Genomic DNA, 53150 nt, shown 5'->3' on the forward strand with positions numbered 1-53150 from the left:
ATTCAACTTATTTTGCTCAGAGCTTTCAACTTTGGGTTTTTTGCCAGCTCTCAGGGCCAAGAATAATTTCAGTGCGAGAACTTTTCTGGAGGGCTGTGAATTTGGGAATTTTGTTATAAATACTTCGATAATTTCTGATAAAATTTTGACAGTCGAAATGTGTTTACTCTGACCGCTGTCTGATTTCGCTATCTGCATATCGTCTGGCGAGTGTTCAATCAGAGTACATCAAACTACCACCTAGCCTAAAAAAAGCATGTGCACTCCACAAATGTTCTACAAGCTTAATTCCCTGTGTAAATTGGGTACAAGCAGAACTTGGAATTTGCAGCATTGTTCCCTGCGTTGATCAGAGCCCTTTGGTTTGGAAGGTGTCAGTCAAAGGCTTCATCGACTCTGTGACGATCTTGGCTGCTGACTTCTGGACCTGCGTTATCAGGTGGGGAATTATAGACATCGCTTTGATAGGCCTGGGCTGTATTATAGACAGGAAGCAGCTGCTCGGATAGCAGAGTATTTGTGGAGTGCACATGGCTCTTTTTTTAGGTTAACTGATAGTTTGAGGTACTCTGGTGAACACTCACCAGACGATACGCAGGTAGCAAAACCAGACAGCGATCAGAGTAAAGACTTTCGACTGTCAACATTTTATCAGAAATTGTCGAAGTATTCGTAAAAAAATTCCCAAATTTTCAGCATTCCAGGAAAATTTAAGCACTGAAATTATTCTTGGGACTGAGAGCTGGCGGAAACCCAAAGTCGAAAGCTGTGAGATATTTAGTGAGTCATATAACGTATATCGGAAAGAAAGATTAGATGCCTTACGAGGGCGAGTGTTCATTGCAGTTGTCAAAAATATTGTCTCTGTTGTGGTCCAAATCGAATGTGACACTGAAGTTATCTAGTCCTGTATAACAGTCTAGGTGAAATTAACATCATTGTGGAATGCTTTCAAAAAATGATTCAAATGGCTCTGAGCACTATGGGACTCAACTTCTGAGGTCATCAGTCCCCTAGAACGTATAACTACTTAAACCTAGCTAACCTAAGGACATCACACACATCCATGCCCAAGGCAGGATTCGAACCTACGACCATAGCGGTCGCGCGGTTCCAGACTGTAGCGCCTAGAACCGCTCGGACACCATGGCCGGCGGAATGCTTTCACCAACCACTCAATTGTGCTGTGACAGTTTAGAGTCATTCAAAGAAGGTCTGTGGGCAGTAACGCGTAAATACCCAGATCATGCAATACTAGTTGGAGGCGACTTTAAGCTATAGAGTATAGACTGGGATATCTATGGATTCACTGTGGGGGATACAGACAGACAGTCTTGTGTAATACTTTTAAACTCATTTTCTGAAAACTGTCTTGAACGGCTACTTCGGCAGCCCATACACAATGGAAATATCTTAGACCTTGTAACTGCAAAAATAGAAATATTATCTAAGAAGTCAGTACAGAGACAGGGATTAGTGACCATGATGGCATCATAGCGACTACTGTTACTAAAATTAATACATCAGTCCAGAAGGCTAGGAGAGCGTCTCCACCAGAAAGAGCAGATAGCAGTTGTTAGCATCTCAATAAGACAATGAATTGACATCATTTAGTTCCAGTACGATGGACATAGAGGAATTATTGATGAAGTTTAAACAGACTGTAAATCATGCTCTGGAGAAGTATGTGCCTAGTAAGCAGATTAAGGACGGAAAAAACCATCGTCGTTTAACAACGAAATTCGTAAAATGTTGAGGAAGCAAAGGCTGTAGCACTGACTGTGCAAAAGAGAACGCACAAATGAAGACAGGCAAAAGTTAGTAGATATTCACACGTCTGTAAAAAGGTCATTGGACGAATGGTACAACAACTACCACCGTCGTACCTTGGCAAAAGGTCTGGAAGAGAACTGGAGAATATTATGGTCCTATGCAAAATCGCAAAGTGGGTCTAAGGCTTCCATCCAGTCACTCGTTGACCAGTCTGGTATGGCAGCACAAGATAATGAAGGCAAAGCCGAAGTTTTAAATTTCGCCTTTAAGAAGTCGTTCAAACATACTGTCGTTTTACCATCACACAGACTCCATTATAGATAACATAGTAAGAGGCATCCCCAGCGTAGAGAAACAACTGAAAGGGTTGAGAGTGAATAAGCCGCCCGTTTCGGACGGAATCCCAATTCCCTTTTACACAGCGTACTCTTGAACTTATTCTGAATTTAATTTCAACAAATTTCTTTGAGACGGTAAAGCTTCTGTACACGAATTAGCATGGTTTTAGAAAGCATTATTCGTGTGCAACTCAGCTTGCCCTTCTCTCACATGATATGTTGAAAACTATGGATGAAGGGCAAAAGGCAGATTCAATATTTCTAGATTTCCAAAAAAACATTTGACACAGTGATTCACTGCAGACTGTTAACGAACGTATGTACATATGGAATAGGTTCCCACATATGTGCGTGGTTTGAAGTCTTCTTGACTAATAGAACCCAACACATTGTCCTCAATAGTGAGTGTTCATCAGAGATGAGGGTATCATCAGGAACGCTTCAGGGAAGTGTGATAGGACCCCTATTATTTTATATATATACTGTAGGAGGATATAAGATGACTTAGACAAAATTTCTAGTTGGTGTGATTAATGGTAGAAAAGTGTTAAGTTAATGTAGGTTAGTAGGAAAAACAAACATGTAATATTTGAATAGAGCATTAGCAGTGTCCTGCTTGAGAACCTGAATGGTCGACTTCATTTTATTGGGAGTATTTGGGGAAAGTGTGATTCATCTGTAAAGGATACCACATAACAGAAAGCTAGTGTGACATATTCTTAAGTACTGCTCGAGTGTTTGGCATCCACATCAGGTTGGATTAAATGAAGACATCAAAGCAATTCAGAGGCAGGCTGCTAGGTTTGTTATCGGTAGATTTGAGCAACACGCAAGTATTATGGAGATACTTCAGAAACACAAATGGGATTACCTGGAGGGAAGGCGACGTTCTTTTCGAGGAACGCTGTTCAGAAAATTTAGAGAACTGGCATTTGAAGCTAACTGCAGAACGATTCTACTACCACTAACATAAATTTCGCGTAAGGACCATGAAGATAAGATAAGAGAAATTAGGATCCATATGGGGGCATATAGATAGTCATTTTTCCTTGCTCTATTTACGAGTGGAACAGGAAAGGAAATGACTGTTAGTGGTTCAGAGTACACTCCGCCATGCACCATATGATAACTTGTAGAGTATGTATGTAGACATAAATACAGATGAAACTTTCCAACTAGGATAGCAAATTTCTCAAACACAGCCATTGACAATTATTTATAAAAAAGTACAATGAACAAAACAGTACAATAAAACCAACAGTCAATGACCTCTCAGCCATGACATGCGGCTCCTTTTCTTAAATGTTAATACTATTCAGGATATAAAATCCACTAATCCAGTAAAACAGCTCATAGTAATGTTGTAATGAGTAATGAGTAATTTTATTGTACTTACTTAATTTTTTTAAGTGTTCCACCAGGAGAGCTCAGAACAGAGAAGTTTAGGTACGGCCCAGTCTGGCAAATATTATTTCAACAAGACACACTGCCAATTTAACAGATGTCTGGTAAGAACTGAGTATTGCCACATAACCTCAGAGTGAGAAATGCACTGCCTCGTTACATAACAAGGGCTATGAGGCAGTACAATGCAACTTCAACACCCAAGCACCACTGCAAAGTCAAATGTAGGAACAAAGAACCGAGTTCAGTGACAGAGAATTATTATTGAATTACCATGGCAAGGGAAGGGACGCTGATAGATGTGATAAACTAGGGCAAATGTGTTCAGATACACAATGCCATCACATCATATGTCCAGGGTCAGGCCTTTAAATAACGAGCTTTTGGAGCTCAAAGACACTTTCAATTATACTGCCATTCTGTCTGTGACACCAGAACCAGAAAAAATGGTAGTTTGTCGAATTTCAATGAAACGACAACATGCTGATCGATGATGGTCTGTCTGCTATCTGCTTGTTAATTTCAACACTGAGATGCAGCCAATCTGATGCATAACACAGTGGTTTCGATTACATCGGGAGGTGAGTGGGGTGGTCGATGGAAGGATTCAATCATAATTTTAAGCCCACCCCTGATACTGAGTATTGCCCAAACAATTGCGCACATTGGTTATGTTCCTATGTCAGTGGATTTGAGTTTCTTGTCTACAAATACATCACCTCAATTTGCCATTAGCTTATCCTTTTGATACACGCTTATATTTTCCCAAAAATATTTTTGGTATCATTTCCAGGTATCAACCAGCTTTCTGTAACTGATATCATGTGATCTCCACTGATTTCAGGAGCACTTCAAACTCTGGTACTTTGTTGTGGATGCTTCAGCACTTAACTACTAGGATTTCAGTACTCTCACATGGAGGCATTCTTTTGGATCTTCTGTGTCTAGGTAGAGAGTCACCAAATCTAATTTGCTACTCTGTACGGAGTGTCAGCTTATGATAGGAACAGCCTAACTATACATTCAGGTGATAGTGGCTGTTTATGTTACCGCACAACTGATGTTATACGTTGTATGATATCCACTCACCCCACCGCCACCCCACCCCGGACCCAGGGTTATTGTGGAGGAACAGCCTAACTATACATTCAGGTGATAGTGGCTGTTTATGTTGCCGCACAACTGATGTTATTGTTGTATGATATCCACTCACCCCACCGCCGCTCCACACCGGACCCAGGGTTATTGTGCAGTTCGGTCCCGAGTGGACTCCACCACCCCAGGAATGTCTCACACGAGACGAGTGTAACCCCAATTATGGTGGCAGAGTAATTATGGTGTACGCATACATGGAGAAAGTGTTTGTGCAGCAATCACTGACATAGTGTAACTGAGGCGGAAAAAGGGGAACCAGCCCACATTCGCCGAGGCAGATGGAAAACCGCCTTAAAAACCATCCACAGACTGCTCAGCACACCAGACCTCGACACTAATCCACCGGGTGGATTCGTGAAGTGGACCGGCACGCCTTCCCACCTGGAAAGCAGTGCATTAGACCGCACAGATAACTGGGTGGGCGATATTATATGTTACATGTTAATAACTTTTTTTATTAATAAAACCGCTCACAGAAATAGACAGACTATTTCTGCAACCAAAGAGACATTTTACTGTATGAGTATATGCTAAATGATTTGCTGGTGGGTCACCAAAGTGTCAATAACAATAGTGTAAGATCTACACTCAAGCATGATGTGTGCAGCTCTATATCTACATTTGCACGGATATTCTACAAGCCACCATACGGTACATGCCCGATGGTCCCCTGTACCATTAGCTGTCATTTCCTTTCCTTTTCCACTAGCAAACAAAGAGAGGGATAAACGATTACCTATATGCCTCCTTATGGGCCCTAATTTCTCATATATAATCTTTGTGGACCTTACTCAAATGTATATTGGGGCAGCAGAATCGTTCAGCAGCCAGCTTGAAATGCCAATTCTCTAAATCTACTGGATAGCGTTTGTTGAAAAGAATGTCGCCTTCCTCCAGGGATTCCCATTTGAGTTCCCGAAGCATCTCTGTAACGCTTACGTGTTGTCTAAACCTACTGGTAACAAATCTGGCAGCCTGCTTCTGAATTGCTTCGATACCTTTCTTCAGTCTGGCCTGGTGTCAACATACAACTGAACATTACAGAAATTAAGTGAATGATGCTTTGAAAAGGAAAATCACTGTAAAATTTTCCAGACGTAACTTTACATGACATACATACTAAAATAAAGACGAAAAATTCCTTTTTATTCATATTGTAAACAGCATCTAGTGCTTCCTTGGTAATAGTTTCGTCGAAAGTCCTTTAAAGAACTTTTTCGCCTATAAATATCAAAATTTCTTTCCCACTTTGCATGTCTAACAGTTATGGCGTAAAAATACAATTTCATGAAGTAGGCTCGCCCTGAAAACTTTGGTACATTATGTCACCTACTTTTGAATTTGTTCATGGAAAACTTTCTTCAATTAAGCACACTAAACCTCAACAGAATGGGACGTTGCATCACTTTCGGTGTGTATTTATACTGGACGTCACACAGTGTCACGTCATTTTGTTTAGCCCAGTACCGATCGGTGAAAGTCAAGTTGTGAGATATCATCCGCGATACAAAAAGTCGGAGTATAATATCGGAATTGAAGAACAACCTTTAGTTTATTAAGGGCCAAAGCAAACTTCAAACGATGTACTTGATGAATTTTGCATGGTAAATTGTTGAGAAATGAAACATATCTAAACAACGACATTTATTTACTAGCGAAAATATATAGCCTTCAGACAAATACATCAGACTATATTTATAAGGAAATACATGGAGCATGTTTATCTTATCAGTTATGTTTTTCGTATATAGCAAATAAAGTCATAAACAACTGCATATTTCTTCTTCAATAGAGCTGACCTTTTTTACCTAATAAAATGTAATTTAATGAAAATTTCTTCATCAATTTATAGTCTTATTTATACACATCGTAGGCGTCTGCACTGCTCTGCTATTGTAAGACGTAAATCATTTTTCGCGTTTAGAGATGCTTTCCAAAGTCTTTGAGAAATACCTTTCCGATAAAATGTGGCATTTGGTGTTAACTGTTCTCGAGGACTGTCTAAATCTCACATACTGTAACTTTTGATTATTATGTAACAACTGAGGAAGAATAGATGCCAATTAACAATATAAGCTCTTATAAGTTTTATTCAGTTGGGTGGCCGAATATCAGTGTCAGGTGCTGAAAATTAATAGCCTTCACAGGAAAGAATATGTCACTGTTCACCAGACGTATACCACTTACCACATATATATATGCCAGAGCCTCTCGATTGTTACGTATTACTAATCACAGTATGACATCTACGGTGATAAACAGCAGCGAGACAATTCAGCGTTGGTGGAGTGTGGAGGGATCCAGGTTGCGGATTTGTAAAATGTTATTTTATACTGAGAGGCATCATAGCCATTAATAGCATTTACTGAAAAGATTAACATCGTTATCTGTGATCAGAAGGTAACAGTTTAGCTCATTCCTACCTCCATAGTTCCATTATTTGATGAGGTCTTCCTCCGTTCATGTCCTTTCCGAAGACGTTCATTACGAATCGAATCGACCTTACCTTTAATTTTCGATTTGTGTTGTTTACAAAGTGGTTTACTGTCAAAATCTTTGGCAGGTGGGAAGCAATTTTTCTTTAAGCGAGAATATCTTTGTTAGTTCGGTTTGTGTTTGTTGTGAGAGTTGTAGTTTACGTATGATGGTGCTTCAGTGTATGCAGAGGTTGATTACGTAACCTGTATGTTCTTGTGAATTTGTTCAAAAGATTTGGTTTCAATCGCATTATTCGGCTTTAGAAGAAATGACGAACACGATGGATTCGAAATACCGTTTATCAAAAGCAGTGCTTGAAATGAAGGTAAATAATCTAATCATATGCGACATTTATTGAAAAAAGAGCATTAATTTACTAGCAAATATGGGGTACCATTGTTAGTTATGGATTCCGTGTGGTAAAATACTGTCACTAAACGTAAGATGCAAACTGGAGGCAGATAACAACAATTCCAGTCAACCCATGGACAAACGTTTTGGTGGAAGGGGGGTGGGGGAATGTTACATTGCTACTAAACCATCGTTAAATTTATTCAGAGGAAGTCATAATTCATATGTTATGCAGTAGTTATTACTTCTCCGCCCGTAAGTTACATACCAAATTGATTCCAAAAGTCGTGTTTTATAGCCTACTAGGCCTACAATCGTAAATTTCACGATGGTTTAGTAATCTAGAGTTAGTACTTGTTTTGTGGGTATTCACCATAGTGATATTGTATTGTATGAAATTGATTTGTGGTCCCTATTTGCAAAGAGATATGAACTGTGCGATCCAAGCTTAAGATTAAATAATTTCTGTGGAAGTTCCATAGCTACACTTTCAATATTCTTATATTTATTCTCAGTAACTGAGTGAAGAGTCTATGTTTTGGCATGGCCAGTTTAGCGTAACATTTGAGAATGAGACTGTGACCTTGAAATTAGTCACAAACAATGAAATATAAATAATTAAAATAAAAGCAATAAACTGTAACTGTGGAACTACTCTGTCTGAAACAATTACTTTATAATCTAAGGACCATCAAATTAAATTCTCCTCGGTAACAGTGTAAAAGATCATGAAATATGACAATATCTCCACTGCACTCGAGTGTCTCTCATTGGCTTCCCATAGTGATTATTTGTCATCTCTTTGTGTGTGAAACTAAATAATTATATGTATTAATGTGTATAAGTAGCCAAAAAATTAAAGAGATTTTTATTTATTTTTCCTTAAGTTCATGAAGAAAAGCAAGGAAAGATTTGAGAGAGAAAAGGAAGTTGAAGATAGCAGAGCATTATTCTCTGATGTAATTACTGAAGACATGAAGCATGGCAAGTACGTATCTGTGGTATTAAGTCTTACAAAATTCATACTCTTGTTAGCTAACGTGATATTATTGTAGTTTATAATGTGCCGTTCGTATGACAAAGAAGTGCATCATCATGTAAAATTGGCTTCTAGTGTTCTGCAACCCCACTAGATTAACCCGTTAGTACCCGAATTATTATTTTTTTGTTAATTTTTTATGTTTCTTAGTTTTTGCTTGTTCTTTACAATAAAAAAGAAGCATTTACTGTGAATGCAGTTTTTGTCTTTCTAATTTAGGGTAATTCCATGTCAATTCAACACAGTAAAGTAACATTATCAACCTGACCATCTCAGATTTCTTTCAAATTTGGTGCATTCAATGACCTAGAAAAGAGATGGAAAAATATCAATTTGCAGGTGTGTGTTACAACTGTGAAGAAAGTTACAGATCTGTAAAGTTTGGAATTAGTGCGAAATTTACGTGCATGTATCTCAACATAGATGACTGTAATTCTGGTTCTAATTCAGCTACAGCAATGAAAATGGTACTATTCGAAAGCTGATGAATAGACCTTTACATTGATATGCTACATGGAAAGTTTCTGAGAATTGTCATACTAAAAGTCATTGACCTTGGCCTTTGACATCCACATGTAAATTCAGCACAAATTCAAGACTTTTCAGACCTTTAACTTTCTTCGCAGTTGTAATACACATCTGAAAATTGGTCTTTTTCCATCTCTTATATGGGTCATTGAATGCACCAAATTTGAAAGAAATCCGAGAGGGTCAGGTTAATAGGTGCGTTGAATTGACATAGAATGTTCCTTTAATATGTTACACCGTGCCATATGTGTAGCGCTATTCACTGTTGAGAGCAACACATACGTTTATCTGAAATGGTCACACATTTTTGTACTGAAAGAAACAAAATATAAGTACAAATAACAAAACAAAAGCAAGTAATTACTTAGTAGGCTATGACAAGCACCAAAACATTCAACACACTATCCCAGATTAAATTTCTTGCACTGGGTATGTGCTGATGTCTTACATTTTTCCAATACAGCATCTTCGTTTGACTTCTAGTTAATAAATATAATCAAACATGCAAATCCAAGATTTTTCTTGTCTATTATTGATGAAGGCCTTACTGGCTGAAAACTTTATTTGTGATGATCTGTGTATGTGTGTCTATTGTTGACAAAGGCCATTGGCCGAAAGCTTTTAGTGTGAAAAGCTTTTTGTTATGCCTATCAGCAACTCAGCCTCTCTTCTGTATGGTGAGTGGCAACTTTCCTTCTCATAATATTGTTACATTCCATCCTGGATTTTCCATTGTTTAATTACTTATGATTAGATATTAAGGATTAATTTAATTTTATATATTTTTTAATTTTTATATGTAGAAACGGGATTGCCCATGCTGTTTCTCAGCCTCAGTTATGTCTTGATACTGTGGCAAATTTCATTACAGTTGATTAACCCAGTGGTAGTGGTGGTGCGCTTTAGTGCAAACTTGTTCCTGCCCATCACAGTAGACACAAAGCGTAAATCTCCAGCATGTCCATATGGAACAGTCATTACACTGGGTCATTGCCCAGCTGACTGCAGAATTCTACTAGGCTGCCTGCTTGCACATCCCGCAATGCTGATGCGGAGTCTCCTCCAAGTGCCATCAGCTTCGCCACATAAGCTGTTTTCATGTTCAGTTTATACAATCCTGCACTCTGCCTTTGTAATAATGGGACATCCACCTTACATATAACATTGGAGAAGAGGACCTAAACAGCATAATTCCTACTGAGCCATGACAGGAATTGTGATTCAGTAGTATGCATACAGTTAATGTCAACTTGTGATACCTGGTAAATGTGTCCTGTGTATCCAATTTTATCGCATTTTCATGAGCTTCCATAGCAACTGTGCTACCATTTGTATCTGTTGGATGACTCTTCATTAGAGAAGTGTTAGTAGCTGTGACTAGAAAAGCATGGTGAGATCGTGTTCCTGGAACTGTCTTCACAGTACTGTACTTGTGTTCTAAGAAATGTTCATATAATTTGATTTGTGATGAAGCAAAGAACATATTAATTCCCTGTATTATGTGGAGTGCCCATGTGAACAGTGGAACCATTTTTCCAATGCGACACAGCTCACTCAGAAATATAGGATTCAACTCACAGTACACAGATCCAAGTTTTATCACTTGCTGCACCTTCGTGGAGTGTTGCTAGAGTAGCATCTACTTTTGGTGTCACAGAGCACTTGGTAAGGTATCTGATATTGTGAAACAAGATGTATTGAAGATATTTTATGAAATGATAGATTTTCAAGACTTCAGCAAGGAAGAAAAGATTGTGTGTCTGCCAGGAAAAAAGAAAAAAAAAGGCAGAAAAGACTTATTGCAATTAATCTGAAAGAGTTGTGCACAAAATACACCATGAAATACAGGGCATTAGTATGTTCTTTGTTTCTTCGCAGCAGGTCAAATCGTTTGAAGGTTTCTTGAAGCAGAGGTACAGTACAGTGAGAACAATTCAGAAACATGATCGAACCACGCATTGCTAGTCTTTGCTACTAAAACTATTCTAATGAAGAGACTTCCGACAGGTGCAAATGGGAGCATTGTTGCTGTAGAAGCTCATGAAAATGCTTTGTGGGAACAGCTGCTTTGAAATACAATGAAATCTAGTACAGTGGCACATTTCATAAGCATCACATGAATTTAAAGACATTGAGATTAACTGCATGCTTACTGCCTAGTCACAATTCCTTTCATGGCCCAGTAGGAATAATATTGTGTCGGTTATTTTTCCCAATGTGGTATGTAAGGTGGATGTCCCAGAATTACAGTGATGCAGTGTACACTTGTATAAACTTGGCAACAAGTGCTATGAAAAGCTCATACCTCTCACCTTTAAATGACGTCATTTCGTTTTTCTATCAAGATGTCAAGGAAAACGAAGTTATATGCGAGGTGGAAGAGTTTTAAAAATACAGTGTCCTCCTTTATATTTGAATTTGTTTAGGAAAGTGTTCTCTGCAGAATTTTTATGTCAGCATATATTTAAAAAGTTATTTATGTCTCTCAGTATAACTTTTCCCTTTTCTTGTGTTTCAATGAAATATCTTTTTAATTTAGAGTAACAGGTTAAGGATATATCCCCTCATTTGTGCCCCAGGCCGCCTCTTGTAATCATTTACACTGAAAAGACATTGAGAAAAATAATTGCTAACTGTTTTTAGCTTTCTCCAGTTTATAGTTCTAATCTACAGGCTAGCAATTGGTATTTTAGGAAACAATTTTTCAAGGAATACTCATTCTGTTTATTTGCCAATGCCCAGAAGTGTTTAACGTGGATGGCATATGTACATGGAAAATTTATTTTATTCTTTTCCAATGAATAAAGTTAGTTAGGATATTCTTCTTTGCACCTACAATTGCTACTAGATGTGTAAACATTTTAGCAAAAAATCAAGTTGAGATTAAGCTGTGTACTTGCCCCCCTCCTTCCTCCCAGGACTTTGAAATTCATCAGATTTGATGTTTTTTGCGCTAGAGTTGTGTAACTGAAATGCTAAATGCTTTTCATTGTTATTTGTACCTAACCCTAGGACTAAAGAGTTACAGCGCACAAGATGAGGCCTCTACCATTTCGCTATGCAAAGTTATGATGATCTAAAAAATCACAGATTTAAAGCATAACATGGAAAAAGTGTTTTTTTTTTTACATTTTTCATAAAAAATTGGGATGATTTATCATACTTTTTATACATTATATGAACTTACTGGCCTAAATACTAGGCGTATAAAAAAATTTAGCTCCTTAGGTCAACACATTACTGCGTAGGTCTCTGAAAATTGGGGAATTGGTCACTGACTAATGATTGGGTACACACCCTTGAGTCTTCAAACCTGAATTTATCAAAAATGGTTAGATTTAGGACAGTCTTATGTGGCAATTTTAATATTAAGACATGTAGGTGTCCATCCACCAGATATGACTAAATTCTGAAATAGTCATCATAGGACCCACCAAAATAGCTGTGATTTAACACAGAATGACCTGCAAGTTAACCTGCCTCACAACATAGTGTTGACCTTATTGAATTATTAACTTGACAACATCCCACACTTGTGTGCCATCAGTGGTGCAACAATACACCATCAGACATACACTATTATACCCATGTATGGTCAGTACGCTACACTTTTCAAGAGTAATAGCTTATCACAAAGCTAATGTTACAATTTTTTTGTTGACAGTTATAAACTAGTTATTTATTCAGATGATTTTGCAAGATACTGAATGTAAAACCTGAATCCTTTAGTTGGGGTCTTCTGGTGCTGAAATGAACTGCACAATTTAAAGTGAGCCTAACACAATCAATCAAAATGCATCTGTTTTGAGCTTGAGGGGAGGGGTGGGGACAAGTGAATGAAGTCTTTGGACACCTGACGCTGTCCGACATTTTCCAAAGGCAGCAGCAAAATGTAAAATTTTGTGGAAGAGAAAGCAGAGATGGACAGGAAACCTATAAAAATTTGCAAAAAGCCACGTGTAGATTTAAAAAATTAAATCTGGGCAAATAGACAAAAAGTGAAATGCAGAGGTACAAGACATACAAGGCACTTGTGATTGTGAAGTTCTTTTTCAAGGTGGGTCTGATGGTAAAGAGCTAGGTCAATTACTTACTTTTTGTCCTACAACAGCAGAGTTTGAAGGAAATTTTACGTTAGAACATTATTTTAGGAATAGAAATAAATTATTTTGTAGTTGTTGAGTTTGGAGGAAAGAAAAACTGAGTCTTGATTGCAAGACAACTAAAAGAAACAGAAGACAGTGATTTGGAAGGAAGATTCCTGGAAATTCTTCCCTCTGAATGCACCAGCAGTGCTGTGAAATGGTTCGAGTCTTACCTAACTGAAAGGAAGCAAAGGGTGTTGTTGTGAAATACTTGTGCTGTAAGCAGTCAGCCTTCATTTGACTGGGAATTCATAACATGTGGTATTCCTCAATGTTCCATCTTGGGTCATTGCTTTTTCTGTGTATATTAATGATCTTTTGTGTGTTACATTGCCAGATGCTAAGTTTGTTTTGTTTGCAGACAATACAAACATTGCAATAAGAAGCAAGTCAAGTACAGATGTAGAAATGGCTGCTAATCAAATTTTCACTGACATTAAAGCTAATTCAGTGTCATTATACTTTGAAAAGACCCACTTTATGCAGTTCAGAACCTGTCAGGGATTTCCTTCCAGCATGTATATAACATATGAAGACATGCTGATTGAAGAGGTTGACAGTGTTAAACTTCTGGGATTACAACTCGATAATAAATTCAGTTGGGAAGGGCACACCACAGAATTGCTGAAGCACCTAAACAAGTCTGCATTTGCGAGGTGAATGTTATCATATGTAGAAGCTAAAAATAAAAGAAACTTGCATACTTTGCTTACTTTCATTCTATTACGTCATAAAGGATCATGGGGTAACTTGTCAAACCAAGCAAAAGTTTTTAGGAGTGCAAAAGCATGTAATAAGACTCATTTGTGGTGTAAATTCAGGAACATCAGAACATCACGTATAAACATGTTCAAGGAACTGAGTATTCTAAACATTGCTTCTCATTATATTTATTCCATAGTGAAATTTGTTGCAAGTAATATGTCTCTATTTCCAACCAATAGCTCAATACATAGTGTCAATACTAGGAGTAAGAGCAGTGTACTGTGTGTTAACTGTAAGACGGCAGAGTTGTGAGGGGAGTGCGGGGAGAGGAGGAAGCAAGCGAGGGGCGAGGAGCCGTTGGGTGGGGGGGGGGGGGGGGGCGACAAGGCACACCTACCAGTTGCAGTGCTGGCACTACAAATTGCACATCATGCTTACATGAAAGTAGACGAAAGGCTTGGAAGTAAAACTCGCTTTAAATGTTGTTCGTAAACGAAACTGAAATCGTCATGTAGATTAAAATCTATATATATATATATATATAAAAATGAATGTATGTATGTTTGTCTACTATGCGTTCACAAACCATTTGGTAATGTACTGTAATATGAATGTGTTTCGACATAATACAGTAACCAGTGGTGTTTCCATACAAAGCAATATGGTTGCAAGGAAAAATGAAATATAAGGTAATTCGGACGAAATAGGGGGCTCCTTCAAAGTGATCGCGAACAAAATATCTGAAATGAAAACTCACCATTTCTTGCCCAGGCATTTGTGGTGATACGCTAGGATGATTCTTGGAAAACTGTTTAAATCTTCCAATGCTACGCATGCTTTGTCCTGTGTATGTAGCAGCTCTCACTGAAGATTTGTAAATGGGATGAAGCCATTTTTTCTGCTCCCTTTCCCTTTCGCAGCATTCAATCACATGCAATATAATTTTGCGAGCATCGCTACGTAATACTGGTTTCCTTCTAACCGTAGGCCTACTGGTATGAGTTGTTGGCGACCCCCGAGATGGGCCAGCAACTGCCTCTTCACTCATTTTGATAATGTTTAGCACAACTGCACAATAAAAACACGCAGAACAGTACAGCGCAAAACAATAACGAAGCAGATGACAATGGCTACCTTGTACATCACAGTCAGCTACGTAATGTTGGCAGCAGTCGAAACTGCGTGCCTTCCAAAGCCTCCCGACGTTTACCGACTTCTACCGAATCAGGACTAGGGAGAGGTCTGCCATCTAAAAGTTTACACACTGTACATACATACCTAAAATTATCTACCTTGGTCCAAAAAGGAAAAGGAGTCCAATATTCAAGAACGCACATTTTAAATAAATTGCCAGCAACCATTAAAAACTTGGTTTTAGATAAAACACACTTTAAATGGAGTTTGAAAGACTTTTTGATAGGCAACTCCTTCTATTCTATAGATGAATATTTTAATATGGACTGTTAGCTCAACTTCAGTAAATATGTCTGTTAGATTTCAGTCCTGACAGCACTTGGGGACAACAGTCAGGATTAAGTAGTTTGTAAAATGATAATTCTATTAAAAGTACATAACTGTGTTTCAGTCTGACAGTGTATTAATTCTGAAAATATTAGCAGTTCCAGTTTACTGTGAAGCATTCATCTATTTTGACAATCTCCTGACAAATGATCAGGTACTGACTAGTATATTCTAATATTTTATGTTATACTCTCTGACTTGTTCCATGCCCACAAGGATCATCTCATGTTTGTGTCTATGGAACGAAAACTGAATCTACACCCCCCCCCCCCCCCCCCGCCCCCGCCCCCCGCCCCCCCCTTCCTGTGGGTCCGGGGGTAAGAATAGGCTCGAGGTATTCGTGCCTGTCGTAAGAGGCAGCTAAAAGGAGTCTCTCAGGTTTCGGCCTTCATGTAATGGTCCTCTGTAGGGTTTGACCTCGATTCTTCAAAATTTTTCTGAAGAGCGAGCCAATTGGGGAAGGGCGCCTTACATGGTGCATCGTGCCTTCAGCTCATTCTCCATCTCTTGGGTGAGGACACCTCCCTGCACTATACAGTGTTGCTTTCTGTCCTAACGAAGACCATGGACTTGTTTGCACCTGATATCCAGCACGGTAGCCAGTCCGTTGTGGTGGGGCTGCCATGTACCCTGTTGGTTGTAGCCCCCTGACAAGACAGGGATCACTCTGCTGATGCCTACGCCATTTAACTCCCCATGTATGCCAGGAGTAGATGCCTGTTACCTTGGGGCATCGGGACTCCTGGTAATGGCCATCCTGCCAGGTGGCCTTTGCTGCAGCTGTGTGGCGCCCGTGGGCAGGGCCCCTGGTCGGAGTGGGTGGCATCAGGGAGGAGGACGCGTGGTGAAGCATACCACGTCATCACTTGCTGGTGATCAAACATCAGCAGTCTCTAAGCATTCTAAGTCTCAGTAAAAAGCAAGGAAGTACGACCCTAGATCATTCCCCTTCCTGGACACACCATGTGAGGAATGCCAGGCTAAGGATGGCAGCGAACCTAATTCACCCCGGTACCTCGTACGTACGAGAACTGATGGGGACTCCTTTGTTTCAATGAAGCCACAGGTTTTTGTAGGCCATTTAGAGGACAAGTTTGGGGAGGTGGAGGGCTTGTCCAAAATGCGGTCAGGGTCAGTCTTGATAAAAACAGCATCCTCTTCCCAGTCACGGGCAGTACTCGCTTGTGACGAGCTGGGGGTGTTTCCGTTACCATCACACCCCATAAGAGCTTAAATATGGTCCAAGGTATTATATTTCACAGGGACCTTCTTTTGCAGCCTGACAACGAGCTGCGAGCCAACTTAGAGCGACGAGGTGTTCATTTTGTCCTGTGCGTCCATCAGGGTCTGAGGGATAATCAGGTTGCCACCGGTGCCTTTATCTTGGCCTTCAAGGGTGACACATTGCCTGAGAAGAACAAGGTGATGGTCTAACAATGTGATGTAAAGCGATATATCCCTCCCCCTTTGCAGTGCTTTAAGTGCTGGAAGTTTGGCCATATGTCTTCCCGCTGTACTTCCAGCGTCACATGTGTAGATTGTGGATGTCCATCACATCCCAATACTTCATGTGCCCCGACTCCCATCCATGTCAAATGTGGAGAGCATCATTCCCCTTGCTTACCTGACTGCAGGATTTTACAGCACGAAAGGAAAATCAAGGAATGCAATACCCTGTACTGACTGACCTACACTGAGGCCAAGAGGAAATTTGAGCATCTGCATCCTGTGGCTATGATCTCCTCTTACGCTGCTGCTACGAGAAGAGTTGTAGCTCCATCCGTTCCGCGAATTCCAGTCGGCTCTCCGAGCTAGAAGACTACACCTGCCCCCTTGATGGTAGGGGGCACTTCCCTCCCTGTTCCTCCCACACCACCTACCTTGGGAGCACTGCCCCCCCCCCCCCCCCACAAATCATTGGGGACACCAGTCCCCACTTCTCAGCTGGAGAAGTGTAAGTCTTCTTTGGCACCTCTCGCTAGGAAGGGGACCCTTGGGTCACTCCTTTCCCAGATTTCTGCTAGTGGGAAAGATGACTTCCGCCACTGGGTGGAGTTCCCAAACGTAGCTGGTCGTAGGGCTTCACGATCATCCTCAGTCCCAGAGACTGAATCAGTCAAGCCCTCCCAGCCAGAGACACCCAAGGAGCAGCAAGAGGAATCCAAAATGAAGATCCCCAAGACCAAGGGACTTGTGGTGACACCCACACCACCGCTACCTACAAGCTTTGCTTCTGAGGATGAGGTGGAGATTCTGGCATCTGCTGAGGACCTAGATCTCACCGGACCCTCAAATACAATGGATACATACTGTTCAGGAAGTAAATCAGTGGCAGCAGGTGACCCTGAAGTATAAACTGCCTCATTGAATGTTCCATGCCTTCCCAGCGTCACGATCACGTCGTCCTCCAGTGGAATTTGCGGCGGTTTTTTCCACCGCCTGGCTGAACTACGGAAACTGTTAAGCTTTACACCTGCTTTCTGCATTGCCCCTCCAGGAAACCTGATTCCCAGCAATGCGGAACCCTGTCCTCCGAGGCTATAAGGGATATTACAGGAACTGTAGCAACTATAATCGAATGTCAGATGGAGTTTGCGTCTATATGCTGAGCTCAGTATGCAGTGAACCTGTGCCACTTCAAACCCCTCTTGAAACTGCAGCTGTCATGATAAGGACGAAGCAGGAAATAACTGTCTGCAACATATATCTTCCTCCAGATGGTGCAGTACCCCTGAACGCATTGGCTGCACTGATTGATCAACTCCCTAAACCTTTCCTAATTTTAGGAGATTTTAACACTCATGACTCCTTGTGGTGTGGCCCGTGCTTACTGGCCGAGGCAGAGATGTCGAAAATTTACTGCCACATATGGCACATATTAAGCCATTGATCTCTCAGTTTGCAGTCCTGGCCTTCTCCCTTCTATCCACAGTGTGGTGACCAGTTCCCCATCTTCTTGTCACTGCCCTGGCGTCAGGCCCATGGACGCCTGCCCAGATGGGCTTTGAACAAGGCTGACTAGGAAACTTTCACCTCTGGTGTCAGCGTGGAATCTTCCCCGCACGGTAACATCGATATGATGGAATGTGACTACAGCTATCGTTTCTGCTGCAGAAAACGTGATCCCTTGCTTGTTAGGATTCCCGCAGTGGAATGCAGTCCCTTGGTGGTTGCCAGAAGTCACTGAAGCAATTAAAGTGTGTCAGCGAGCTGTACAGCGGCGTAAGGGGCACCCTTACCTGGGGCACCTCACAGCCTTTAAATGGCTCCTTGCCTGCATTTGCCATCTTATTGAACAACGGAAGTAGGAGTGTCGGGAGAGACACGTCTCGACCATTGGGTGCCACCTTCTCAATTCTGGGAAAAGATCAAACATTTTTTCAGGTGCCAGATCCCAACTGGTGTTCCCGATGTTAGCATAAATGCGTGTTATCTACCGAAGAAAACGTGATTGCCGAGCACTTTGCTGAGCACTATGCTCGAGCTTCTGCATCGGAGAATTACCCCCCCCCCCCCAACCTTTCGCACTCTCAAACGGCGGCTGGAAGGGAAAGTGATTTCGTACACTACACACCACAGTGAAACCTATAACACCCCATTTACAGAGTGGGAGCTCCTCAGTGCCCTTGCACATTGCCCCGACACAGCTCCTGGGCCAGATCAGATACACAGTCAGATGATTAAACATCTCTCACCTGACCACAAGCGACATCTCCTCGTCATCTTCAACCGGATCTGGTGCAATGGCATGTTTCCATCGCAGTGGCGGGAGAGCACCATCATTCCAGTGCTCCAACCTGGTAAGAACCTGCTTGATGTGGATAGCTATCGGCCCATCAGCCTCACCAACGTTCTTTGTAAGCTGCTGGAACATATTGTGCGTTGGGGTTGGGTCCTGGAGTCACATGGCCTACTGGCTCCATGTCAGGGCGGCTTCTGCCAGGGTCACTCTACCACTGATAATATTGTGTCCCTCGAGTCTGCCATCTGCACAGCCTTTTCCAGACACCAGCACCTGGATGCCATCTTTTTTGATTTATGAAAAGCGAATGGCATGACCTGGCGACATATCCTTGCCACATTATATGAGTGGGGCCTCCGAGGCCTGCTCCCAGTTTTTATCCAAAATTTCCAATCGCTTTGTACTTTCCGTGTCCAAGTTGGTGCCTCCCATAGTTCTGTCCGTATACAGGAGAATGGATTCCCGCAGTGCTCCATATTGATCGTCTCTCTATTTTTAGTGGCCAATAACGGTCTAACAGGAGCTGTAGGGCTATCCGTCTCGTCTTTTCTGTATGCAGATTACTTCTTCATTTCTTACTGTACCTCCAAGTACTGGTGTTGCTGAGTGGCGCCTGCAGGGAACCATTCACAAGGCAGAGTAATGGGCTGTAGCCCATGGCTCCCAGGTCATGCCGGAATCCCAGGCAACGAACTTGCTGACAGTCTGGCCAAACAGGCTACGTGGAAACCGCTTCTGGAGATGGACATCTCTGAACCTGACATGGGTTCTGACTTAGCCACAGGGTTTTTCGCCTTTGGGAGACGGAATGGCATAACAGTACACACAACAAACTGCGTGTCATCAAGGAGACTACGAATGTGTGGAAGTCTTCCATACTGGCCTCTCACAGGGAATCAGTTGTCCTCTGCCGGCCCCGCATTTGCCACACTTGGGCAACCCACGATTACCTCCTGCACCAGTGTCAGTGCTGTGCCCTGTTGACAGTGGCCCATTTTCTGGTGCACTGTCCCACTTCGACTGCCCAGTGTCAAAATCTTGGGTTACCAGACTTGTTGCTACTAATTTTATCTGACAACACCTCATCGGCTGATGTAGTTTTATGTTTTATTCGTGAGGGTGGGTTTTATCATTTGATCTAAGTTTTTGCTCATGTCCTTTGTCCCTCTGTGTCCACCACCCAGGTAGTGCTTTTAGGGTGGAAGTTTTAATGTGTTGCAGAGTGGCTGGCTTCTCCTTTTGATTCTCATGGTCAGCCAGCCATGGTTATCTGCTTTTTTGTTTTACTCTCTTCATCCCGTTTAATGCGTTTCTGTGGTTTTCTTGTCCCCCTGTTGTCCATATACACGTTTGTTGCCCTTCATCATTCTTGTGATTTTTCCTTTCATTCCGTTTTGTGTTGTCAGTCTCGTTTGTTTTATTCTCACACTTGTGGCATTGTTTTATTCAGACCAAGGGACCGATGACCTCGTAGTTTGGTCCCTTCCCCCCTCTTTTAATCCAACCAACCAACCTGAATCTAATCTAATGTAAGATTTTATTTGCTATGTTGACAGAAGTTATATTAGGAAGGAACACCCTGAGACAAACATAAATGGTGGAACATCTCAATCCATATAGTCAATGATTTTTTTGTAAATTTTATTTAGTTACTTCTTACTTACTTACTTATTTACTGTCAGTGTTGGCCATACAAACCGCAGTCGGTCTTTGGCCTCACCAATCAGCCTTCTCCAGTATCCTCGGTCCATGTATTCTTCTTCATACAGCCCCACATGCTCATATCTTCTCTGATCTGATCAATCTATTGGAGTCGTGGTCTTCCCTGTGGTCTATTGCCTCCAATATCTTCTACCACTACCTGCCTGATGATCTGGCCTTCTCTGTGCATTATGTGTCCATACCACTTCAGTCTTCTTTCTTTGATAACTGCCGTGATGTCCATCAACTTGTATAGCTCCTGTGATTCACAATTCTTTCTTTTCCTCTGTTCATCTCCATCCTTCACTGGCCCAAAAATTTGTCTGAGGATGACATTCTCAAATGTAAGGAGTTTTCTTTCCATCTTTTGGGTGATAGTCCAGATCTCTGCTCCATATGAGACTACAGATTGTATTATTATCTTGTAGATCTTGGTCTCTGAGGATCTCGATAGAAGCTGGGACTTCAACAGCATTCCCAGAGCAAACCTTGACCTGTTTCCTGCCTGTATTCATGCGGTAATTTCCTGGTCTATCTCGTTCGTTTCATGGGGCATAGCCCCAAGAAATTTAAAGTCTTTTACCCTTTCAAAGACTTTGTCCTCCACTTTCAGGGGTCTGTCATAATTTTCTCTGCTAACTACGAGATATTTTGTCTTATCTGTATTCAACTTCAGGTCTGCTCTCACTGCCTCTTCTATAAATGTTCTTACCATCTGAACCAGGTCTTGCTCTTTTTCTGCTGTTAAAACTACATCATTCGCATAGGCCAGGGTGTTGATTCTTCTTCCCAGTTGTATTCCTGTCTCTAGGCTTGCTACCTTTCTCAGGGCTCTCTCCAGTACCAAGTTAAACAGAAGAGGGGAGAGGCAGTCTCCTTGTCGCACTCCAGTCCTCACCTTGAACTTCTTTGATATGTTTCCAGTTACTTTCACCAAGCATGTTGTCTCTGGGGTGCATATCCGTCAGTTTTATAAGTTTTCTGGGAACTTGAGCCCTTTCTAGGTCTTGCTATATTGCTTGTCTATTCACACTATCATATACTTTTTGGAAGTCCACAAAAAGGCAGTGAACACTTTTGCGGAATTTCCAGCTCTTTGCTGTATTGCATCTAAATGGTCTACAGTTGGCTTTCCTTTGTGAAACATGCTTGTTGGAATCCCAGTACCTTCTTGACTTGTGGTGTTAGTTGCTTCAGTAACAACATGCTTAAGATCTTATAAACTGTACATAGTAGTGTGATTTTGTTTAGTTAAGGAGAAAATAATCTAAAATGGAAGCCAGAACAGCAGACATCATGCAAGAAATGATTTTTTTGCTTGCAGTGAGTAGACCTAATTTAAATAGCCAATATGCTCTCCGTTTTGTAAAAATTTGTTGTCTTAGCGTCTGTGCCCATATTATAAGCCTGGTGCACAATAAAATACAGATTTAGTTGATTTAAGACTAAAAAACTGTTGTCTTTAGTTGTTGAAAGGTGTCCCATCCTCTGCTGAAAAGTGCCCCATGGCAGAGGTACATTTCGAGATAAGTGTGCTTCCCTAGAAATATAAAATTCGGCCCTTTGTTTATTACCAGAAACTGTGGTAAAAATGTTAAAGTGGCCCAACATGCTATAGTAATTAATAAACAGAGTGTCTTTTTAAGTCTGAAATTTGTTGAAATGTACCCCATTCTTCCCTATTATGTACAGAGTTCACTGGTACTTTATGGTCTTAGTAAATTGTCTCATCAGTAAGATTTAGAATTTGACACACTGCTCTGTGCTTTACTTAGATAAATTTTTCTGTGTCTTGTAGTATTGGATGCTGTACCAGAATTTCCTGTGTTAGAAATTTATCTATCTGTATTCTGATTACTGTGCACCCGATCTGATGTTGGTAGCATCTGTTTTCTCCAGCTAATCTTTTTATTAATGTAGCGCCTGAGGCTGTTTTATCTGTCTGCTTGTATCAAAGTTGTGCAAGTAATTACAACAAAAACTACAAAGCATTTCTTTGTGTGCAATAAGATCTCAAATACTCATATTAACCCAATGCAGGATATATTCCATAAGTCATTTGCCATTATATTTTTTGTCCAGTTTCCAGAGTCCATCTTTCAAACGATGTATAGTGGTCAGTAGATATGGTTAGGTGTATCCTGGATGTGTCATCAGGTTCTTACCTCAGAGTCCAAACCACAACATTTTCTGTCAAAAGCACCTCAAACACTATTAAAACAAACTAATGTTAAAAACCTGTAATAAAAATTACAGTTTTTATTTGACGTTTCAGCTTTAGGTCACACAAAGAAGTGTCATTACCAGTTTGATTTCTTAGGAAGTCATTATCAATTTATCATCATTATCTTCTTGTTCTTGTGCCTTGGTCCCACATCTGTGCAGGGTTGGCATGGTTATCAAACAGATTTTGTTTCTCTTAGTTTAAGGGGTGGCCAGATGCTCTTCCTGTTGCCAGCCCTTTAGCTCTTGGATGGAATGCGTGTACCACAACTGGCTGTGTGTAGTGTTATTCATGTGAAGGTGAGCACAAATTTTTTTAAATGTTTACAAATCATGTAACAAGTAGGACTTGGGAACGACCTGGTATTCACCTAGTGAAATGTGGTAAACCACCTAAAAACCACACCCAAGGTGGATCTGATTCAGGGCCAGCACACCTCTTTGTCCCGGAACAGGACTTAAACAGGCACAGCTATCTGGGTGGGTCAAGTCATTATGAGATGATCTTTTTAAAAAGAAACAAAAAGTGGGACAGTAAAATACTAGATAATCTTTTCTTTCTTTTTTAAAGAGGCCCTCTAATGATGGCTTCCTAAGAAGTTGAAATTGCTAACGATACATGTTTATACGACTTCAGCCTGAAATATATAATAAAAAAAATCATTTATAAGGTAGTCATTGCATTCACCTATTGCTATATGCCTAGTCTGTGTAAAAATTACAAACTTACTTGACTTAATAATTGCTTATTCATTAATAAAAAATCCCAGAAAGGAATTAATCTTGCACCTTATGTGTATGTATGTGTTTAGCTCTAAATTTAAACATTTGCCAGTTTTATAATCTCACATTGCTTGCTGTCCTTGCATTTGTATGCCACACAGCTACTCACAAGGTTGCCACTCAAGCTTGCATATAGCTACTTAATTGTAAACAGTACTCGGATATGATGGTCTAGTGATAAATTGTGAGGCTGGTCTGACAGTGGAATCTTTCAGTCTGGCATTAACACTAGCCTTCACCTCTCACTTGTGGGAAGATATGTCAAGAAAGACATGTGGTTTGGATTACACGTTAAACTGCAGGTCTCCTTTCCTCAGTAGGATTACTAGGATAGGTGCAAATTGCTCAAGTAGTGTCCAATTGAAAGAACTCGGAAACAGGTGGCTGACCATCACTATTGAGAGCTTCCCAGCCAATCATGTCATATGAATTTACTTTGTTGTGTCACACCATTTCCATAAGAATCCAAAACCTCGATTTGTCGTACTTCATTATTGAAAAAGTATATCTCAGTTTGTTGAAATACTGGCAGAAATGATAGTACTCTTTCCACTTATTCCCTCTCCATAGAAAGGGTGTGCACAAAAAATATTACCTACGTAGTGGAGGCCAGTGTGTGGTTGCTTGAAGTAGCCCAAATCATATCCCCTTGTTATGTAAAGGGGCAGCACACAGAGGCAGGCAGACAGCAGCACCAATCTCAGCAGACAGGTGTCACCTGCCCAATCACAATGAACAAAACATTCTTTGCTCCTTTTAGTGCAGCAGGTCACCAATGAACTACACAACAGTGGGAGTGGCAGCACATGTATGCTGGCTGCTCCACAGTTAGTCTCTAATTAATTTCAAGGCACTGTTTCAATAAATGTGTGTGTTTGTGTGTACTCAAGCTCAAAAAAGTATTTGTCAAAAAGCTGGTGAAATTTCAGTCTTATTGATGTGCCTATTGATCACTGGATGTCTGTTATTTGATGAATTTTTACCTTTACTCCTAACATTTTTTACATTTTATCAGGGCTTTCCATATAATATTTATAACTCCAAGTAACATAGCCAAACATGATGATATATTTACCGGTTTATGGCTTATACAACTAAGAGAAGAAATCAGTTTCAGATGCACACTGATACAAATAAGCAAGATCTAAGAACAGTTTTCACATAGATTTTGCAGCCTCGTATAATGTTCAGTGTAGAGTTCTGTATTTTGATACATAACTTTTGAAAAAGTTGCCTTTATGCTAGTAAAGTTGAAAACCCCCTAAATTAATAAAAAGGGGGCACTTCTCAGAAAATACTTGTGTGTCTGTAGTGTTAACACTTTAAGGAATAATGTTCGTAGTAGGATAAGTCTACATTGTTTTAGTACATAGATAATTTTTTTCCCTCTGATGTATATGGATGTATTCACATAAGAAGTTGAATGTGTTGTGGCAGGAAAAAAACTAGAACTGTGCAATGTAACTGAAAAATGGCAACTTTTTCATGAATATGAATAAATTTTTCAAAAGTGAATGTTTAGCAAAGCAACTGTTCTTTATTAATATCTTTAATCTGAATCTTCCTGGCAGATTTAAACTGTGTGCTGGACCGAGACTTGAACTCGGTACATTTGCCTTTCACGGGCAGGTGGTCTACCGACTGAGCCACTCAAGCACTACTCTTGACCTGTCCTCACAGCTCTATATGGTGGGAGACGGGGTATTGGCAGAAGTAGAGCTGTGAGGACGGGTTGTGAACTGTGCTTTGGTAGCTCAGTTGGTAGACCACTTCCCCTTGATAGGCAAAGATACCGAGTTCGAGTCTTGGTTCGACTCACAGTTTTGATCTATCAGGAAGTTTCACATCAACCAACATCCTACTGCAGTGAAAATTTCATCTTTTAATCTCTTTGTTGTTAGTGCTACTTAATTGTCAGTGTTGTGTATTGCAGATGTACATAAAATATCCTCTTTGTTGTTAGTGCTACTTAATTGTCAGTGTAGTGTATTGCAGATGTACGTAAAATATCAGCTTCTCTGTGATAATGTGTTACTTGACTCATTCCACATAGCTTTCCCTTCACGTTCAACCTGTCATTATGGAGTATTGCACTGTATTTGATGAAACTGTTGAGTTTACATTTTGACAGCCAACAAAATCTTATTTACATATATAAATCTTCAAGTTTTACATTATTGATAATTAATGTTTCTCTTTCAGGAGCAAATATATTATTGAATCAAGTTATGTGCCTTGTGAGGATCTCATAGTAGGGCGTTTATCTTTTCATGGGATGAACCCTGAAATTGAAGAAATAATGAAAGAAGAAGAAGCTGCTGCACAAAAAGAAATAGATGTGAAAAATGAAGTTGATGTGTCTGACCTAGAAATGGCACAGCACTTTGGCACAGTTGTACAGTCCATACATAAAAAGTTTATGACTAAACGAGAAAAGAGGAAAGTTGATGATGAAGAGCCAGTGCCACCTAAAAAACCAAAATTTTTGAAACCAAGTGATTAAAGATTAAATTTAATCAGGCTACGGTTTCAAAACCAAAACACTTCAACATTGATTGTTATTGTCATGTTTCACTATGCCATACTGAAAGAATGTGAAACTTGAAACCTATTTATTTTGTTGTTGTTACCATTTGAGGATTGTATGCAAATTTCTGTGTGAACATTTCAGCTATATTTTTGGCCACATATGGTCTTCATGAGCTGAATGTTCCTTTCCCATCTTTTCCTGACATGTCAGGTACAATAACATTGTGAGTGGGTTAGTGTTTATGCTTCCATTCATCCTAAAACTCAAAACATCTTCATTCTGTGTCACATCATAAAAGATACATATATCTGCTCATATAAAAAGAAAAATGAGAATTTATAAACATTAATGAATGATAAATATCTCACTTCTGTTAAGAGTGAGCAGAGAATCCTGTCTCATCCCTGAGACACATGGTGAGAAAAGAAGAGAGCAAAAGAAACAACTGATTTGTTGAGACTGCCCTGTTTTTATTATATATATACTTGGAGGATAACATGTATCTTTAATGTTCTGTATATTTTTAAAAAGATGATCCACTTCATGTTCAGGATCAATCCTATCCTTATCACTGTGACCATGCTGCAGTTTACATGGCATCTGTTTGTTATGATCCCCGTTTTTTCACCTCCTCAGTTGCCATCACTGACCTAGTGATGTTATGGAATTATATCTGGTAACTATTTTTATTAGTAAATCATATCCACTAGAATAACATTACTGTGACAAAAACTATGTATTTAAGCAGTAATATTATCTCTTGCCTAGATGTCTTTTCTTGTAACATTATATCTACATGGTTTCATGACCCTTGAGCAGTATGCCTGCTATGTACTATTTGTGCTTGTAACATGAGTCAAGGGAGCTTTTGGTTGTGAAGTATTTGTAATGTAGAAGAGAATGTAAGATGTCAGTTACAGTCTACATTACTCCTTATTTTTCACAATCTGTTCTGTGAATTATTTCAGATGTTTCAAGTTTGAAGTAGGAAAATGTTGTCATGTACATTGTGACTTTCTTTCACTAATTTGTGACTTTTTGTCAAATGAAAGATACTTTTTATAAACAACTTTTTGTGGTCTTGTATTTTGTATAATGCTATTGTTTACTCTCTGAAGGCTTGTACATAAACATTTTTCAGAAAGTGTTGTACTGCTGGTAAGAAGCTTGCACTCGATAAAGACAGAATGAAAACTATATGCACATACATTCCACAAAAGTGGCAACACTGACTCTTGGTAAGTAGATGTCAGGGCTGATGAGTGAGAAGGAGATGAGTGGGGTGTTATTACAATGCAGGGGTAGGGTTGTTTTAGAAAGCAGGGGAGAGGGAGACAGGTGGTTCTTGGTAGCAGGGCATAGATGTGGATTAATACCGGCAGTGTCACCATGGCCTAGGGGTAGTGTCTGCAACTAGTAACCAAAATTTCCTGGATCAGGGGTGACAGCCAAACATTCCAGTATAAGGAATCACCCTAATTCTTCCCTTAAAGGACAAGAACCAGCAATAATAAATGGCATGCGGATGCAGAAGGCAATTTAAACCTCTACATTAAAGACACATCATGTTTATCTTTAGGTCAGATGACCTGTAATTTAAAAAGATGATGTGATCATCTCTCAAATGACAAAAGATTTCAGAGGAGTCCATTCAATTCTCCATGGGAATACTGCCAAGGGAGAGGTGACCACATGAAAAAGCTAGAATAAGCAATGAAAGGTAATGCACTAAGAGCTGTACCATGGAATGAAAGAAGTCTGAATCTGGTGGGGCAACTAGAAAATCTGAAAGAGAGAGGTGCAAATGCTGAGTGTACATGTAGTGGTAGTAAGTAAAGTGATATGGGAAGAAAATAAGGATTTATGGTCTGACAAATATGATATTAACAGGGTGGGAGTCATGAACAGGAAGCTCGGATAGACTGAGTTATTCTGAACTGTATAGAGATAGGTTTATTCTCATCAGAATTGACAGCAAACCACAGCCAATAACAATTGTTCAGGTATACATGATATCACAGCCAGAAGAAGAAGAGACAAATACATGAGGATGTGGAATGCGTAATTCAGTATGTAAAACGTTGTGAAAAATCTAATAAACATGGGTGATTGGAATGCCCTACTGTGGTAGGATTAAAAGACAGTTACAGGAGAATATGGACTCTAGCAGGAATGAGAGAGAAGAGAGACTAATTGAGTTTTGCACTAAATTTCATCTAATAATAGCAACAAAAATCATAAGCAGTGGTGGTATACTTGGAGAAGGCCTTGAAGACATGGGAAAATTTCAGCTCGCTTAAATTGTAGTCAGAAAGAGATTACAAAATTAAATATTGGATTGTACAGTGTACCTGGGATCAGATTTAGATTTAGTAGTGGTACAGAATGTGTGTGTCGTGGTCTTCAGTCCAGAGACTGGTTTGATGCAGCTCTCCATGCTACTCTATCCTGTGCAAGCTTCTTCGTCTCCAAGTAACTACTGCACGCTACATCCTTCTGAATCTGCCTAGTGTATTCATCTGTTGGTCTCCCTCTACGATTTTTACCCTGCACTACTAAATTGATGATCCCTTGATGCCTCAGAACATGTCCTACCAACTGATCCCTTCTTCTAGTCAAGTTGTGCCACAAATTCCTCTTCTCCCCAAGACTGAAGTTTAAGGAAATCGTCCGGAAGAATCAGTGCGGATACAGAGGAATGATGAGTTGTGCTTGAAGTTCTCTACAGCTGTAGCTACTGTGACAATGTATGCCACAATGCCATTTTTTGAGGTATCCTTAAACTGAATGTCTAGTCTTAGAAATGAGAGAGGAAAATACAGGTAAGAGGAAGGTATCTAAAGAAACTGTGTCTCAACAGAAAAAGGCTGTGAAAAGGACTGATTCAGTATGCAGAAAAGTCAAAATAAAATAATAGTGATAAAAAATCCATCAGGCATACATGATGTAACTTCCACATCAGATTTCGTGAACATACAGAAGTTACAGCTAGCAGCAAATCGTTATTTGGGTAACATAGAGAAGAAACATACTTATGGATCTTTTGAAGATAACGTTAAAACTTTATACAATGCCTTTAATGGCTTGCTGCTAAATACAATAAAAGAAATTGAAATTTTCGCACACAAAAAAAAAAAAAAATCAGTCAGTCATTACTCAAGGAACAAATAGATTTCACAGAAAGATATTTTTTCAGTCTGTTTGATGACAGACTAAAAAAATGCTTCCTCCTTCCATATTTTACTATATATTGACAGACATGTATTTCATGGAACATTTTTTACTGTAGCTACTTCCTATGTACTGGGCGATCAAAAAGTCAGTATAAATTTGAAAACAATAAACCACGGAATAATGTAGATAGAGGGGTAAAAATTGACACACATGCTGGGAATGATATGAGGTTTTATTAGAACAAAAAAAAACAAAGTTCACAAAATGCCCAACAGATGGCACTGGACAGCGAAACGTCAGTGACTGCGCATGACAATCGTGTATAAAAGAAGCAGTAATGAGAGAGAGAATCAGATGCGCCAGCAGTCGCAGCGTGTTGAGGTTACCTGAAAAGGCTCTTTTAGTGAAGCTGTATTATCAGAATGGGGAATGTGCTAGTTAAGCGTTATGATCCTATCGCCATAGGAAGGGGATTCGAATGGGTAAAGGTCCGTTGACAAATTCAGCTGTGGTGAGAATGATTTCGAAGTTTGAAGCCACGGGTTGTTTAGACGATAGATGCCATAGTGACCAACCGAGCACAAGGTGTAATGCTGCTGAGACAGTTCAGGACTGTAGCGGGTTTGTCTATGCACGGGGAAGTCAGTGCTCGTGCAGTCACACGTCGCTCAGGCCTTCCATACACTACTATTTGGTTGGCACTAAGACATACTCTCCGATGCTATCCGTACAAAATTAATCGGCATCATGAACTGTTACCTGGCGATTTGGTGAAGTGGAGGGCATTTGCAGTGTGGGCGTTTCAAAAGATGGTGGAAGATGACGATTGGTTGAGTAATGTGTTGTGCACCGACGAACCTCATTTCACGCTCCGAGGGTCTGTCAACGCCCACAACTGCAGAATTTGGGCTACTGAAAATCCTAGACCTGTCGTGGAAACTCCATTGCACAACGAGAAAGTCACGGTATGGGTTGGATTTACCACATCTACCGCTATTGGGCCTTTTTTCTTCGAGGAAATGCGTGATTCTGGTTTTGTAGCTGCTACTGTGACAGGTGAGAGGTACGCCGATATGTTACAGAATCGCATCATCCCCAGCCTGGCTGATAAACACCTACTGGAATGTACGATGTTTATGCGGGATGGCGCTCCACCCCATATTGCCAGATGCGCAAAAGATCTCTTGCGAGTGTCGTTTGGTGATGATCGTGTGCTCAGCCGCCACACCAAAAAAAATATCAATCAGTCATTACTCAAGGAACAAATAGATTTCACAGAAAGATATTTTTTCAATCCGTATGATGACAGACTGTAAAAAAAATGCTTGCTCCTTCCATATTTTGCTATGCAGACATGTATTTCATGAAACATTTTTTACTGTAGCTACTTCCTATGTACTGGGCGATCAAAAAGTCAGCCTCCCAGCTCCCCAGACCTCAGTCCGTGCGATTATTGGCTTTGGAGTTACCTGAAGTTGCAAGTGTATCATGATCGACTGACATCTCTAGGGATACTGAAAGACAACATCTGACGCCAATGCCTCACCATAACTCCGGACATGCTTTACAGTGATGTTCACAACATTATTCCTTGACTACAGCTATTGTTGAGGAATGATGGTGGACATATTGAGCATTTCCTGTGAAGAACATTATCTTTGCTTTGTCTTACTTTGTTATGCTAATTATTGCTATTCTGATCAGATGAAGCGCCAGCTGTCGAACATTTTTTGAACTTTCTTTTGTTCTAATAAGCATATGTGTCAATTTTTACCCCTCTATCTACATCATTCCATGATTTATTAAGTTTTCAAATTTATGCTAACTTTTTGATCATCTGGTATAATACAAGATGTTGAAGAAACTGGAAAAACTTATTCTAAACTTAAAGAAATGAAACCATTTACATCTGAAGAAAATAAAATACATAATAATACATAGTTTTTACATTGTGTAAATGTAATTATACGAAATGTAATAAAAAAAGTTTGTTATAGTTCAAATGGCTCTGAGCACTATGGGACTCAACTGCTGAGGTCATTAGTCCCCTAGAACTTAGAACTAGTTAAACCTAACTAACCTAAGGACATCACAAACATGCATGCCCGAGGCAGGATTCGAACCTGCGACCGTAGCGGTCTTGCGGTTCCAGACTGCAGCACCTTTAACCGCACGGCCACTTCTGCCGGCAAAAGTTCGTTATCATGACCATCTAACTGGATTATATATTGCTCCATTGTGCAATAATTGTAATTTAAAACTAAAACAACAGTATTTAGTACATATTTACTTACATAATTTATCTGGTTATGATTCTCATCTTTTTGTAAAAGAACTAGGTTTTGATAATAAAGAAATAGAACTAACACCTAACAATGAAAATAAATACATTAGTTTTGTAAACATACAAAAGTTTAAAGATGATATTTGTTAATACATTTAAATTTATGGCTTCTACACTTGAAAAACTTCCAACAAATTTTAAGAAAAATTAATTAAATATATTAAAAAGTATTTTTCTCAAGAATTATTTAATTTAGTAGTTACGAAAGGTGTTTATCCATGGATTCTTGGAAAAAATTTGAAGAAACAAAAGAACCAACAAAAGAAAACTTTTATAATAAATAAATGATTGTAATATAACTGATGAAGATTATGAACATGCAAAATTAGTTTGGGAAAAATTCAATATAAACATTGTTAATGGATATCATTACTTATATCGTAAAAGATGAACTATTATTAAGTGATATATTTGAAAATTTTAGAAAAACATGTATCTCAATCCTTCTAGGTATTTTACAGCTCCAGTTTAATCTTGGGATGCAATGTTAAAAATTACTGAACAAAAACTTGAGTTATTATATGATTATGATATGCCTTTGATGGTCGAAAAAGAAATGGGAGGAGGGATTCCACAATGTTGTAAAATAAATGGAAGAGCAAATAAAGCACATTTAAAAAATTTTAAGAATAAAGAAATATCAAATTAAATAATGTATCTAGATGCAAGTAATTTATATGGCTTTGCAATGAACCAATATTGACCATATGGTGGATTTAAATAGGATGGAACAAATAATTTTAATTATACAAAAAAAATTTTAAACAGTTGTGAAAATGGTTATATATTTGAAGTTGATTTAGAATATCCAAAAGAATTACATCATTTACATAAAGATTTACCATTAGCTCCTGAATGAAAAATTGTTCCAGATACAAAAGAAAGTAAATTAATAACTACTCCACATAAAAAATATAATTGTGTTGTACATAACAGATATCTTAAACAATATGGAACTTATAAAAATACATAAAGTTTTAAAATTTAAATAAACTGAATATTTAAAAAAGGATATATATTCAAACATGTAGTAATGAACTAATGCTACACATGATTTTGAAAAAGATTTGTATAAATTAATGAATAATTCTTGATTTGGAGAAACAATGGTGAATATAAGAAATAGCTAATGTACAAAATTAGTTTCAAATAGTGAAATTCGTGATTAACTGGTAACTAAACCAAACTTTAAATGTAGGACCATATTTAATGAAAATCTTGTTGCTATTCATATGAATAAAACTAAAATAACATTTGATAAACCTATCTATGTTGGATTAAGTATACTTGGTTTATCAAGAGAATTAATGTATGATTTTCACTATAGTGTTATGAAACCTAATATGAAGAAAATATTGAATTCTGTTATCAAGATACAAATAGTTACATTTATAATATTAAAACTGAAGTTTTCTACGAAGATATGAAATCAATGATTGATTATTTTAATACAGGAAATTATCCAATAGATAATATATCTAATATTACACAAAAAACTGAAAAGTTTCTGGAAAAATGAAACATGGATATAGTGGAAGATTGATTGAAATATTTTGTGGTTTAAAACCAAAAGTATATGCTTATGAAGTTGGTGAAAAAATAGAGAAAAAATCTAAAGAAATTAAGATATGTGTGGTAAAAAATTAAATAAGTTTAGATTTTAACGATTGTTTGTTTAACAAAATAGAACATTTAATTTAATTAAAAGTGAAAAACATGAAATATATACAATTCAAGTAACCAAAATCGTACTAAGTCCTCATGATAATAAAAGATGTGTATTGGAAAATAAAATAGATACCTTACCATATGATCATTATAAGTAATTAAAATGTAATGAGTTGATAAAATTATTTGTATATAAAATTAATAAAAATTTCACATGTAAAATTTTTCTGAATAAACGGAAACTTTTTACAAAAATGAAATAAAATTTTACATAGATCAAATAAAATACAAAGATTACTGTATAGAAAAACTACAAAGATTGAATAAATTTAACAGTAAAATAATCAAAATAAAAAATGAGATAATTCGATTAAAAGTTGAAATTATTCAATTAAAGGATGAAATATTTAAAGTCTGAATGTCCTAATTCAAAATCTGATGTTAAAAGTTAATACTTATTCAAAAAGTAATTGATTGTGAAACTAAATAGTAAATTACTCCTTTTAAGAACTAATAGGTTACAAACTAGTTGATTGTTAAAGTAAATAGTAAACTAGTTCTTTATAAAATTACTTTATCTTTAATCATCTGACTGTTACGTGAATTATTGAAAACTAATCATTTAGCATAACCTTGATTATCTCTCTTTTTTAAAACTTTTTCAACTAAACATACATCTGGAAAATTTGTTTTCTGTAATTCCTCTTCATAAAAATTTCCTTTTCAATCTTTTAATTTATATGTAATTTGATAAGAAAAAATTACATCTTCTATTTCAAAAAATTTTGTTGACCAATTAGCTGTATAACCTTCTTCAAAAAGATTTTTAATTTCTCTAATTCTAACTTATTCACATTATTTAAATATAGGTTTTTCATTATATACAATTATATTTCTAAAATTATTTTATTTACTTCTATTAGTTTCATTTTTATTTTAGATTTGTTTTGCATTATTGCATTCATCAATTAGATTTCTAATTAATTTTAACCATCAACAATGTCCTTGTAAAGCATTTTTTTCGCCATTTTTTCTTTAAATGTTCAACAACAGATGCTTTTAATTCTGAAAGAGTTGAATAACGACTAATGTTGTATTTCTCCTTTAAATCTTGAAAATATTTGTTATAGAATTCAGTACCATTATCTGTTTGATAATTTTTAGTTTTCTAACTATTTAAATTTTTTGAAAAGCATCGACTATATTTTTAGATTTTTAATCTTTAATAAGAGCAGCAAATGAATGTTTTGAAAAAACACGAATTATTGTTAATAAATATTTATAACTGTTATTTAATTATGAAATTCCTTTAAATTAACAGAATACATTTGAACTAGAACAGCTTGCCATAAAACACCTACACCAAAAGAAACAACATTTCTTCTTTTAAAATTCTTTCTGATTGGTTTATGTAATTCATTAATTATATTTTCATGAATATTATTTAAACCTGCACCATTTACAATTTTTTTATGAATTTTCCTTTTTTTAGATTTACGAACTGTACAGACACCTTTGGTTCCTTGTCTTCATTTTTAGTTATTATTTTATGTCGATTATGTGTTTGTAAATATTTTACTAAATGGGAATTATGATATTTCACTGATAGACATAAAAAAATTATATAGATTTAAAAATTTAATAAGGTTAAAATGAATCTAACAACCTTATTTCTTCTATATCTTCACCTTCTTTCATATGTAACCCATTATTAATTTGTGATTCTAATGTTTTAAATTTACTTTCTAATTAATTAATTATAGTTTTTGTATTAAGGAATTCGTTCGCGTTTCGATTATTTTATTATTTTGTTCTTTCAAGTTACTAACGATAATACCATTTATTCGCTTCAAATCTAAAAGAATCTTGTTATATTAACATATTAAATTGTGTTAAAATGCTTGTGTATTCTGGTTTAATAACATATTCTTTTTCTAAGCATTGTTTGTTAAGTACATCTTATGCATCAACTGGATCATTTACATTAACAAGTCTTCGTATTTTTAATACCAATATAACTTTTGCTTATTTTAAACATAGCATTAAAGTCTATTTGACGTTGTTAATTGTGTTTGATATCTTTGGATCTATTACTATTTCTAGTTGTTGAATAATATTTTGAAATTGATTCATTGCATTAGTTATCTTTGGCTCTATTGATGATTTTAGTCGTTTAATACTATTTTCAGTTTTTTCAAATTTTTCTAAATTGGATGTTGGTGTATTAAGTACCTGTTCAGTTTGTTTAGTTAGTTGTACCTTATTTCCAATAATGTCCATTTATTTAATATCATTGAAATTATTATTTCGCACATAGCACTGTAAAACAAATAATCATAAAAGACTGCATATTGCTTCATCAAGATTTTGTATTCTTTCTGTATTGTAGTATAGTTCATTATTTCCTAAATAGTTATCTAATTGTTTTGGTATATTACCACCAAATGAATAAAAACAAATTTTTTATCCATATTTTACTAATAACAAATCCAATGAGTGCCAGGATTATCAGATGTACCTAAATTTACTATACCACATTCAATTTTTAGTGGTTTATTTAGTAATTCATCAATCATGTATACACCATGAAAGTGTTTAATTTTTCATTATCTAGTAAGTTATTCTATATCCAAATTATTTAATGCAGAAGGATATTTATCGATTACTTTTTGAAAATTTTTTGTAATCTTTTTTATTACCAACTTTTTTTGCATTTATAAGCTATCTCTCTTTTTTTCTTCAAATTTTTTATCATTTTCCTTCAATTGCTGCAGATCCACCAGCTAATGAATCAATTGTTGCTAAATATGGTTATGCAGATACCAATAATGGAAAAAATCCACCTTCATGTTGTGTTAATCATTTACCATTTTTATTTTTTGCTAAATATTCAATAATTTTTTAACAACACGAATAGCTAATGTAACAAGTAAATTTCACTGAACATTCTTTTCTTTTTCCATTTTTTGGATATCTATTGAAAAAGGTTCAGCTGCATTAAATTGCTCATTATTAAATTTAATTTAATTGACTTTGGTTTAGTTTAACTACTAGGTAGCAAAATATAATTAATTGTAAAGTTATTCATTTATATAATTAAAAATTTAATACAGATTTTTATATATAGTTTAAAATATAATAAAGTTTTTTTGTATTGTTAAAAATTTAATAAAGATTTTTAATGTAGTTTAAAATTCTTTATGTAGTATAAAATTTATTAAGATTTTTTATGCAGTTTAAAAATTATAAATTTTTTATGTATTTAAGAAATGTATAAGAATTTTTTGTGTAGTTTAAAAATTCATAAAGATTTTTTATATACATTAGAATTTATAATGATTTTATTAATCCGAAACCATTTTCATCAATATTAACACTAATTGTTATACCTAATCTTTTTTCACATACATTAATCCTCTAACAGCTCTTGCTGCAACTTTTTCACCAAATGAAGCATCTATGCTTACATTCTATCTTTTGCAGCTAGTAGAAGTTCTTTATTAGCTATAAGTCTTTTATCTAAATCTTTATTATCTGTATAAGCATTGTCATGGTTTAACAAGCTTAATCTAATGGATTTACACCTTTCTCACCTTTAGCTAGTCTTTCTGCTAATTTTGTTCCTGGTCCACAATAATTATAACCTGGAAGGTGTATTTCAAATGGCAATTTGTTAATTAAAGTATTTACTAGTCCTTTTCCATATTTATCACTTTTCCAAAATGTATGTGGAATATTATTTAAAAATCTAGTTAAATATGGAATTCCTTTTGGATTATCAATTAAACTTTAAATCTCCACCAACAATTTCATGAGAAATATGATTTAAATTTGTATCATCTTGTCTAAAAATATTTAAATTGTCTCTGACTAAGTGTTTTGGTATTTTTGAATAAGATTGTGCTAAATAAAAGCAATCTATATCTTATGTCTACATCTAGTAAAATATTGTCTTGGAATATCTTGATTTTCTAGAATAGAATCATCAAATACTATAACTGAATTATCTTCACATTCATCTAAAGGAATAATTGCTTCATTATTTTCAATAAAACTAATGACTTTTTCATTAATTTTATCTTCAATTTTTTTGCATTGTTTTATAAATTCTTGATAGTTTTGTTTTCTATACTTTTTGAATAAAAATACAAATGTTTAATTTTATTCCAGTTTAACCATCCTGGAATTAAAACATAATTATCAATCATTATGTTGTTTTTCCACAACCACTGCGTCTAATTATAGCACATCTTATAGAATGTGGTAAAACTTTGCCATTTTTGTTTTTTAATTTTTTTCTGGAATTCTTACTTTAGTTTCCCAATCTGTTTTGTTCATTTATTAATAATTTTTTCTTTTATTTAAATTTTTTCGTATATTAATCATATTTACATTTATTAATAATTTTTCAGTAGTAAATGAGTAGATTATTTCAACTTAGTGATAAATCTTCTATAGCTAGATAAATATTAAAGGTTCCAGTATGTGATAATTATAGTAATGCCTCATTAGCTGGTGAACATTTAACTTTTTTAACACCAAGTATTACAACAAAAAATCATAAACTTTATTGTGATGGAGAAACAATAGATATTCCTGCCGGTCAATATAGTTTTAAAAATAAGAAAGTTATACATTTGAAAGAAAACCAATATACACATTAAAGCAGATTAATTTTTTTAAACAGAAAAATTATTGACGGTGATGTAAAATTGTATATGGATATATCAGATAGTATTGGAAGTTTACTTGGTTTTAATAATCAAATTGTTCAAACTAATGGAAAAGCTGTAGGTAAAGATGTTTCTAATATAATTCCTTTTGAATAATAAAGATAAATTTTAATCTTGGTAATGGAATGTATACAAAACATAATGATTATTTTCATAAAGAAATTAATATTGTTGCTTCATTTAAACATAATGCAGAATTTGGTGGACCAATAATTTATGACCAAATTATCCTGTAAATGTTCCTATTTTTTATACAATTCAAGATTTAGAAGTTGCTATCACCGATAAAAATGATAATTTAATTGACTTTAATGGTGCTACTGTAACAGTTATTTTAAAAGTACCTTAGTAATTTTTTTCTTAATAAATCAAGAATAACATTGAAAGTTAACAGTTTTGTTCATTTCCTGTTCATGAAAAAACTAAAATAATTTAAGTTTTCCTAACAAAGATACAAAAATTGAAATAAATATTGGTGATGATTGACTACATCAAAATCATGCACAATTAAACTTGAATTTTAGTATTATTGGAAATGATGGTACAGGTTATCCAACTTATGATGGAAAATCAAACAAAAAATTAATTGATAATTAAGTAACTAAATTGTTTGACCTTATAACAATAAAAAAGGAAATAATATATTATATAGAATGGAACAGCCTTTTATTTCATCAACAGTTTTTCTATATTTAACTTCAATTATTACCAACAAAATAAGTTTACAATGACATATTCATAATACAGGAAAAATAAATAGTAAAAGAAATGAAGTACTCTATCCATTATCATTACTTGTTGGATTTTTAAAAGATTATAACGAAATTATGTTTGAAGGAAATTTAACAGTAGTTTTTACATGTAGTTCATCTTCTGGAGATTCAACTTTACGTTCGTTTGATAAAAATGATGCTTGTGTTGAAATAAAAGATACTCTTCCTAAATAAGGTAAAATTACCATAGAATCTATGGAAATTTGTGTACCAGTTGTGAAATATGAACATAATTATCACCTTGAACAATGTGAAAATATTTTTAAAAATCCTAAAATTCATATTTCTTTTTATGAACTTGAAACAGAAGAAATTACTGGATTATCTGGTAAAAATAATTTCGAACTAGCTATTACAAATTTCTGTAGTTCTATAGAATTTGATATGCCATATTTTGTTTTTGTTGTATTTCATACAAATCGTGTAAATAATGAATTAATTGATTCATCATTATTTTATCATGTTAAACTACAGAATATATATTTAAAAAATGGTAAAAATGAATTTTATCCTGAAGAAACATGGAATATTATCCCACCAAATACTTTTCTAAAAGCATATGAAAGATTTTTAGATTTTTTAAAGAATTACTTTACTAAAATCAGGACTGATGGCCATAGCTGTTAAGTCCCATAGTGCTCAGCGCCATTTGAACCAAAATCAGATATTGATATTAATCCATTTAGTTTTGTATCTAATTATCCAATTTATGCAATCAGTATGACACATAGAAAAAATAACTACACAAAAAGAAATATGGCACTTTGATAACTTTTAATGATTAAATTCCAAATGATACACATGCTTATGTAGTTATGTATGGTAAAAGGAATCTTAACATGTGATGCACAACATAGATTATTTACTGAAAATTTTAAATTATTAACATTTGCTTGTATATAAATGAATGAAAAACTAAAAAAATATAAAAGTGTTAACCTCATGCTTAATTACATTTCTGAAACATATCAAGAAAGATAGAAAAATGAAAACTAAAAATTTTAATATAATTTACTTTTCTTAAATAATACATATTAATTAATTTACTTATGTTCGCAATGTGATTTTTTAAAAATAATGTACTATTGTTAACTGATACATTTTAATTAATTTACTTATATTCACAATTTTATTCTTTTAAAAATAACTTACTTTTATTAACTAATACATGTTATTTTGCTACAATCATGTAGTAAATTAAATAATGAAATTAGAAATCGTGTTTTTTTTTGCATTTAGTTATCTTATGGTAAAAATAGCTGTATAGTTAACGTTAATAAGATCGGTTGATTTAATTAAATATACTGAATTTTTAATTCAGTTTTTAAAAATCGATTGTTTTATATATAAAGTACAGAACTTATTTTAACATTTAGTTAGTGAGCCAGAACTTACAAATATATTCTACTGCGATAATAAGGGACAAGAGCTTTACTGCGAAATCCCGCGTCCGGCCATCCTGATTTAGGTTTTCCGTGATTTCCCTAAATCACTCCAGGCAAATGCCGGGATGGTTCCTCTGAAAGGGCACGGCCGACTTCCTTCCCTAATCCGATGAGACCGATGACCACGCTGTCTGGTCTCCTTCCCCAAACCAACCAACCAACCTTTACTGCGACATTTCACTTGGACAATGTTGGCCTGTCAGCTGGTACAGCTAGCCTGCAGTGACGTGGCCAGCTGCAGTTCACACATAATAAGAGACGAACAGAACAGCAATACAGCTTCGAATGTCATTTAATTTTTAAGCAGAATGAAAATCTACCACAATCTGAAAGTCTCCAAAAACATGCACCTTAGATGACTAGACGAAAACCGCAGCACGTTATCGTTTTTAGCTAACGCAGTATTGTAATTAAAAGTAAGAATTCCTGACGTAAATGAAAATGAAAAAGAATGAAAGAATGAAAGAACGAAAATCTACCACAATCTGAAAGTCTCCAAAAACATGCACCTTAGATGACTAGACGAAAACCGCAGCACGTTATCGTTTTTAGCTAACGCAGTATTGTAATTAAAAGTAAGAATTCCTGACGTAACCACAGGGTAATTTTTCCGCATAAACTGTGTGTAACGTAAGAGACTGTTGAAGGATTTCACCATTTAGTTAAATATTGAAGCCACTGAAAGTATTACTGACAGTCCGTTAATCTCTTACCTCCTTCCTTACCCGAATCCGAGAAATACATTTCATTTCTGGAAGTGTCACCTGCTACTTTGATAACTAAACTATCAATAACAGAATCCACGAAGCCAACCAGGTGCAGTATTTTCTCCTCTTCTTTTATGACAAGCCATTCTATATTCCAGCAACGTTTGGCAGTGACTTGTAAAAAAGCTGCATGTGTTAGTTCCAGTATGTCTGGCACTTAACAGTCTTGTTACTTCTCGGGCCAAATCTCGCAGCTTGGTTCCAAATCAGTTCTGTTGGGTTCATATTGTAATGGTACAGTAGCAAACGTAAAAGTGCAGCATTTGTATGATATGCTCGAGGCTGAGAAAATGATTTTTTTTCATGTTTCTACCATACTTATCTATCTCTGTGGTATAAAACTATGGACATAGTCCAAACAAAGAGAATCTGGTTTTTCATTTTTGCCTTGAAAATTAAATTGTTATATTTTCTTAATTTAAACAACCTTTATGAACAGTTTTTTTAATAGAACATCGATAATTAAGAATTTGTATTTGAAATGGAAACAGGATTTCGCCTCCAATACGTAATTAGAAACAAGAAGATGGCAAACTACGAAGCCGATTATCTCCATAAATTTATGAAAAACGTTGAGAACAGCCTACCTCTCAGCACTTCTTAACCATGTTCCACGCGCGTGATTCACTATGGAACAAAAGCAGCCTCAGCCATTATCATACTGCGCATTAACAGCGCGACAATTAGAGCAGAACGCAGGCAGAGGCTACGACTGTACACGATTTTTTAAATAAAAACTACTATTTGGGAGACAATCTTAGCAGCCGTCTTCGGTTGCTTGCAGATGACGCTGTCGTTTATCGACTAATAAAGTCATCAGAAGATCGAAACAAACTGCAAAACGATTTAGAAAAGATATCTGAATGGTGTGAAAAGTGGCAGTTGACCCTAAATAACGATAAGTGTGAGGTCAGCCACACGAGTGAGAAAAGGAACTCATTAAACTGGCAGTTGACCCTAAATAACGAAAAGTGTGAGGTTATCCACATGAGTGCGAAAAGGAACTCGTTAACCTTCGCTTACATGATAAATCAGTCTAGTCCAAAAGCCGTAAATTCAACTAAATACCTAGGTATTACAATCACGAACAACTTAAATTAGAAGGAACACAGAAAATGTTGTGGGGAAGGCTAACCAAAGACTGCGTTTTATTGGCAGGACACTTAGAAAATCTAACAGACCTGCTAAGGAGACTCCCTACATTACGCTTGTCCGTCCTCTTTTAGAATACTACTGTGTGGTGTGGTGTCCTAACCAGATAGGACTGATGGAGTACACCGAAAAAGTTCAAAGGAAGGCAGCACGTTTTGTATTATCGCGAAATATGAGAGAGAGTGTCACAAAAATGATACAGGATTTGGGCTGGACATCATTAAAAGAAAGGTGTTTTTCGTTGTGATGGAATCTTTTCACAAAATTCCAATCACCAACTTTCTCCTCCGATTGCGAAAATATTTTGTTGACACCGACCTGCATAGGGAGGAACGATCACCACGATAAAATAAGGGAAATCAGAGGTCGTACGGGAAGATATAGGCATTCTTTCTTTCTGTGTGCTATACGAGATTGAAATAATAGAGAATTGTGAAGATGGTTTGATGAAGCCTCTGCCAGGCACTTAAATGTGATTTGCAGAGTATCCATGTAGATGTAGCTGAAGTGTGATTAAGAAAAATGTTGATGGCTGTTAATACATTTCAATATCTTAAAATTTCATGTAACATAACTTAGTAATGATATATCTAATACATAAGTAGGACCTACTACCAAGAGCGTAATAACACCAGTGAATGTGTGCTATGGCTACCGACCAATCATCGCATTTGTGTTCGTTTACACCAGGTTTTTTCTTATAATGAATGGATTAAAGGAATTTGAATTCTATCAATACTCCCGGCGCCAACTCTCGTCATATTGAATTCAAATTTCTGTGGAGTATATTTGCAACACACGCGATCCCGTGGGCGGATCGATGCAAACTGGGTACTAATGCACTATTCACTCATCCAGGGGGAGCCACGAACCAAATTATCATAAGCTGCGGCACACTGATAACTCTCTCAGACTCTCCAAACTGGTGTTTGGCGAGCCCCAGCCCCAAACAAAAGCGTTTGCTGAGATACTGTTTCCGGCCGCGACCTGCTTGCTTACTGCTATGCTTTCTGCTGCATTCTCCAGACTCACAAGAATATTGGGAACCAGGCTCATATTTATCAGTGTAACTACAGTTAAATATACTATTTCTGCTGCAGTCTGACACTGAGGGATGTACTGGAAATGTCTGCTCTTGATGGCTGTGGTTCTGGAACGAATCTCTCGTTGAAATTTTAATATTTATAGCGCATATAACTTTCCACGTCAAATCTCTCTCATGCCCTTACAGCTATCCATGTGTGGAATCTATACCTCCCTCACCATAGATGTACAGTAATTTTCTCTGCACGTGGCTGAATATAAGCCACGGTAACTTAACACTGCAACACAGCGAAAAAATTATAGGAAATTATTTGACGTTTAAGTCTTCCAGTCAGCGCTTCTGGAAGCTGCTGCCTCCTGCCAAGACTCTCTTAAAGAAGTGTTGTGAAGCATGGGCGTCCGGCACTATATTATAATTAACAACGCTCCCGCGAACGAAAGGGTAGGAAAGTCATCACCGATATGGGTTGCTGATCTGTAATCAACATCGCAGTCGATAGTGCAACAAGGAAAACGAGAGGGTATACTTAGTGGAGCTGATGAGGAGACGTTCCATGTATTCATTGTTACAGCCATATTGCTCCTCCTGTTTGTACACTATAGCAGATCCAGTTGAACCCTTGCATTGCTATGTGGTGCAGCTGTTTGCAAAATGAATCTATCACCCCTTACGTTCGGATATACTCCTCAATGCGTTGAAATCACAATTCACCACGTTTAATCCAGCCTCCCCTTACGACTAGACATAAGTAATTTTTTCACATGAATAGTAGTTTGATTAATTCCCATAAACATCTGGTGATATGTCGGAACATAATCCACAGTACCTTTACGCTGGAGCAGCATAAAATTTCTGACTATCGTTTATAGGTGTATAAAAAATTATGATAGTCCCCATTCGCACCAGCTGGGTGTCGTTTTTGCACTGCCCAGTAGCAAAAAGCCACCCGCTAACACATATTTGTCGATGAATAAAGGACGTAATCACAATTTTAAAAAGCCCTAGCTTCTTTATTTTATTTTGTCTATTTCACCACTTCCACGAAACCTTTTCGTATTTTTGATACTTATAAATCCAGCCAACTCACAGTGGCATCTTATATATATTCAGACCGTCAAGTTGGGGTTAGTATCAGTGCATTCCTTGCATAGATCTCGTAGACTTACCTACCACCCAGACCATACAAATTTCCACTAACTAAGAAATCAACGCGAGTGCAATATACAGGGTGTAAATTTTAAGTTGACAAACCAGAATAACTCGAAAAAACAAGCTATACACAAAAAAATGTGTAGAATCCAAAGTTAATTATTTTCGAGGGGGACATCTGCTGGTGCTAAAAATAGCCCGCCATCCCAGCCCCCTGGGGGTGGAGTGGGAGGCAACTTTAAAATTTCAAATGGGAACTCCCATTTTTTATTGCAGATCCGAACCTACATGAAAAACTACGTACATTTTGTCTTAAACATTTGTTTTGTTTCTTACGTTTTGTACATTTTAGCAGCAGCAGATGTCCCCCTCGAAAATAATCAACTTTGGGTTCTTCACATTTTTTCATGTAAAGCTCATTTCCGAGTTATTCTGATTGATCAACTTAAAATTTTCATCCTGTATACTGGAGTACATGCATTCGGGACTAATTTTCAGGGCCCAAGCAAATGGGTGGAGAAACCGCAAAACTGTTCTGTATCGAGTCCAAGCACATTTTAGGTTCCTGTTGCTAACGACCGTACTTCTTTAACACTTTGGGGCAGGAAGAGCATCACCACGAGGCGGATCTGTTTTTGCAGCTGGCAAAACTGAGTTTGTTAAGAAAAAACAGAAGAGCCTGTTAGAGCATCATACAAAGGTTTTGTTTGTTATAATCTATTCATCATAAGAATAAATCTGGTGTAAGCAAACACAAACGCGATGATCGGTCAGTAGCTGTAGCACACATACACTGATGATATTATGCTCTTGGAAGTAGGTGCTGCGTATGTATTAGGTATATCATTACTAAGTTATGTTACATGCAACTTTAAGATATTCAAATTTATTAACAGCCATCAACGTTTTTCTTAATCACACTTCAGCAATGTAGTTTTTATTTCAAAAATCGTGTACAGTCACAGCATCTGCAACGTTCTGCTCTGATTGTCGCGCTGTTAATGTTCAGTATGAAAATGGCTGAGGCTGCTTTCTGTTCCGTAGTGAAACCCACGCGTGGAACACGGTTAAAAAGTGCTGAGAAGTAGGCTGTTCTCAACTTTTTTCATAATATTAATGGAGATAATCGGCTTTGAAGTTTGCGCGGAGTAGTATATAACGCAACAGACAAACAAAGCAAGTGTAGTGCAGATGGTAGTGTAATGGAACGTGAACATTCTGCCGTTATTTGTAAATTGGTTCAAATCTCCACAGCATAATTTTTTTTCTCGTTCAACTTGAATACGTACATCTCGTAATTATAAAACTCATCGTCATTTTTATGAATGATGCATGTGTTCTTCTTTCTAACTACATATTGAATGCGAAATTCCTGTTTCCATTTCAAATACAAATTCTTAATTATCGATGTTTTATAAAAGAAACTGTTCATAAAGGTTGTTTAAATTAAGAAAACATAACAATTTAATTTTCAAGGCAATAATGAAAAACCAAATCCTCTTTATTTGAACTATTTCCATAGCTGTATATCACAGAGGTAGATAAGTATCGTAGAAACATGAAAAACAATAATCTTCTCAGCATTGAGCACATCATACAAATGTTGCATTTTTGCATTTGCTACTTTACCATTACAATAAGAAGACAACAGAACTGATTTAGAGCCAAGCCGCGATATTTGGCCCTAGAAGTAACAAGACTTAAGTGCCAGATGTACTAGAACTAATGCACGCAGCTTTTTCATACATCACTGCTGAACGCTGGTGGAATATAGAACGGCTCAACATAAAAGAATAAGAGAAAATGCTGCGCCTGGTTGGCTTCGTGGATTCTGTTGTTGATAGGCTAGTTATCAACGTGGCAGCTGACACTTCCAGAACTGAAGTGTATTTCTCGGATTCGGATAAGGAAGGAGCTAAGAGATTACCAGACTGTAAGTAATACCTTCAGTGGCTTCAATATTTAACTACACGGCGAAATCGTTCAATACCCCCTTATGTTACACACAGCTCACGCGGAAATATTACCCTGTGGTTACGTCAGGAATTCTTATTTTTAATTACAATACTGCATTAGCTAAAAACGATAACGTATTGCGGTTTTCGTCTAGTCGTCTAAGGTGAGTATTGTCGGAGATTTGCAGATTGCGGTAGATTTTCATTCTGCTTAGAAATTAAATGACATTCGAAGCTGTATTGCCCTTCTGCTCGTCTCTTTTTACGTGTGAACTGCAGCTGGCCAAGTCACTCCAGGCTAGCCGTACCAGCAGACCGGCCAGTGCTGTCCAAGTTAAGTGCTCCGGTAAAGCTGTTGTCCCTTATTATCGCCAAGTCGATGTGCGCGTATTGCACAGCACAAAACGTATCCTTTTTATCGTACTTGACAGTACTCGAGACAGCTTGGCTGCAGTCCCACTTGGAATGGAAATCCAATGAGGTTCCAGCTAACGCAGAAGAATACATAGTGCAATGTTTACACCAGATTTATTCTTATGATCAACGGACTATACCCTCAGATCCTTCTGAGGCGGCCCCCTCACAGTTGGCGGGCCTCTCTGGCTGACACGTACTTCCATGGTTGCAGCCACGGGCCGCGTTTATGGCGGTAGTTCTCTCCTGCCTCTGAGCGTTAGTTCTGTGCTGCGGCATGGTGCACTAAGTGTTGACGTCTGGGCCGTGAGAACGTGGGATGTAAGAGTGTTTGCAGGGATCTCAGACATCTAGCCATGAATGGATCGTCTTTCTCAATACACTGCTGTGGTAGTTGTTGTTTCTGTGCTATCACGTGGTAGACCCTTTCCTCCCTCCTTCTGAATGTACGAGCGTGAGTCAAATGAAAACCTTAAACTTGTAATAACAAATCGAAATTCCGCGCTGTTATCCTGTAAGTTGGTAAGCGTGCTACAAACAGCGTGCAGAATGGCCTGTGGGTGGCAGCATAGTGCAGATGCACACATACCGTCGCAGTATCAGTATAAAGATCGCTGCCCCACTAGCGAGTTGCACCAGGGAAGAACAGCGTTCTGTTATTCGGTTTTTGCGTAGTAAAGGTGTGAAACCTATTGAAATTCATCGACGAATGGATGTTCAGTACCGTGATGCATGTTTGTCACAGCAGCAAGTCTACGAATGGAGTTGCAAGTTCACAAATGGTGTGACTTCAGTGGAAGATGCTCCTCGTCCAGGTCAGGCACTACGAGTTGTGACTCCACAGAACATTGCAGCAGTTGAAGCCATAGTGACGGAAAACCGCCGAGTGACACTGAATAACACTGCAGCATGTTTACAGATTAGTCATGGGTCAGCACACCACATTGTGCATGATGTGCTCCAGTTTCACAAAGTGTCTGCAAGATGAGTGCCATGGCAGCTGACTCCTGGGACTTAGTAATGTGATCTGTAATTAGGACATTTGGCAGTTTCGATCATTGTGGCGGCTCCCTGACGATAGACACATGCATGGGAGACCGCAAACGGTGAACACACTTCATTCCATTCATGATCTGTGGATCACTTTTGCAGAGGGACAGGGGTTAATTAATTGATCTATTTAATTAATTAATCAAATTGATATCAAAGAGTGCTTCTATTGGCGAGGGGATTATCCGGAGGGATGGGGGAGGAGGTGTCACAGGGGAGGAGGAGGGGGGAGGGGAGGAGGTGGAGATGTGGGGGTCTCTTGGTAAACCACTTAACCGAACAATAGATTAAGAAGCTGTCAATCAAAGGGCTGGATTATATCCAGGGCATCATACTCCTCTTAGCAGAACAATAGGTTAAGAACCTGTCAGTCAAAAGAGAACAATAGGTTGGTCCTGAATGTATACTTGCCCCTCATGTAGGCAACCTGCACTGACAAATTTTGCTCATGTTCTTGTTGGCCTAATACTCACTATGCCTAACAATGGACTGCAGTAGGGAGAGAATGAGGTGGGCGGCTTCTGAAGTACTGCCATTGTGCCGTGGCATCACTTGCATAAAAAAAGAAAGAGAAGTCCATGCAAACTGCAGTTAAAACATTGTTTTGGAGTATGTTTTTTTCTGATTTGAAGAGACGCGTTTCGCCGCGCGCGCTCTCGCGGTAGTTTTCTCAAGCTTGAAGCCAACTGCAGATTGGCACCGTCTGGCCTCATAAGCACTGTGTGAAAGGCTTGGCCGTTGGTTTCTATACGCCTGTTATGGCCGAGGTGGTGCCACAGCTAGTCTGACTCGGAGCTTTATGTTCCTTCCGCTAGAGAGCAGTAAAGTACAGGACCTACAGAAGCACTAACTGCCATCTAGTGATCAAGTTAGAACACATCAAGGGTCAGATTTCTTGGAATACAGTTTTACAGTCCTTCTGCAAGTTAATGCTAATGCATCCCTAAACGCTAAATAGTGTTTAATTAAATCGAACACAGAAATAATACACTTAAATATCGTTACAAATAGCTATATCTAATCTGAATATAATTATGGCCTCATATTTTATAACTAAGAGGTATTATTTCAATATGGTATATTTCATAACAGCAGGGCTATCGCTACAGAACAAAAAAATTAACATATACACCACCTGTTGAGCATCTGTTTTCCAAACAAAGGTGTAGTATCTCTGTTTATATCCGTTACGTTCGTGTAATACAGTTCTGTACAAACACGTTGTAGTTATTGTGAGGTTGAGTAATTGACTTTAGATAGCTGTCTGAACAGTGTTATCTGCAAGGGAAAATTCAGATGACTGTGAAAATAGCAAACATGAACAAAGTAAATGAGTTATTAAAAACGGTATTCAGTGACAGGACTCTCAGATAGAAGACACTAGGTAGGCCACTCACAAATCTGAATCTGTAGCAGCAAACAAAAAATCGATGCTGTAAGTTCAATCCAGAAATTTACCAAAACAAGAAATGGATTTGTGGTTATGAAGAAAGCAACGCTGTTTTTTGTTTCCCTTGTGTGTTATTTAGTCGAGATCTTCAATGGTGTAAGGCTGGAGCAACTGATATTGGGCATATATGGTATAAAATGAAAGTACATGACATGTGAAACCAACACATGAATAATGTGCTTAGTCTTTCATTTCTAGGCAAACCCAGCATTCAGCAGAAATTAGATCTGTAATATAGACAAAAAAAATTGACAGTCCAAACAAATGTGTAGAAAAGAACAGATATATATTGAATTTAATTGTAAACTGTATCCGGTTCTGTAGTGCTTTGGAACTGACTCTCAGGGTCCATGATGAATCTGATGCCTCTCAAAATAAGGAGGTTTTTAGCCAGCTAATTCAGTTTAGCACAGAACTGGATAAAGATCTTCAAGTTCATCTAATTCAAGCATCAGTGTTCAAAGGCATTTCTAAGACCGTTCAGAACGAACTACTACAATGAACGCTGGAAGTGTACTATGATGAAGTTCGTAAAGAAACAAAATGTGCCGATTATGTTGCAATAATCGCAGATGAAAGCACATATGTGTCTTGCGAATTTCAGTTGCTTATTGTTTTGCGTTATGTTGTTGAGGGAAAACCTGTTGACACTGGCCCATGTGGCCGAGCGGTTCTAGGCGCTTCAGTCTGGAACCGCGCGACCGTTACATTCACAGGTTTGAATCCTGCCTTGGGCATGGATGTGTGTAATGTTCTTAGGTTAGTTAGGTTTAAGTAGTTCTAACTTCTAGGGGACTGATGACCTCAGATGTTGAGTCCCATAGTGCTTAGAGCCATTTGAACCATTTGAAAACCTGTTGAAAGATTTTGGAACTTTGTTAATCCAGAAAGTCAGAATGCACATACTGTAGCTGAGAGTATTCTGAAAGAAATTGAACCATTAATTGGCGATGATAAAGCAAAACTAATAGCTCAGAGTTACGATGGTGCATACGGAATGAGTGGGAAGTCGAACGGGGTTCAGAAATTAACTAAAAACAAATATCCAAATGTAGACTACATCCATTGTTATGCGCTTCAGTTCAACCTTATGTCTACAGCAGCCACTATTAATCGCAAAGCCCACGTCTTTTTGCACACCTTTCAGGTAATTCTTCTTTCTTTTCTAACTCACCTCAGAGATCAAAAGTGTTGCATAGCATTATTCAAAAAAGCTTGCCTGTCTGTGTGATGAGATGGAATTACCATTGGCAAGTAGTAATAGATGTTTTTGAAAACAGAGAAAAATCTTATTACTGTTATGGAATTCACTGAAACAAGTGAGAGCATGAAACTATCTTTTACTGCTGAAAAAGCTGGTTCATACAAACAAAGACTGCAAGATAACGAATTCATTTTCTGGCTACTATTTTTCTATAAGACAATGCCTTATGCAGACGTACTTATTAATCAGCTTCAGAAGAAGGTAACCGATCCGACCACAACAACACAAGACAATGAGAACTTATGAAGCGATAATGTAAAACATCAGAGGTGACATTGACTCCATCCTTAACGAGATTAGTTTCGAAAATGACGAAACGATGCCTGCCAAGATGCAACGGATTCTTGATGGACATAAAAAAAGAGATGCCATCCTTTCTGAAATAAAATTACATTTTCGGTTCACTGGACGCCTCATTGCAACCAACTTATTTGATGTAAATTAGTTTGACAAATACATCATAGATTTACCAGACAAATATTGTGAAATTGTAGTGCATTTAAAATTATATTCGAACCCTGTGACAGATCAATACTGCTCTCTGCACTCATTTCAAAATAAGAAAAGGAAACAACCAGCAAACACAACTCAAAGCAAAGTGGAGCACGTAAATCATTTGGTAACGGCTATAGCGCAGTTGTTAGCTGAGGTTGGCGGTGTCGTTACTTGGTAGTTCAGGCCCGATCTTAGGCAGCTATACATCAAAACACCCCCTACTTACGACTGCCACTTAAAAGTAACCGAACATACCCTGTGAGGAGTGAATAATTGTGCTGTTGATACGTGCACGCGTGTGTCCATTTGTGTGTGCGAGAGAGATTTTCGGAGTTGTGTTACGTTTTATATCTCTTGCATACATGCGAAAAAGATAGCTAAAGCAACCTCTCTATCTTATACAAACTCTTGCTATCATTTACTCCAGGAATATATCAATCTCTTACTGTGCATAAGAAGGGCACTGTTGTAATAAGTGTTTATTTCTGTTTCTCTGTAAGTTTTGTTTGATGTAGTTTCTTACGAAATATATTAATTATCGACAAAATTCCGTAATACTTTCGATGCTACGAAACTAAGTTTTTTTGGCATCACTGATGGAATGCCTCAACGGTCGCCACTGGAATGAGGTCTCGGTAATGTCCCATGCGAGCATCTTGCGTAATTCTTGTTTCACCACCACCTTCCTGGCCCATGGCATGGCATAAGTTTGTTTACAAAAAGTGTCATGGGAAGCAACATTCATGTGATAGACATATCCTTTCACAATATCAGGTTTCTTAGAGACAACACATACACATGTCTTCAAAAAATGCATAGATTCATTCTTCTGCTGCACATCAAGGCATTCAGATTCCTGAGCCTTCGTGCAAATTTTGTTTACACCCATTAGATCATCTTCCGCACTGACTGACACCGGCTCTGCTTTGGTGTTGGTAAAATGACTGTCCACACCCAGCACGTTTACACCAACTAATCTGATTGACTGGCGATGGTATAATCTGCCCTGATTTTCCTTGGTACAAATTAACTGTAATTTCAGCTCCTTCTCATTAACAAGTAGGATGCATGTTCCGAGTTGTAGACTGACATACACATTCCGCCATATTAGAAACTCCATCCCCACCAAGCAAAGTATGGTTACACCCCTAACCTCTAAGAACATGCACTCAGTGGCTCTGCTCTCAAATTCTATTAAAACCAATACCTGCCTCTGTATGTGTGCAGGCGCCAGTAGCTCCTGACACAACACAATTCTGTCACAGCAAAGTCAGAACCTTAGTTCTTTCCAAAATAATTTTTAAGAAATGAGTGGCCATCACACTCTTACTAGAATGATGACAGTCATTATGATGACCGGAATACGTCTAATTACACCATTCATTGCAGCTTGTACCTGACCTAGCCAGACTTCCCTACATGACATCAAATCATTATTATTAAATCAAGCTTTTTTATGAATGGATTACTGTATCACCGCCAAGTTCAGATTTTTATTCCTGAAAAGATATTTCCACACCCCATTGCCTTTATAAGAAGGACTGTTGCCTACATCATGAACGGATCACCAGAAATTACAATTCAAGCAGCTTATATGCAAGGCTTATCGGTCATCAGACAGAACAATGGTAACCAATCGAGACAAAACTGACCACAGAATAATAATCCACAGAACGAAAATTATGGTTGGAATCATTATGTTTCCAATTCGAGACCACAAACCCTACAAAACGAGACAATACAGACCGTGGAATGCGTGAATGACCGACCTCCACAAACGAACAATGCGCCAAATTCAGTGGGAATTAATGGGGCCAGTAGTTCTTGTAATCTGATGAACATGCTTCGTCATAATG

General features: G+C 37.3%; 1 protein-coding gene across 1 annotated transcript; it reads left to right on the top strand.

Moving 5' to 3' along the window:
- Nucleotides 1-7253: 7253 nt before the first annotated feature.
- Nucleotides 7254-27485, top strand: LOC124595056 (M-phase phosphoprotein 6). The gene is made up of 3 exons (XM_047133623.1): nucleotides 7254-7473; nucleotides 8387-8487; nucleotides 26089-27485. Exons 1-3 carry the CDS (start codon nucleotides 7417-7419, stop codon nucleotides 26387-26389), a joined length of 459 nt encoding a protein of 152 aa, XP_046989579.1. The 5' UTR covers nucleotides 7254-7416; the 3' UTR covers nucleotides 26390-27485.
- The last annotated feature ends 25665 nt before the right edge of the window (nucleotides 27486-53150 follow it).

Source organism: Schistocerca americana, chromosome 2, assembly GCF_021461395.2.
Source record: "Schistocerca americana isolate TAMUIC-IGC-003095 chromosome 2, iqSchAmer2.1, whole genome shotgun sequence".
Classification (NCBI taxonomy): Eukaryota; Metazoa; Arthropoda; class Insecta; order Orthoptera; family Acrididae; genus Schistocerca; species Schistocerca americana.

Excerpts from the sequence above, each read along its gene's own strand:
- LOC124595056 (XM_047133623.1), top strand. The coding sequence starts at position 7,417 with ATGACGAACACGATGGATTCGAAATACCGTTTATCAAAAGCAGTGCTT. Across the intron at positions 7,474-8,386 it reads AAGCAGTGCTTGAAATGAAG|TTCATGAAGAAAAGCAAGGA; the intron begins GTAAATAATCTA and ends TTTTTCCTTAAG. Across the intron at positions 8,488-26,088 it reads GAAGACATGAAGCATGGCAA|GAGCAAATATATTATTGAAT; the intron begins GTACGTATCTGT and ends TTTCTCTTTCAG.